At 38.9% G+C, this 72,089-nt stretch overlaps 2 protein-coding genes and 3 long non-coding RNA genes across 9 annotated transcripts in view; 4 read left to right on the top strand and 1 right to left on the bottom strand.

Annotated features, from left to right (window-relative positions):
* Positions 1-7,145: 7,145 nt before the first annotated feature.
* On the top strand, positions 7,146-7,622 carry LOC133783778 (uncharacterized). Its single transcript, XR_009870954.1, has 3 exons — positions 7,146-7,229; positions 7,309-7,398; positions 7,473-7,622. It is a non-coding gene; the product is annotated as an uncharacterized LOC133783778 (long non-coding RNA).
* A 25,042-nt stretch (positions 7,623-32,664) lies between these two features.
* On the top strand, positions 32,665-32,974 carry LOC133783777 (uncharacterized). The gene is made up of 2 exons (XR_009870953.1): positions 32,665-32,819; positions 32,919-32,974. It is a non-coding gene; the product is annotated as an uncharacterized LOC133783777 (long non-coding RNA).
* Positions 32,975-35,034: 2,060 nt separating this feature from the next.
* LOC133783775 (uncharacterized) lies at positions 35,035-66,901 on the top strand. 5 transcript variants are annotated; one of them, XM_062223407.1, is made up of 6 exons: positions 35,041-35,115; positions 36,432-36,482; positions 65,398-65,523; positions 65,606-65,662; positions 66,035-66,288; positions 66,370-66,901. In XM_062223407.1, exons 3-6 carry the CDS (start codon positions 65,409-65,411, stop codon positions 66,682-66,684), a joined length of 741 nt encoding a protein of 246 aa, XP_062079391.1. In that variant the 5' UTR covers positions 35,041-35,115; positions 36,432-36,482; positions 65,398-65,408; the 3' UTR covers positions 66,685-66,901. The 5 variants fall into 5 exon arrangements, with proteins under 5 accessions (XP_062079390.1, XP_062079391.1, XP_062079392.1 ...); XM_062223408.1 differs by lacking the exon at positions 35,041-35,115 and adding an exon at positions 35,148-35,592; XM_062223406.1 differs by lacking the exon at positions 36,432-36,482 and having other exon boundaries at positions 35,035-35,115.
* On the top strand, positions 42,294-42,789 carry LOC133783774 (uncharacterized). Its single transcript, XR_009870952.1, has 3 exons — positions 42,294-42,396; positions 42,476-42,565; positions 42,640-42,789. It is a non-coding gene; the product is annotated as an uncharacterized LOC133783774 (long non-coding RNA).
* Positions 66,902-70,937: 4,036 nt separating the features above from the next.
* Positions 70,938-72,089, bottom strand: part of LOC133781632 (anthocyanidin 3-O-glucosyltransferase 2-like) — a 1,685-nt gene continuing 533 nt past the window's right edge. Inside the window, exon 1 of the mRNA XM_062220683.1 lies at positions 70,938-72,089. This exon is cut by the window's right edge and continues 533 nt beyond it. Coding sequence (XP_062076667.1) covers positions 71,000-72,089 — 1,090 coding nt within the window. The 3' untranslated portion in view covers positions 70,938-70,999.

Genomic DNA, 72,089 nt, shown 5'->3' with positions numbered 1-72,089 from the left:
TTATTATTAGTTTGATTATACAAACACTATAAGCCAATTCCTCCCCTTCCGATACTTATTAATACCCAAAATTTAGTTGATGGTATTAGTTATTTATAGATTTTATTGTTTGGCAAAAAAGTCGTGTTGAAATTAATCAACTACTCATCACTCTATTTGTTTGTTTTATTGTTAATATTGTAACTTAATTTTTATATATATATATATTATTTTGTGAGCAGTGTAATCTCGGCTAGAGGCATAGACTGTGATTTTGTCTAGATCTTTGGCGTATTTTACCATTGTACTGAGAGTGCTTCAGTGTATGGGGTAAGTCAGTGTTTTGAGAACTGAATAAGTTCTTGTATGAGCTGATTGGTTCTTGTATAAGTTTTTTCTGTTTGCTTTAAGTTTTTCTTGATGGTTTTGTTCTCTTGCTTGTTCTGTTTTGTATGGTAATCTTAATATCAGGATTAAAAAGTATATGCTTTTACTGTTTGCTCTGTGTTTTCTGTTAAGTGTTCCGAATCTTGAGCTTATTTTATAGCAATCAAAGAATAGCTTAAGCTCTGTTTTTTCTGTGAAATCTCTGAAATCTCATTAGTTGTTTTTTTTATGCAATCAATATTTATGGACTTTGTATCTTTTGGTTCTTTTATATGTTTAGGATTAATTAGGTGCCCATTTTGTTATTAGTTTGTGTATATGTGTGTTTAAATCAATTTCTTATCCTGTTTAGAGTATGATTTATGGTTTATTTTAAAGAGTGTTATTAGTTGGTGTGTTGAGATTGTTAGTTAGAAATGTATACCTGTTTGAACTTTTTGAGTTGTCCTTAGTTTTTGAGTTGTGATTCATTACTTTGATTCACAATCATATATTTTTTATAAGGAGATTGATTAACTCTGTATGTTTGGGTTTTGGCTATAGTCAAATATATTTTGTGGAATATCTTTTTGTTTGATGCTCAATTCTTTGCTTGTACTGCTTTGTTAGATCATAATTTGCTTTAGTTCAAAGTTTTGAATACTTTTTGTTAAAAGAAATTGGATTTTGATTTTTTTGCTTTTAGACATTATTGGTGTTTTTGAGAGTTATATTCTTATTTATGTATAGAGTACTCTCGATCTCTCTGTCGTCGCACCCTCACCTCACCCTCACTCTCGGTCTGCTCTCCGATCTCTCCCCGATCTCTCAGACGCCGAAGCCCAGGTAAGCTGAAACCCAACTCAGAATATATATATATAGTTGCTTTTATATATATTTATATATATATTAAGTTGATTTAATTTTGTTTAAATTTAATTATTTGGGTTGATTTTGTGTAGAAATTGAAGGAGTATCTCTTGGAAATTCAGTCACTGGTATAATATAATTTTGTGGCATCAAGGTATTTATTTTTTAATTATGTTATTGGTTTAATTAATATAATTAATATGTGAATGTGTGTACAAAGTGAGATGTGTTTAGTGATATATTTATAAATGTGTATAAAATTGTAGTATGTGTTAGTATTTAAATTTGATTAATAATATGTATATTGTGAATATTCTGGGAATTTTCTGAGTGTTTTTTGTAGGGTTTTAAATTTTTGGGATATGTTATAATAGAGATGTTATGCTGTCAAAATTTTGGTAGAGTTAGAGGACTAAATAAATAATAATATAATAAATAAGACATTAAATACTTAGAATTAACAAAATAAATTAAAGAATAAATTAAAATATTACATAAATAATTTAATTTAATATTAACAATTTAATAATTTTAAAATAAAGTGAAAATTTATAATTTAATATTAACAAATTTAGTAATTTAAAAATAAATTAAATAATTAGATATATAATTTAAAAATAAATTAAAAGTTAGATAAATAATTTCAAAATAAATTACAAAATTATAATTTAATTTAATATTAAAAAATTTAGTAATTTAAAAATAAATTAAAAGTTAGATAAATAATTTCAAAATGAATTACAAAATTATAATTTAATTTAATATTAACAAATTTAGTTATTTAAAAATAAATTAAAAGTTAGATAAATAATTTCAAAATAAATTACAAATTTAGATAAATGAATTAAAAAATTATAATTTTATTTAATATTAACAAATTTAGTAATTAAAAAATTAGATAAATAATTTCAAAATAAATTACAAAATTATAATTTAATATCATAAGATTTTATAAGACATCAAAAAACATCTAGTGTTAAAAAATATTTCTTTTTTTGTTGCTTTTCTTTGGTGATAAAATTTTATCACCAAAGATTGGATAGACGTTTTATATATTATCACTTAGTGATAATGTTTTATTAATTATTTTCAATCACGAAAAGCCTTAGACCCGTTCGGTGAAGCTGAGTCAGTAAGAACTCTTAAATATGCTTCTCCGAATTATCCAGGACGGTATGTGTCCGCATGGATAGTTTGGATTTGTTGTGTGCCTATAATTTGATCTAGTACTCATTTTATTGTTTCGTTAATAGAGATTTCATTATGTGTCTCCTTATTTGTTCTCGTAAGTGGGCAAACTTAATTTTAGTCTGCCCACTTATGAGAACTATAGGGAGGTGCTGCCAAAATTTTTACATAAACGAAACAATTTTAAGAGTGTAGATTAAATTATATGTATACTACAAATCTGAATGGGATAGGTTCTTTACCCTTATAGAAGTGGAGGGAAAAGGTGGATGGGCACACACACATAGTCAATAAGTTTTAATTATTGTTTATTCTTGTATCGTAGATGCCGATCGATAAGAGTTGGACGGCATTAAGGAAGCGTAACTGTGATGCTTATTGGAACGGTCTCCAAGCCTTCTTGAGAATGGCAAAAGAACACGTAGACTGCAACGGGAGAATTTTATGCCCGTGTGTAAGGTGCCTGAATGTTAAACTACAAACTATAGATACAGTGGAGGCTCATGTCTTTGACAAGGGTTTTCAACAGAGTTATCAAAAGTGGGTTTACCATGGTGAGGTGGAAGCTAGTGTCGCCAATGAGATAGTTGAGGAGAATGAAGATGTAGACGAGATGGTTGACGTCGTTGATGATTTCCTCTTACCGACAAATGCAGAGGAAGCAGATGGTGTGTCTGGCAGTCGAATGGGACAGTATTATGACGAGTTGTTCGACGAGATTGAAGTTGAGTTGTATCCGGGTTGTGATTGGATATCATCCTTAAACTTTTTGGCGAAGTTGATGCATTTGAAAGTTAGAGGGAAGTGGCCAAATAACTCTTTCGATGAATTGTTGAAGTTACTAAAATTTGCATTTCCGAAAGATAATAAAATTCCCCCAACACACTATGAGGCGAAAAAGAAGTTGAGTAAGTTAGGGTTGGGATATCAATCAATCCATGTGTGTAAATATGATTGTTCCTTATTTTATAATGAGCATGCAAGCAAAGATTCATGTCATGTGTGTGGGAGTAGCCGATGGGTCAATGAAAAGAAGAAGGGGAAAAAGGTTCCACACAAGGTGATGCGTTACTTTCCGTTGACTCCCAGATTAAAGCGAATGTACAGTTCAAGACATACAGATAATGACATGTTATGGCATCATACTGGGAGATCAATAGAAGATGGGGTGATGCGTCATCCGGTTGACGGGTCTGCATGGAAAGACTTTGATGCCACCCATCCTAATTTTGCAAAAGATCCTAGAAATGTTCGTCTAGGCTTGGCTGCTAATGGGTTTAATCCTTTTGGCAACATGAACTTATCATACAGCATGTGGCCTATGATTTTGACGAACTACAATCTCCCCCCTTGGCTATGCATGAAGGAAGAGTATTTATGCTAACTCTGCTTATTCCTGGGCCAAAATCACCGGGTAAAGACATGGATGTATTTCTAAGACCCTTGGTGGATGAGTTAAAACAATTGTGGATTAACGGGGTCGACACAAGAGATGGCACAAGGAATGAATTGTTCAAGATGTGTGCTGCCCTTCTGTGGACAATTAACGATTTCCCTGCTCGTAGTAGCTTGTCTGGTTGGAGCGGGCAAGGGTATAAAGCATGTCCAACGTGCAATGAAGTCACCACTTCCATTCGAGTGATTGGTAAGACATCTTATGTCGGTCATAGGCGATTCTTGAGGAGTAATCATAAGTATAGAAGGGACAAGGAATTTGATGGCAAAGTTGAGAAAATAAATCCTCCACAACAGTTTACTTGTCAACAAGTTTTAGATCAAGTCAATGCTTTACCGCTTCAAGTGTCTGGTAAACATGACAGATTTGGGGGGGTGAAGCGCAAGCGAGGTGCAGGGGAAAGTAATTGGAGGAGAAAAAGTGTTTTCTATGAACTTGATTACTGGAGTTCAAATCAGTTAAAACACAACCTAGATGTGATGCATGTTGAGAAGAATGTGTGCGACAGTATCCTTAGGACTTTGTTAGATAATGATAAATATAAGGAAACCACTAACGCAAGACATGATTTAACGAATATGGGGGTTAGGAAATCGTTGTGGATTTACGAGGATGCCAATAAAAGGTTAATGAAACTGCATGCTCCATACGTGTTCACTTTTGAACAGAGACGAGATTTTTGTCAATTTTTGAAAGGAGTGAAGTTGCCCGATGGTTTTTGTTCTAATCTAAAGAAAAAAGTCACAGACAATGACTCAAACATTGTTGGGTTGAAGTCCCATGATTGTCATGTGATAATGCAACGATTACTTGCAGTAGGTGTTCGCAAGTTTTTACTAGAATCTATATCCACTACCATCACTGAATTGTGTAATTTCTTCAAACAATTGTGCTCTAGGACACTGAACGTTTCTGATATGGAGAAAGCTAAGGATGACTTGATTGTTATTTTATGCAAGATGGAGTTGATTTTCCCTCCAGCATTCTTTGTCATAATGATCCATCTGGTTTTGCACTTGCCTGATGAAGCAATATTGGGAGGACCTGTATTTATGAGGTGGATGTATCCTTTTGAAAGATACATGAAAAAATTAAAAAACTATGTCAGGAATAAAGCTCGTCCTGAAGGATCTATAGCAAAAGGATATGTTGCAGATGAGGCTTTGACATTTTGTTCAATGTATTTCAAAGGTGTGGAAATAAAATTTAATCAGCCTGATCGTAACGAAGATGCACCGTATATGAATCGACACCTCACAGTGTTTGAATCTCAATGTCGTCCTCTTAGTAAGGGAATTCTCGTGCCCCTCGATGAAAATACTCGGAATAAAGCTGAGTGGTTCATATTGGATAATTCTCCAGAAACTGAAGTGTATTTAGAGTAAGTACATAATTAATATTCATTTTATTCTTTGTTCAATCTACTACTTAATTAACAATATTGACATTGTTAATTAATTAACAGGGAACACCTAACTGAGGTGCAACAAAGAGATATGGCTGCCAATCATAAATTGATACATAAGAAAGAGTTCCGTTCATGGTTTCATAAGAAGGTAACTTGTACTTAGCAAATTGCATACTACAAATTACATTCTCATTCTAATATATTTCTTTATTATTAGATATATGACTTGCACCAACTGGGTCAGATCTATTGGCTTACTCCTACCAAGCATGTATAGTGAATGGAGTTCGATTTGTCTCATACATTCGAGATCAGAATCGAATTACACAAAATAGTGGAGTGTGTGTTGCTGGAACAGAAGGTTTTAACTATTACGGGCAACTTGAAGAAATACTCCAGCTGTCTTTTACTGGTTCTTATTCGGTGGTATTATTTCGATGTAAATGGTTCAATACAGATCCGAAAAAAAAGAAAACCATCACTGTAAATAATATTACTAGTATCAATGTTAGCGGTGAATGGTATAAAGATGAACCGTTCATACTAGCTAGTCAAGCAAAACAAGTATTCTACATCGATGATCTCGTTAGAGGACGAGATTGGAAAGTTGTCCAAGAAGTGAATCATCGGCAAGTTTGGGACTTTCCAGATGCTTCAGATATGATTGCTGATGTTGATGTTGTACATGACACCAACTCATCGAATTTTGTTTTGACTATGGATCTCAGAGAGTTGGTTGTTCAGCAATCTGATGTACCAGCGACTCAAGTCAACACGACCCATCGACCTTCTTTAGTTATTCAAGAAGATGATGGATTTATTAATGACAATGAAGATGATATGGCAGACAGTGTAGAAGAAGCAGAAGATGAGGATGAATAAATTGTCAACCTTAGTGATGATAATACTGATGATGTGTGCCCGATAGATGTTGATGTAATTAGTGAGGATAGTGACTATTCTACTTAGTTTTGTATCTAGTGTTCAATGTATTATACATATTGAGAAATAAAAAGTTCATTTCCAAATAGCATGTTTCAAATTACTTAATCAATTGAAATAATACTCAATAAATTAATTACAAATAATAATTAAATATTAAAATAGATAGGTTAAATTACTATCGTGTTAGTAGATGTCAGCAGATGTGGCTAGAGCTCACGGTGGAGACGCTGGCGGTGATCCTCCACCGGATCCTACTAGGATCTCGACTACATGCGACTCAGGTAATTTTTTTGTTATTTTATGTACTCACATATGTTTATCATGTATATACTAATATTCTATGTATTATTAATAAAAAAAAATACAAGAATCCCAACTAAGAAAAAGGGTCGTGGTGCAGCTATTGGAAAAGATCTAGAGGAGAGGAGGCGTAAAAATGGAAAACCACTGGAAGTAACGTTTTGCCCACGAACGTACAAGGTTGTTGGGGGCGAGCACGCTGCTTTTGTCCGCCTTGTGGGAACCCAAATTAAAACGAAAGTTCCCGGACATTACGGTTCATGGGAATTAGTGCCTAAACAATACAAGGATCAGGTCCTTGGCATAATTCAGGTAAAAATAGTATTAAATATATTTTTTTAAAATTTGTCTTTAATATAGTACATATATTATTAATATGTATAATTTTCAATTTAGTACTATTATCAAATAGCGGGCCGCGAGGATTTCTTAAAGTGTTTAGATGGTATCGATCGAGAGATGAAAGACCGATACCGTAATAGGAAAACACTAAGACACGAACACTTTGAGAAACACTACAATGGACCGGAGGATTGGGATTAGGTTCTAAACAACCCAACCAACGATGTTAACAAGAAGGAGTGGAAGCAGATCTGTCAGTTATTTACAAGTCCTCAATTTATTGCGCGCTCCGTAAAGAATAAGGAAAATCGGAAGAAACAAAAGTATTCTACAACGCAGGGTACAAAATCGCTGGCAGCCGTCCGTTTTGAAAAAGTAAGTAAAAGATAAAATATTATCAAAATTATGTTCTTTTAAATTATATGTTCTCTAACATTTGGGTTATATTTTTTAGACGAACCCGGACCTCATTGAGTCATGGAAGGATTATCATTGGAAGAAAGCAACAAATGATTTCGTGAACGATGATGCTTGCCAAGATTATGTAAGTTTGAATTATATTTTTTAATATTAATTGAGTTATATTTAATGTTAGTGTCTAACATTTTTTGAAAACAGGAAAAACTGAAGGCTGATTTTGAGTTACAAACTCAGCAAACATCCACTGATGCTTCTAATAATGATAGTCCGTCATCAGTTGATCAGGTGGAGGTGTTACAAAAAGTATTAGGCCAAAGGCGTGGACATGTGCGAGGAGTGGGCCGCAAATTGAAGGGGTCGGGGTTAAGGTCGAGGTCGGAGTCGGGGTCATCATCTACCCAACACTCTCACTTCAGCGAGTCTCAATGTAATGACCCACTAATCTAGACTATTTGGACCATTAACAAAACTATACATAAAACTTACATTTTTACGAAAATACCATAATTTATTGAGTAACTTGCAAAATGAGAGTTATTTATGTATAGTTTCGTTAATGGTCCAAATAGTCTAGATTAGTGGGTCATTACAGTTGGTATCAGAGCAAACGGTTCCTTCGTATGAAGTTCTCCTCGATACACATGCTCAAAGCTCCGAATCGGACTGCCAAGTAAGTGTTTAAGTTACAAGTTACAAGTTACTTTGTCTATGTGTATAGCTAACAACTTTAGTGTTTATGTTTCAGTTAAAAATGAATGGAGCTTTAACCTACCAAGATATCCGAGCCATTAAGGCCTTAAAAAGAATAAGGGAGCCAAGAAACACCGTAGGAGCCCTAGAAAGGATTACTCGAAGGTTGCTTTTGTTTCACCAAGCGATAGGTGGCCTTCAAGAGGATAAACAAATAATGCTAAGATCAACAGAAAAATATGTATTAGTGATTAGGTTGTTTAAAGATTTCCATCCTGTAATAGCAGCCTTAGAAGAAATATGGGAAGAAATGAATGATGAGGATGAATCACCATTAGCAATGAGATACTATTTCCTCTTAGTTAGGTTCACCGCAAAATTTGAATTTCAATTCACCAAGGAGCAAAAGAATAGGATTCTCACAAACCTTCCTAGAGGGCATTTTGATGCTCATGATAATGATGACTATGAGGCTATAGATGATGATATGTTAGATGACGGATCGGATGTAGAAGATCCCGATTTTTAGATTAGTAGTTTGTATTTGTTTTATTTACTTTTATGTTATGATTGTAATAAGTGAAATTGTTTTCCAAATGAATAACATGCTATTTGAATATCATGTGTAAGTTTGATTCTATTTTTTTTCACAATCATAATAGATACTAAATAAAATGAATAATGACTAAGTTCGGTGAGGGTGGATACAAATCAATGAACCTGGTTTCCTTATTGAGAGTTAGGGGGCCTTAGTAGTGGGAACGATTTTACTGATCCCAGCCCTCCCTCAATATGGTTAACTTTGGAACAAAGATAAGTTTCGAGCCTGAGAATTAAGTCATATAGGATGATTAGAAACACACTTAGAAAATAAAGATGACTTGTTTTTCTAAGTATAGAAACCCGCTCTAATAATAAATAAAGACCTATATAATTTTTCATAAGAAGTCATAATAAATAGGTCCGAGATATGTTTGTTTAGAATAAGTTTTTGCCTTAGAGCCTATTAGGAAAAGTTCTAACATGTTTCTTTCAACTGTTAGAACTCTGCTACGATGTCTCTCCGAAGATCTGCTCGCACCAACGGGAACGCCTCCAACGACGTTCCAGCGACCAATGCGGTCCCTACCGTTCGCCGAAGGAGAGTACGTGTTACTGCTCGCCGCAATGCACCGGCACAGCCAGCTGACAACACTGCAGAGATTGCCAGACTACGACAGCAAGTCGAGGAACTTCTGCAGCAACAACGCCAACAGGCTCAATCTCAGCCTCAGCCTCCGCCACAGCCGCAGCCGCAGCCGCAGCCACAGCCAATGGCCCCAGCACCCCAACAAGTTGGTCCGTATGGGGGATGGCCTATGACGAACTATGCTCCTTATCCTGTTCAGCACATGGAGCCAGTGTACGAAAGGTTCCGCAAGCAGCACGCTCCGAACTTCGAAGGGACTACGGACCCCTTTGAAGTAGAAGAATGGCTAAGGAATGTGGAGCCGATCCTAGCCCACATGAACCTCAATAATGCTGACCGCATATCCTGCGTCTCATCTTTACTCAAGAAAGATGCCAGGATATGGTGGGATTTGGTCCAGCAATCCCACGATGCTGCCACTATGACGTGGACCCGATTTGTGGAGCTCTTCCACAAGAAGTACTACAATTCAGCAGTGCTTGCTACGAGAGTTGAGGAGTTCACCAATCTGAAGCAAGGGAATTTAACAGTGGCGGAATATGCTCGTCAGTTCGATCGCTTAGCCAAGTTCGCAACAGAGTTGGTTCCAACCGACTATCTAAGGGTGAACAAGTTTGTTAGAGGACTTCGCCCGAAGATCGAGATGGGGGTTAAACTAGCGAACCCGGGAAACACTTCATATGCCGACGTTCTTGAGACGGCAATTGAAGTAGAAAGGTTGCAGGCCAACGTGAGCAAAGAAGAAGCTAGCAAGCCTGAACCCAGACAGCAGAGCCAACCTCAGGCCAGTCGGAACAACATTCAGTCTAGCAATAGCGGCAACAATCAGTCCAACAACAACGGTAACAGACAGAAGAGAAGGCATCCTGACAACAAGCAAGTCGACAACAATAAAGGGCACGACCAAATAATGGGGGAAATAAGTCAAACTACGTGGAATACCCGTCCTGTGCCAAATGTCAGAAGAAGCACCCCGGAGAATGCCGTGCCAACACCAAGGAGTGTTTCAATTGTGGTCAAGAGGGGCATCGCAAGAAAGATTGTCCTCAGCAAAAGCCGGAAGGAAAGAAGGACGAAAAGATGGTTCCTGCTCGGGTTTTTGCTTTAACCCAAGGAGAGGCGGATGCTAGCAACAAGGTGGTCACAGGTCAGGTTTCCATCCTCAATAAATTATATCATGTATTATTTGATTCGGGAGCCACTCATTCGTATATTTCGTTAGGAATGATAGATAAACTAGACAAACCTAGTGAAAGATTTAGAACTAGGTTTGCAACCGAGTTGCCTTCGGGCAAAGTAGTTCTATCATCACGAATTGTACGAGGCGTACCAATCAAGATTGAGGACAAGGAACTAGAAGGAGACCTGATAGAGCTGGTGATCAAAGACTTCGACGTCATACTAGGCATGGATTGGCTAGCACGGCATGGCGCAACGATCGACTGCAGACGCAAGAAGGTGACATTCGATACTCCTGACGGCCAGAGAACTGTGCTTCATGGGACAAGCTTCAGGACTACGCACACCGTTAGTGTCATCTCTCAAAGCTCAGAGAATGATGGAGAAAGGATGCCAAGCATTCTTAGCCAACATCACGAATGTGGAGAAGGAGACATCACTCAAAGTTGGAGATGTTCGAGTCATACAAGAATTTCCAGAAGTATTTCCCGATGACTTGCCAGGATTGCCGCCAACTAGAGAAATAGACTTCACGATAGAATTAGTACCAGGCACCGAGCCTATCTCTAAGGCACCATACCGGATGGCACCTACGGAACTCAAGGAGTTAAAGACGCAGCTACAAGAACTCCTAGACTTGGGTTTCATTAGGCCAAGCCATTCACCATGGGGGGCTCCGGTACTATTCGTGAAGAAGAAGGACGGAAGTATGCGCATGTGCATAGACTACCGAGAGCTGAATAAAGTAACAATTAAGAACAAATACCCGCTACCTCGGATTGATGATTTGTTTGATCAACTCCGAGGCGCAACTGTATTTTCTAAGATCGATCAACGGTCCGGGTATCATCAGCTCAAGGTAAAGGGAGAAGATATCCCTAAGACAGCCTTTAGGACTCGTTATGGACATTACGAGTTCTTGGTTATGTCTTTTGGTCTTACTAACGCGCCAGCCGCGTTTATGGACTTAATGAATAGGGTCTTCAAGGACTACTTGGATAAATTCGTCGTTGTGTTCATCGACGACATTTTAATTTACTCCAAGGATGAAGGGGAGCACGAGGAACACTTGAGGATGATTTTGACGCGATTGAAGGAGCACCAACTCTACGCGAAGTTCAAGAAATGCGAGTTTTGGCTCTCACAAGTGGCGTTCCTCGGGCACATCATATCGAAAGACGGAGTTGCAGTAGATCCATCGAAGGTAGAGGCCGTGAAAGATTGGCCTAGACCAAAGAACGCGTCGGAAGTAAGAAGCTTCTTAGGGCTAGCAGGTTACTATAGAAAGTTTGTAGAGGGCTTTTCTAAGATAGCCACTCCACTCACCAACCTGACCCGGAAGCAACAAAAGTTTAACTGGAATGATAAGTGTGAGGAAAGCTTCCAGTTGCTTAAGGATAAGCTTTGCTCAACCCCAGTACTTAGTGTCCCAACACCCAACGACAAGTTCGTTGTCTACTGTGATGCATCAAAGTTAGGATTGGGATGCGTACTGATGCAAAAGGACAAGGTGATAGCCTACGCCTCACGTCAGTTAAAGGAGTATAAACAACGCTATCCAACTCACGATATGGAGTTGGCAGCGGTGGTCTTTGCGTTAAAAATCTGGCGCCATTATCTTTACGGAGAACGGTGCGAGATTTATACGGACCACAAAAGTTTAAAATACTTCTTTACTCAGAAGGAGCTTAACATGAGGCAGCGCAGGTGGTTAGAGTTAGTAAAGGATTACGACTGCGAAATCCTATACCACCCGGGGAAGGCAAACGTAGTTGCCGATGCACTTAGCCGAAAAAGTTATGGGAACTTAGCAGCCTTATCCGGAATAGAAAAGCCACTACAGCAGGAGCTTATCAGTGCCGGAATAGAAGTGGTTGTAGGCAAGCTGGCTAACTTGTCTATCCAATCGAATCTGCTAGAAGACATACGGAATGGTCAAAGACATGATGATTCGCTAGCAACGCACATGGATGCAGTCAGAGAAGGCAAGACTACAGATTTCTCAATATCCAGTCAAGGTTTATTGAGATATAAGGATCAGGTATGCGTGCCAGACGATCAGAGTATTAAGAAGACGATCCTAGAAGAAGCGCACAACACCCCATACTCGGTTCATCCAGGGTCTACCAAGATGACTCATGACATCAAGGCAGTCTATTGGTGGCCAGGGATGAAGAAGATCATAGCGGAGTATGTATCTAAGTGTCTGGTATGCCAGCAAGTGAAGGCGGAGCATCAGCGGCCTGCAGGATTATTGCAACCGCTTAGCATACCGGAGTGGAAGTGGGACGATATAGCCATGGACTTCGTGACGGGTCTGCCAAAGACAAATAAGCAGCATGATTCTGCTTGGATAGTCATAGATAGACTAACCAAGTCGGCTCATTTTCTGCCTGTTAAGACTTCTTATACGGCAGACCAATATGCAGACATCTACATCCAAGAGATTGTACGATTGCATGGAATCCCCAAGACGATAGTATCAGATAGAGGATCAGTGTTTACGTCAAGATTTTGGAGAAGCTTACAGCAAGCCATGGGTACTAAGTTAAGTCTTAGTACAGCTTTCCCTCCTCAGACAGATGGGCAGTCCGAGCGTACGATTCAGATTTTAGAGGATATGCTACGCGCATGTGTACTTGACTTCGGAGGATCGTGGAACAAGTACTTACCGCTGATCGAGTTCTCGTACAACAACAGCTACCAGTCGACGATCGAGATGGCACCTTATGAGTTTCTATATGGAAGAAGGTGCCGATCACCGTTGCACTGGGACGAGGTAGGAGAAAGGCAGCTTCTAGGGCCCGAAGCTGTTAGACAAGCTCAAGAAGCAGTAGCGCTTATTAGACAGCGTATGCTTGCTGCTCAAAGCCGACAGAAAATCTATGCAGATACCAAGCGACGCGATGTGGAGTTCCAAGTTGGAGATCAAGTCTTCCTGAAGATATCTCCTATGAAGGGTGTCAAGCGGTTCGGGAAGAAAGGCAAGCTCAGTCCCCGATTCATAGGTCCTTTTGAGATATTGGACAAAGTGGGACCAGTTGCGTATAGACTAGCCCTACCGCTAGCACTAGCCGATAGTCACAGCGTCTTCCACATCTCGATGTTACGCAAGTATGCGTCAGACCCATCTCACGTCCTCAAGTACGATACCATAGCGCTCCAGAAAGACTTAAGTTACGAGGAACGACCGGTTAGCATCCTAGATAGGGGGATGAAGCAGTTACGGTCCAAGAGCTTTCCTATAGTTAAAGTCCTATGGAGCAATAGTTCTGAACGCGAGGCAACGTGGGAGTTGGAAGAGGACATGCAGAGCCGGTATCCAGAGTTATTTGGTAAGTAAATTTCGAGGACGAAATTCTTTTTAGTAGGGGAGAATTGTAGAGTCCAAGAACTTTACTTAGCTAATTGTTTAGTAGTATTATAGTATGTTTAGTGTTATCATTGTTACTTTGGATTTTTGGTTCAGACCGGGAGTTATTTGGACACTCATAGTAGTACTTATAGATTTTCTAAGTTTAACCTATAGTTTAAGAATATTAAGTATAACCTAAGGTTTGATTAATGTGACTGATATTAAGGATTATATTATTATATTATAAGGTTTAGACATCAACCAATAGGATTTGAAGCACATGTTATGAATGGTAATTAAGGATTAAGTATTTTTGAGGATTAAATTAAATAAGGGTAAAATTTGAATGTTATAGGGTCAGTCAGCAGCCTTGAGTACGTTGAGGGCTTAGTCAAGGCTGTTTAATCCATTCAAACTTAGCTAAAAATGTGTAAATTCGTGTTTAAATATTCAGCGTATGCCGATATATCGCAACTATAAGGGGCGATATGTCGCAGCACGTAGATACGGAAAACACGAATCGATGCACGGTCGCCTCGGGAACAAAGGTCCAGGCGATATATCGCCTATAGGGGGCGATATATCGCCTCCACCAGCATGAATTCAAATACTTTTGAATTCTTTTCCCTTCAGCCATTCAAACTCCTTCAACAGTCCAGCATCTTTTGAACGAGTCTTCAGCCTCTGCTGAACGATTATTCAAATGATTTTCACTTAAAAAGCCATTATTTTTATTCAAGTAAAATCAAGATATTTTCATTCCCAAACTCTATAAATAGGACCTAGTACCCAGCCATTATTCACCATTTGCTCTAAGTTCAGAGGCTGCTAGTGTTAAGTGAGTGTGAGAGTGTAAACACTTGGTTTGGGGAAAAACTATAAGCTTAAACATCATAAGCTTATCAAACACTTTGGGAAGTGAGTTCTATAGTATTTCGATGAAGGTTAGAGTGATCTTGCAATCTTTGAGGTAAACCCAAAACTCTAGTTCCTTTCTGTATTTTATGTTATTTCCTTTCTCAAAACCTTCTACTCAGTCCCCTAACCTTATTCTCATTTTTGGTTAGGGAATCCAAGCTCTTAAGCATATAAGTCGGTAAGTATGTTTTCTATGGTTTAGTCTTTCCATCTCTTTCATTTCATCTCATTTCTTTAGACTTACTCTTTCTTATGGTTTTAGGAGTGTTCCAACAATCCCAACTCAGTCCATAATCTCGGTAACTTTGGTAAGGAAAATAGGCTAGAATTAATATGTGCTTGTGTTATATGTTTTATGTTATTAATGTGTTATGTTTTGTTATGAATATGTTATTGATGTGTATGTTGTAGGCTTGGGCTTATGCCCTATTTGACTAACAAGACCCCAAAAAGATTGTGGGCATAAGCCTATTTAGCTGGTAGGACCCCACTAATCTCATGGGCATAAGCTTGTTTAGTCTATGGGACCCCAAGTAATAATGGCCATTATAATAAGTGTATGTTATATGTGTTATGTTAAGTCTTTATGTTTTCTTATGAATTTATATATATGATTTTGTGTTAGATTTTCCTTGCTGGGCATTAGGCTCACTCCTTTCTGTTTATGTGCAGGAAAATAAGTTTAGAGGCGGAAAGATTCGTGACGCTTGGAGAATGTGTATCGATGATGAATGGAGTCAAGGGGCCGAGCGTTATTCGATTCGAGGATATAGTCTCCTTTTATGTTTTTATGGTTTTTATGTGTATTTTCCGCATTATTATGTAATGTCTTTTATTTTAAATCATGTTTTGTTTTAAAAACAATGGGATCCCATAATCCTTCTTAGTATTCTGTTTGTTTGTAAATAACTCTCATTTTGCAAGTTACTCAATAAATTATGGTATTTTCGTAAAAATGTAAGTTTTATGTATAGTTTCGTTAATGGTCCAAATAGTCTAGATTAGTGGGTCATTACACTCAAGTTCCTTCTCATCATTCAAGAGAATATATAGAAAAATTGGAGAATAATCTACAGAAATTGACTGATCAAGTTAATTTCTTAACTCAATATTTTGTACCTTCATTTCGTCCACCAAACGTTTAGATGCCGCCTGTGCCTGATAGTGACAATATTTCTAGGGCTTCGTCTTCTCAACCTCCAGCTCCAACTCATCCTTTTATGTACGGGGCAGCGCCGTCTCAACATATGGTACCTCCATATATGTACGGAGCAACACCTTATCCGTGTCCGATTCCACCGTCCTCCCAGCCATCGTATCCCTACATGTATGGAGCTGGATCGTCCACATTACCTCCCCAATATCCTTGGTCGATGCCGCCACCGCAGCAATCACAACCACAACCACCGCAACAACCACAACAAGAAGACAATAGGGAGGAGGACGATGCAGCTGATTTAGGAGACTAGGTTTATTTTATTATTAATTATTGTTAAATTTTATGAACAATATGAATATTTGTTATGTTAATGTATTATGAATATGTATAATTGTTATTTTAATAAACTAATTTGAATATTTAATATAATATTTTTATTTTTAATATATTTGTTTTCAATTATTTAAATTTTAAATAATAATTTCGATAAATAATTAATTAAAATTGTATTTAATTAATTAAGTTTTTTTTTTATAAATAGAATAGTATTAGGGGCGACACTGTCGCCCCTGATATTATGCCACGTGCAACCATTTGGGGCGACATAGTATAGTATTAGGGGCGACTAATGGAGTATCAGGGGCGACATATCGACAAAAATAATTCAAAATTTTCAAATTTTTGAGGCGACATTTCAATTTTTAGGGGCAACTGTGTCACCCCTGATAATATGCCACGTGCAACCATTTGGGGTGACATAGTATAGTATTAGGGGCGACTAATGGAGTATCAGGGGCGACATATCGACAAAAATAATTCAAAATTTTCAAATTTTTGAGGCGACATTTCAAGTTTTAGGGGCGACCCTCGAGTCGCCCCTAATGTACCCTTCAGGGAAATTTTTCCACGGGCGACTTTTCGGGTTATTAGGGGTGACATGCGTCGCCCCTAAAACTCATTTTTGTTGTAGTGGTACTATAGGGAGTCTAATGTACGCTGCCCAGTGTACTAGACCTGATATAGCATTTGCGGTAAGTAAACTTATTAGGTTTACAAGTAATCCAAGTGTGGATCACTAGAAGGCAATTGGAAGAGTCCTAGGTTATCTCAAGAAAACCAAAGGACTAAGCCTTCGCTACTCCAAATTTCCTTCGATATTAGAAGGATATACAGATGCAAGTTGGATATCCAATCTTGGGGACAACTTGTCCACAATTGGTTGGGTATTTACACTTGGTGGAGGTGCAATTTCTTGGGGTTCCAAGAAATAAACCTGTATATCTCATTCCACTATGGAAGCAGAGTTCATAGCTCTAGCTGCTACCGACAAAGAGGCCGAATGGTTAAGGGATCTTTTGATAGAGATTTCCCTAATCAAAGAGAATGTATCTACTATATCGATACATTGTGGTAGCCAAGCGACATTGGCTAGAGCATACAGCGGAGTGATAATGGGAAGTCTAGACACATTAGTCTAAGACATGGATATGTAAGATAATTGATTCAAAGAGGAGTCATCTCAATATCCTATGTGAGAACTAGTGAAAATCTGGCTGATCCTTTCACTAAGCCACTAACGAGGGATTTAGTGGCTGCATCATCTCGAGGGATGGGACTCAAACTCCCTAAAGAGATTCACGATTGATGGTAACCTATCTTAACACTAGTTATTCAACTAGTGTTAGGTTCAATAGGTAATAACAAGTCAATCAAATGAATATTAGTTGTGCTTAAATAAGTCTCATCTGAGATATTGAGTACTTGTGTGTTACCAAGTTGAGGGTTAAAACCAAAGGGTTTTTAATAGAATTCTACCTATATGGACCTAGGGGTGGTGCCGCCTCTCATGAGAATTGGGATTATTCTCAAGAACGTCCATGAATGGAAAATGCACATGGCCATTAACGGTGCAAAGCGAGACATAGAGGTCTCAAGTGAACATCGCAAAGGTGTGTGTGTTATCACCGATTTGTTGTAATGAAAAGATGATTCAATGCCTAGTGCAACCAAATTTTGGACAAATTTTGTGATAATTACACTATAGTAAAGTTCAAGTTGAAAAACTCTTTGCTTTATGGACTAATGCAATGACTCCTATAAGAGAGAGTTCTTATTTAATCAAGTGGGGGATATATTATATTTTAAAATATAATGATTGATTAAATAAGTGTTACAATAGATAACTATTTAATTTAGTGGGGGAATGTTATATTATTTTATAATATAATGTAATATTATATTATATTATAATATAATGTTTTAGATTAAATAAATGTGACAAAGAGTGTCACATATTGTAACATATAATAGAGAGTAACAATATTTAGATATATGAGATATATCCAAATATTGTAACATATTTGGTGTTACAAATTTGTAACATCCAAATATTACCCTTTATTGTGTAAATTTGTTGTTACACAATATTGAGATGAATTTCATAAATTCATATGTGATATGGCTATTAGAGATATGATTTTAACCCCAATAATGTATTTTGGGAGTTACAAAATCATTTGGGAGGGTTTGGAACCGTTTGGAAAAACAGCACAATTTTTAGTGCTGAAAATGGTCGGTGGCCGTGGCCACTGAATGTTGGTGGCCGCGGCCTATGGGACAGAGGCTAGTGGCCGCGACCACTAATGTCTTTGGCCACGGCCACAGGCTAAAACTGACCAATTTTTCAGTTTTTTCAATCTTTGTTGAACGGCTCAAAAACCCAAATAACTCCCATATCTCATTTTTTATTCCATATTAACCCAATTAAACATTGGTAACAGCCATGGGGGTTGGTGGAATTTGACATTCAAAGGGTGTCTCTAAACTCTATAAATAGGAGCCTGTAGCTCACTTGTAAGACACAATATTTCTATCCATTAGAGCACTTGGCTAGAAACACCTTGAGGCTTGATAATTCTATAAAGCATTTCCTATAATCAGTGAGAGATCCCTTAGTGCTTGAGTTAGGGGGAAATAAGCTTTTGGACAAAGGTTTCAAACCTTGTTCAAGTTGGTGATCCCCAACACTCTTCACTTTGGTAGTGTGAGTGAGAGTTGTTTATCTTTTGTTTCTTGTTCCTCTCTTTCATTCTATTGCTTTTCATCTATTTACTTGTATTTCTTGTTCAAGAGTTGTAATCTTTTCTTTTCTTTTGTTTCAAACACTTTACTTTATTTGTAACCTTTTGCTTAGAGTTGTATTTTACTATTCTCTTCTTCTTCATCATCTTCTTCATTTTCTTTGTTTATTTATAATTTTCAGTTATAGAGTTGTAACTCTTTTTAATCAATCATTATTTATTTGTAATATATTGCATAGAGTTGTAATTTATTATTATTTCAATTAAGGAAAAATCTACATATTTTCCTAACACAAGTATCACAGGCCACATGCTGTAAGAGTTGCTCATGTTCCCAAAAGGATTGAAACCATCTGTAGCCAACTCAATCCTAACATTTCGAGGTTCGGCTGCGTAAGATGGGTACAACTCATCAAGGTGCTTCCACGCCTTACTATCAGCAAGGTGCCTCATCACACCATCTTCCTTTGGCCTTGTAGAATAGTGCCATCTCATATCCTCTGCAGTATATCTGGAACTGTACAGCCTTTTCAATCTCGGCGATAACAGAAAGTACCGCATGACCTTATGGGCCACTTTCTTCCCGTTCCCACGATTATCTTGCCAGCGACACTCACCACAAGCCGAACAGAATTCCAAATTCGCATTCTTCTTCCAAAACAGTGCACAGTCATGCTTGCAAGCATCGATGAACTCATATCCCAATCCAATACTCTGCAACTTTGCCTTCGCCTCATAGTTAGACTTATGTAAAATTGTTCCGTCAGGCATAGCGTTGACTAACAATTCTAGCAAACCATCAAAGTAATGATTGTTGCACTTGTTAATAACTTTCAGATGCATCAGCTTCACCAAGAAGTTCAACGCGGAATACTTTCGGCAACCCAGGTACAGTTCACTTGACATCTCCTTAAATAAATTGCCACACTTGTCGCGATGTTGAGGATCATCTTGGGGAGGATCATTAAAGTTTCCAGTGGGAACGTCATCTTCAACGTAAACATCCTCCAAGATATCTGCTATCTCATCTCTATCCTGATCTCATACCACAGCTGGTGGCGACGGCAGCGCCTCTCCATGGTAATGCCACACTTTGTAGGACTGTATGATGTCATTGTTGAATAAATGCATCGAAATTGCATTTATAGGCTGGAACTTAACATTCCCACATTTCTTGCATGGACAGCGAACCAAACCCCAATCGTTCAACTGATTTTTATCGATATTGAAGAACTCCTTAACACCATTTCTATACTCCAGAGACCAACGATTCCTCGCACTCATCCAGCTTCTGTCGCTTGCCATCTTTAAGCGAAAAAATTAAGAAAATATTAATAATTGTCTTAAAATGAGGGAAATGATAGTCAAAATATTTCATGACTATTTGTCTCCCTAATTATCACTAACTGATAATAATATCCTATCTCTGGCAAAAATAATTATTTATATTTACCAAAAAAAATTGTAGCTAATTATTAATTATTACAATTTTTTAAATCATTTACTTATTTATTACTATTATTTTAAAATTAAATTAATTATACATTAATTGCATTTTGTAATTTTTTTATTAAAATCTTCAATTTGTATTGGATTATTTACTTAATTAATAACAATTTTATTATATTTATATTTTACTTAATTATATTTTATTAAATCATTTATATTTTTTACTTTTTTCAATTACAAAACATATAATATTAATGTTAAAATTAATTATTAATTATTATGATTGGTAATTTTATTTTATTTAAATTATAGTTAAAAATTATTTTTTTGATGTATTTTTAATTATACTTAAATTTTTATTTAATTAATTATTAAACTTTTATTAATTTTACTAACTCTAACAAAATTTGGGCAGCATAACGACTATATTTCAAACTATTCCAAAAAAATTAAAACCTACAAATTAAACACATATATAACCAGAATATTCTCAAATTATATAAAACATATATATACGTTAACAAATACATCAATTTACATATATAAAAATATTTAACCACAAAAAACATATACCAAAACTAATTTTTTATTAATACACAAAAAATTATTAAATACATATTTACAAACATATCACATTTAATATAAAACAATTAAAAAAATATAAACATACATTATTAATTTGATTTTTTTTTAATTCATACTTTAACTAAAATACATATATCACAAAATACAATATAATAAATATTAACAAGCAAAAATAAAAATATAACAGTGGGTGAAGTGGCTCCACTCCGGCAGTGGTTCCGTGATGGACCCAAAACAGGTATGTTTTAAATATTTATAACTCGCAAGTGCACGAATCGTATATGGAATATAGTGTTCGTGTAAGCACGAGATCGAACCCAAAAGAGTTGTCTAAAATCGAAAAGAGAAAACTATTTTAAATCAAAAGTAGTAAATTCTAACCTAGCTCCAAAGATTGATGAGTTTTAATAATAAAAATAAAATAAAAGACAATAATAAAGATATTAAAGACAAATATATAAACATAAATTAAAAGTAAAAATCAAGATGGTAAAATAAGATTATTAAGGATTAGAATCCACAAAATATAAGTTCAATAATATTTATAAGTACATTGATTCCCAAGTTTTAGTGATAGCTAAAATAAATCAAACTATTATTTTCTAAATAGATTTATAATTTTAAGCACAAATTACTTCTAAAAAGATAAGATTTTTCTTCACTTTTCAAAATTATAATTTCAAAGCATTTAGTGTAAATCAATCTAATGAAATAACAAATAAATCAATGAACATTATTTATAAGGCAAAACATAATATTTTTGTTCTAAGCATGGATGTGTACAATTTAATGACACATCTTACAGAAAGAATATTATGTTTTAGCACTAATGAAGAACAAAGTGTAAATATGTGCTAACAATCCAAAATACATGATATTTAAGATGAAAGAAGATATTTGAAGAAGAAAATTCCATAAACTTTGTTGCACAAAATGGGAAATCAACATACAAAATAAATACTATCTAGTTACAAATTGTTTCATCATCACCTTAATAATCTTAAAAAGATTAGAAACACATAACTAGAATAACAAATACAAACTAAGAATTACAAACATAAATAGGAAAATTTGGAGGAGAAACCCCCAAATTTTTCCTCTAAAAATACATAGAAAATAACCAAAAAGAAGAAGAAGATAAAGAGAATAGAGAGGTTTTGAAATGTGTAGAATTTTTGGTATGGTAACCTCCTCTCAAAAATGGACACCCTAAATGGTCTTCAAAACTCCATATTTATAGCCAAAAAAATGTGTTTAAAATAATCAATTTAAATTGATTAAATTAAATTTGAAATGTTGAATAATATGACATATAGGGGTAAATTTGTAGGGGTGATGATGAGTTTGGATAAAATGTATAGAAAATGGGGTAAAAATGTGGTATTTTTGGCAAAGGAGACAAGGGTACAAAAGTGAGCCTTTGTTGGGCTCAAGGAGAAAATGGCATGCATATGGGTGGCTGTTGGAGGCTCATGGCAGTCTTGGGCGTGGGTGCATCAAGTGGCAGCTGGAATGGGCAGGGGAGGCAGGCTGTGAGGATTGGGCCAGGCGCAAAGAGGCAGGCCCACAGTGGGATGGGCTTTGGTGCAACAGGCGGGCCAGATGGATTTGTTGCTGGGAGCAACGTGGATTGGTGGCTGGCTGGAGAAACAATGATCAGCAGCTGTTGGAGAGTTTGGGGATTGCTTGGAGGTGCTGAACGGCTAAGGAAGGAGTGCTGGATTGAAATTGGGCCTGGAGCTGGGCTGCAGGCATTGGGCCTTTGCTGGTGGGTCTTGTTTCTCCAAAAATACCACTTTTCCCTTCTCTTTTTTAGCTTTCAATCCTTGTCTTTTAAGCACAAAAATATACCAAATTCCCTAACAAAATAAACATAAAATAAATCATAATAACATATTTTCACTATAAAATAAATCAAGTTAATTATTTGAAAATATTGATTATAACTTAATTTATATTTAACATTTAATTTCAATAAAACAACATTTTTTTATCCCAAACTAAACAACAATAATTTGAATAATTAGCTACAATATTTTACAATAAAATAACTATAAAAACACACAAAAATATATAAAATCAAAATAAACCTAATAAATTCAAAATTACTTAAAAACTTAATAAATCAATTAAAAACTCAAGAATTAAGCAACAATTAACACATAAAAAGTGGTAAAATAACTCTATTTTGTAGAGTTATCATTCGGCTCTGACTGTTCCGGCAGTGGCTCCGCTCCGGCAATGGCTCTGGGACTCCATAGAAACAAAAAGAAATTCAAATTTAATACATAAATAAAATTAAATAAAATACAAAAGTATATTAAAATACTTACAGTGGGCAACTTGGAGGAGGAGGGGGCGGCAGTGGTGGCTCGCGGTGGCGCCGGGGTGGGGTGGTCGTCGGGGTGGGTGTGCTTAGCTGGGGTGGGTGGGCTCGGGTGGGGTGGGGTGCCGTCGGGTTGCAGCTGGTGGGGGTGCGGCTGGTGGTGGTGTGGTAGAGGATTGAGAAGAGAAAAAGAAAGAGAGAGAAAAAAAGGGAAGGAAAAAAATGGGGAAGGAGGGCTCACGGCTGCTGTAATATTGCTATGACTTTTGCCGGCACGTTTCGTTGCGCCGGCAAAAGTATTTAATAAAACCCTAGGACAAAACGATGTCGTTTTATTTAGTCCATCTTTTATCGATGCAAAATAGACTTTTTTCGGCGCAACGAAATGCGCCGGCAAAAGTCTAGCCAACTATTTTGTTGAAAATGTGCACAATTTTAAAAATGCACGGTTGACTTTTGTCGGCGCGTTAGGTGAAAAGCGCCGGCAAAAGTCTACAGTATTTTTTTTTAAAATCTGATAGACTCTTGCCGGCACAATTACCTTATTTCTTGTAGTGAGTATATATATACTAGATATATATATATTTAAATAATTTATTTATTTTTGTTTAAGTTTAAGTTTGCTCTAGTTTTTTAATTTGAAAGTGACAACAAGATATTATATATTATATGTTTAATGTAATATTAAATATTATACGTGAATTTTAAATTTAAGTTTCTTGTTAGTTTTTTTTAAAAAGCAATTTGTTGCTAATTGACAATATATTATATTATATGTTTAATATGATATTATTCTAATAAGTGAGTTTAAGTTTAATTAAATTTTATTTAAGTTATAAAACATATAATTTTATTATTTTTAAATAATTATCATTGTAAAATATCTAAAAAATATCATATTTTAATTTGTTTGATTATTTATTATTTTTAAATAATTATCATTGTAAAATATCTCAAAAATATTATATTTTAATTTTTGTAATTATTTATTTTATTTTATTTAAATTTAAGTGTTTATAAACTACCGTTAAATATAAGAATATTTTGTTAAATATAAGAATATTCTATTAGAGTTAACATTAAAAAAATAAAAACCGTTAAAACTAAGAATTTCCGTTATCTACACATTTATTATATAAAAGAGATATACATACAATAAGAAAAACATATATAAAATAATTGTCATCAAGCTAATCAAATGTCTCAAATCACCACCACTCTATCTTTCCCAGTCGATCGACTACGATATCTCATCTCAATTATTTACAATTGTAGACTTTTATTGCTAAAACTAACAATAGTCGCCCCTAAAAAGAACTAAGAATAGTCCATATAAATTTCATATCTTATATTTAAAATACATATCATTAATATCTTTCTTCTTAATTGTCATAATGATTGTTGTTACATTATAGCATATATTAGTTTATCTATTTGTTTACATTTAAAATAAATTTTATTAATTTCAAATATACCGAATGAGAGAGAGATAAAGAAGATGAGTAATGTAAATTGTGTATGGTATTAAAATTGTAAAAAACTTGCTGAATGAGTACTTTTTTAAACAATTTTTTTATATTATAATGAAAATCTATTTTATAATTCTCTAAGCATTGATTAAATGTGATGGTAGATCAATTCATATAATAATGAGAATTGTTAAGGGGCAGATATCCAACCCTACAAGAGATAACATATCATTATTGGTGTAATTTATATATTGGATCTCAAATATTTGAATTTAATAAGTATTATCACTACTACAAAAATGTGCAATTGTGTCAGTCAAACGCGTCAGTCAACACAATTGACTGACGCTGTTGACCAAAAATTGCATTTGTAATAGTTAGGCACTGCCACAAATGATAGGACAATTACGTCATAATATACACTGATGCTGTTAACGGCCTGTTTGCGTCAGTGGGACACTAACGCAAATGATCCCATTAAACAGAATAAACCCTCATCGTCCTATGTACAAACCCATTTACCTAATGTTCAGAAATGAAAAGGCTTGAAAAACCAGAAAAACCAGCGGTGCCTCCTTCCACATTTGCTCACCTAGGTACGATTTTATCAATTTTTTTTTCAATTTAAATGTAAAAATAATAATTTATATATGTTTATGTAACTTATATATAGTTTTTTTTTTTGTATAGATTTTGTATTTTTGAAGATTGTAGTTTGAAAACTGATAAACTTTCTTGGTTTTTTGGGGTTTTCTACATCAAGAACCCACATTGCTCAATTACCACAAGTAAGTGCAATTTTATTAATTTTTGTGATTTTTTTTTATAAATTGACATAATTTCGGATTTTTTAATTTTTGGATAGTTTTATATTAATGATTATGTAATTTTTTTAGGTTTAAACTTTGCATTTTAGTATTTGATTTATTTAGAATTTTTTTATTATAATTTATTTATTTTTTATTAATTTTTTTAAAATTTAATTTAATTTCAAATTTACTTATATAAATGAGTATATATATATATTAATGAATATATTTTGTATAATTTTCATTTTATTAATTGTTTAGTTTGACTATTATTAGTAAATTTTTATTTATATTTTGTTAACGTTTTATATTTATTTTTAAATTTTAAGTTTAATTGGTTAAATATGTATATATTAAATTTTTTTTATTTTTTTAAGTTATATTTTATTATTGATTTAGTTAGGATATTTATAGTTGATTTTTCTTTATGTGATTTGTTAACTTTTAAAAAAAAAAATTATTTCGGGTTTAAGTATATAAATTAGTACATATAACAAATTATTTGTTTTCTTTAAGCACTATATTGTTTATTTAGTTACAATATAGCTTTAATATATTTTTCTTTATATTTTGTTAACTTTTTTATTATTTTTTTGTTTATTGTTATATTTGAGTAGGTATTTTGTTGCAACTTTGTTGGTGAGATCAAGCTTTGGAGGATTTTATATTAGAGGTAATATTTTAAACCTTAATTTATAATTAAGATATTGAACTTAGTAGAATGTACAAATTATAAAATAGTGGAGATAGGATTTGGGACTGTGTGTTATGGTGATATAAGGCTGTAATTGTGCATGTTTGATTGATTACTTGATTTGTTGTATTTATGTGATGAATATAGGTTTATTTAAAATTTGGGAAATATAATAGAAATAGGGGAAATGTTGCCCAATTTTTTATTATAATCACTTGCTAAATATAATACTTAAATTTGTATAACTATGTTGTAATAGTGTCGAAACCAAACTGGGCCAACCGAGTGTGGCTTTTACATTATGAAGTTTGCTAGAGAGTTGATTTCACAACCTAGACCAAAGGCCTACTTTAAAAATGAGATATTGTTTTACCTTTTAATTTTAATTTAAATTATCATTCATGATTTTATTTGGATGATTTCTAACTTATTATTTTTCATTTTTTCTAATTAATTTACGAATACGGCACCATATTCGGCTGACGAAATCAACGAGGTACAGGATGAGTGGGCTGAATTAGTTTTGGCGTGTCTTGCTTAGCAAATGAGCAAGCTAGTGAGGAAATTTTAGTTAAATGAGGTTTAATACTTAGAAATTTAGAACACAAGGCTACCTATATACATAGATTAACATTGAAATCTGAATTACTTTTGTAGATTTGATCATAAATGTTTTGTTTTTAATGAACTGTCATTTAATCTTAACCCTGTTGGCTAGGCATTAAGGAATAAGTGTGTAACATAGATTATATATACTTAAACTAGTTTATTTTTTTGGGTATCATTGTTTTTGTAAATTATAGAGTAACATTTACTCAAGGAGATCCCCATGCATCTCGAATAACTTGGAACCATTTTAAAAGTTTGTTTTATTATCAATTTGATACATATCTCACACTCTTACAAGAATTGAATTTTTAGTTTAGGCTATCAATAAATAAATTATTAATTTTGCAGAGCCTTGTATCACCACAAAGTCTTCTAAATGAGGGCCCACTCGTGGTAAAGGGACTGTCATAGCTGCTAGAGTTGCTCTGGGTGGCAAGTTATTTGTTACTTTTAATAGTGATTGTCGCCAAGCTATTTGTACAAATGCTAAAAAGTTTAACAATGAAATTGGATTTGTTATTCGTAATCATGGCACATTTACTTATAAAGAATGGAGGCTTGTGCCGGAGGAGGTGAGAGCGCCATTGAGACAATATCTTTTGGTAGATTTTTTGTTACTTTAACATCTTTTTGTCATATATATTTTGATATTCAATGACTAAATTTATTTTCATGTCGTAGGAAAGTTTTGACATCAACTTGTGCGATAAGACGACATTGAAGTGCATTGATGAGCAGATGAGAAAGGCATGGAGAGGACACAAGTATAAGCTTCAAACTTATTTCAAGGAGATTGGAGGAGAAAAAGATGTTGAGTTAGCTAAGAGGAAGCCCCATCCAGAGTTAAAGGTTAATCAACATCGAGATTGGGAGATTTTATGTGATTATTGGATGTCAGAGAAATTTAAGGTAATTATACAACTTATTTTACTATTAAAATTTTTGTGGTTAATTCTCCAAATTCTCAGCTGCTCTTCTCTTGTTGTTTTTTTTTAAGTTATAACTGAATGGCTTGGCTTATCAATAAAGAGGGCTCGACTCTTATTATAAATAACAATTTAGTAATCTCATTTATTGAATTGTGATGTAAGAAGAGAGGAAATAATGTCTTGTGAGTATGTGATATCTAATTATTGTTTTGGAGAGATTAGCAAAATGATATATACTTGTGTTCATGGATTAGATATGTGTGAGCAATCAAGCACGTGAGAGTTAACTAAGAATTTTGACCGCTATATATTCATTCTTTTGATTAGTGAATCTTGTTGGTGGACTCTTCTTAATGTAGGACTAAGATTTTAGTCTGAACTAGGATTTTTTTTTTTTTTGTGTTGTTTTTCTGTTTTATTATCATTGATTTTAGTCTGAACTAAGATAATTTTTTGTGTTTTATATGGTTTGCTATCATTTATTTTAGTTTTTGTACTTGATTTCATTCATTTCTTTGTTTGTTAGTCTTGATTGATAATATTAATAGGTGAGTCTTTTGTTGATCATTCTCGACATTCAACTACTTTGTTAATGATTTGATTATTCTCAATCAGGATTGGTCAACAAAGAACACAGAGAGCCGATCAAAGAGAAAGTGGGGTTCAAGAAATGGGTCAGTTTCCACTCCACGACATCACATCCGTAGAGGAGTTGTGTTGACAGCACCTAGTGGTCAAATTGAGACATGGAGACTGAAGCATTGTGATCCTCACAATGGATGGATAGCCCTAGAGATTGAGGAGATCTATGTAAGTAATTCTTATAACTTTATTTGAATTAAATGACCTGTGCCTAAATTTTTTTTTTTTTTAATATTTTTATACTTTTAACCTACCGCTTTTGTATTAGGGTGGTATATATAGGCAAGGTCCTTTGTCATTTGTCTAAAAGCATTGTCTTTGTGCCCAATTTTTATGTTGGAAATATATTTTTATTGATGAACTAGGATAAACTTGGTGTGATGTTTTTCTTTGTTAATTTTGTTTTCATATTTGATTTCTCTTTCATGTATGCTCTGGTGGTTTTGTTTGTTTTTGAGACTATTGCAAATTCAAGAAATCTTGGTGTTGAGTCAAATTCAAACATTCTTCATAAGTTTAAAAATTATTATTTATAAGTTGTATAATTATATTGTGATTTTTTTGGTAGGATCGTATGATGACTTTACGAAATGAGCATTCTCCAGAAGTATTGTCCGATAAGGATATCATGGAGCGTGTTCTTGGGCAGAATTCTGTTCGCCTACGAGGGTGGGGGCGCTCACCTGCTTCCACAACCACTTCTGATACTGATTCAAGTGGTTGTAGACGCCCGACGTATGATGAGTTACATGAGCAATAGTATATGTGTACGTAATGTACGAAATTCAAGTGGTTATATGTACGGAATTTTAGCTACACATATATGTGTACGTAATAGTATGTTTACATATTTTTGATGACGTGGCAATTTGAACTTTTACTTACACTTAATTATGTGTAATTAAGTAGATATAGATTTGCCTACACATACTATGAGCATGTGTAAGAATAAATATGTGCAAGTAAAAGTTATATACACAAAATTTTAACAACACATATATATGTAAGTAAAAAAATATTTATATATTTTGATGATGTGGCAAAATATAATTTTAATTATACTTAATTATGTGTAAATAAATATAGATGCCTTACACATAATATGACCATGTGTAAGTAAAAGTTACAAATGCAAAATTTTAGCCACACATATTTTTCATATATCTAGTTACACAAAGGTATATATTATGTATTTCCTCGCACATGAACTAATTTTGGAGCCTTTCACCACTAGTTCAAGGTGTAATCTTGGTCTTGGTGATCAAGATCCATTACCGCATAATTAAAGGGAGCGAAAGTGCACTTTTAATAGTTAAATGATGTGATTAGAGAGTTTTGGCCTCCAATCAAACACCAGTGTTGTATTTTTAATTCACCAAAAAAATTGGATTCTTTAAACACAATATTAGCAGTAAGATATTGGTATCGGTGATCAAGATCGCTTACCAAGAGACTAAAGTATGCAAAAGTTGACTTTAAGTTGTCATAGCGTGCGATTAGGGACTTTCAGCCTCCAATACATTAGTATCATCGATTGGGGACTGGATCAACGGTGTGATCATGCTCTTGGTGATCAAAATCCCTCACTAGACAACTAAAGTCAGCGAAAGTTGATTTTCGGTAGTCAAAGGGTGCGATTAGGGAGTTTCGACCTCCAATCAAACAACACTATCATATTTTTCCACTTCTCAATCAATTTTGGAGCCTCTAAACACTAGATCAATTGTGTAATCTCGGTAGTGAAGATCAAGATAGCTTACTGCACCACTAAAGTGCGCAAAAGTTGATTTTTAGTTGTCAAATAATGCAATTAGGGACTTAGGCTGGCAATCCAGCATCAATGTCATAATATGTCAATTCAAAACTAATTTTAGAGCCTATAAACACTAGATCAATGATGTGATCTTGCTCTTGGAGATCAAGATCCTTTACTATTCAAATAGAATCAGGGAGGATTGACTTTTAGTAGTCAAAGGGTGTGATTAAGGAGTTCCGACCTCCAATTGAACATCAATCTTGCATTTTCCCACTTCTCAATAAATTGTGGAGCCTTTATAAACACTAGATTAACTATGATACCTTGATCTTGGTGATTTAGATCGTTCACTGCTACACTAAAGTGCGAGAAAATTGATTTTAATTGGTCAAATAGAGTAGGGACTTTGGTCCTCTAATCCAACAGTGTTTTCGTATTGTGTCACATTTGTAGCCTCTAAACACTAATTCAATGATGTGATCCTTGTCTTGATTATCAAGATTGCTTACCGCACCACTAAAGTTGGTAAAATTTGACTTTGAGGGGTCAAATGATACAATTAAGGAGCTTGGGCCACCAAATTGAACATCAATGTCCTATTTTTCTGATTCATAATAAATCTTAAAGTCCTTAAGCAATAGATCAGAGGTGGGATCTTGGTATTAGAGATCAAGATCGCTTACCGCATTACTAAAGTTTCCAAGAGATTACTTTAAGTGGTCAAAGGATGTGATTCACGACTTTGGGCTTCCATTCTAGCACGAATGTCGTAGTGTGTCATTTTAGAACTAATTGTGGAGCCTTCAAATGCTAGTTCGATGGTGTGATCTTGCTGTTGGTGTCAATATCCCTTACTGTACAACTAAATGCAGTATAAGTTAACTTATAGTAGTCAAAGGATTTGATTAAGGAGTTTCAGCCTCCAATCGAACAATGATCTTGTATTTTCCCACTTTTAAATAGATTTTCGAGCCTCTAAAAACTAGATCAACTCTGCAATCTTGATGTTGGTGATTGAGATTGCTTACAGCAACACTAAAGTGCACAAAACTTGACTTTTATTAGCCAAATAGAGTGATTAGGGACTTTGGTCCTCCAATCCAAGACTAATATTGTGTTGCTTTGCAAAAAAAACGTTTGTAGCCTTTAAACACTAAATCAATGATGCGATCTTGGTCTTGGTGGTCGAGATCCCTCATTGCACCACTGAAGTTAGTGAAAATTGACTTTTATAGGCCAAATGATAAAATTAAGGAGTTTTATAGGTAAAAAAGGTGAATTGTTTTCAAAAATGGTTTTTTTTTTTTTTTTTTTCTGAAATGGGTTTCAGAGAGGTCTAATTTAGATATGATTTTTTTTTTCTTCCAGCCCTAACTGTAATCAGTTACCATCACCAGTTGTTTTGATTTTTTTTTGTTAAAATCAGATTTTTTTTTTAAAACTTGTATAAGTAACCAGGTATTATAGCGACTAATTATTTTTATTCATATTTGATTTTTTTTCAGACTTAGCTGTAACTAGTTACAATAAGGATCAATTTAGTTTTTTTTTAACTGATTTTCTTTCTAGGTCTAGATAAGTAACCAGTTACCATCATAACTGTTTTTTTTTTTTTTTCAGATTTGATTTTTTTTTTCAAACCTAGCTGTAACTAGTTACGATTATGATAATTTTAGATTTTTTATTTGGATCCTATTTGTTTTCATGTCTGGCTACGTAACCGGTTACCACCACAACTAGTTTTTGTTCATATTGTTTTATACCTAATTGTAACCAGTTACATTCACGGTCAATTTAGTTTATTTTTTCATATCAGCTTTTTTCTCCAAATCTCACTAAGTAACTAGTTACAATTCAACTGGTATTTTGATATTAGTATATTACTAAACAATCAAAATTATTTTTATAGTTGTAACCAGTTACTACAACACCACTTAAAAAATAAAACTGATTTTTATAAATACAACCAATTACCACATAGCACTAAAAAATTGACAGTGGAAAATGATCACTGCCACAAAAAAAAAATCAAAATTGTTCTCATAGTAGTAACCAGTTACAACAAATAAAATGTTGATTGAAGAAGATAAAAAATAGAAAAAAATAAAACATTTTTCAATATCTGAACAAAAAATTTAATTAAAAATAATACCTACAATTACTGAAATACCCTCAAAAAAATTTAAGATTAGCTAAAATAATCTTATATAATTAAATATGGTAAAACTAATAAATTATTACACAAATATGAGAAAACAAAATCCCATAAAAAAGTAAGAAAACATAAAATACCATACAAAATACACACAAAAAATGCCATATTTATCAAGTTTAGAAAATTTTGGCATATTTCATATAAATTCTTCTTTTAAAAATATATATTCCTACAAAATTGGGCTAGCCAAAGTCCAATTTTTTTTAAATAAACAAAAAGAGATGGCCCATAAACAAGCCCAACTCTGCATCTTCATTCCCTCACGACTTTCTCAACTGTGCATCTTCCATCACACGCTTCTCTGCCATCTTAGGCCATTTCCCTCAGGGACTTCCCTGCAAATTCCGACTGATGAACTGCTTCTTCTCCCTCGGCGAACCTTTATTTTTGGGCAACTTTTCTGCTATTTCAGGCCTTCTCCCTCGGCTCCCCTTCTCTCTCCCTTTCGCGCGCAATTTCTTCCATTGCTCCATGGACGGCGATCTGAGAAAGGTAATTTCAATATGTTATTTTTTTATTTTGATCTGTAAAAGTATGATTTATATGTGTTTCAATGTTCTTTTGACCTATTATTTAATTTTCTTGTTGTAGATTTAAGGGGTTCAAAGTTTAAAACCTTAAACCTAAAAGATCTTAGGGTCCGAATTCTTCTCACTCAAAAAGTCAAGGTGAGAACAATTTTATTCATTTTCCTTTATAGTTTGTATTGAGTTCTGATGTTTAATTTCTTGATAACTCTACAAAATAGAGTTATTTTACTACTTTTTATGTGCTAATTGTTGCTTAATTCTTGAGTTTTTAATTGATTTATTAATTTTTTAAGTAATTTTGAATTTAGTAGTCCTATCATGATTTTATATAATTTTGTGTGTTTATATAAGCATTTTGTTGTAAAATGTTATACTTAATTATTTGAATTATTATTGTTAAGTTAGTGGTAAAAAAAATGGGTATTGTTGAACTTAAATGTTAAATTGAGTTATAATTAATATTTCCAAAGAATTTATATTAATTATTTATAATTGAAAATATTTTATCATAACTTAATTTATATTTATTTTGTAGGAAATTGTTTTATTTTTGGTTCTTGAAAAGCCAAGAAAGAGTGAAAAAAAAGGGAAAAAAGAAATAAAGAGAAAAAAAGTGTTAGTTTTGAAGAAAATGACATTGTTAAAAATGCCATGCCTTTAGCCCATTTCGGCCCAGCCCAGGCCCAACGCCTGATTCCTCACGTTCAGCTCCTTCAGCATTTAGTATTCAACATCCAGCCTTCTCTCTGCTCTCACCAATTCTCCTTCAGCATTTGATGCCTGAAGCTCCAGCTGCCAACACAAGCCGCCGCCACCTGTCCAGCTGATTCCTTAACATATATCATCAAACTCAACCGAATCACTCCACCAACTTGGGCCCAGCTCCAAAAAGGCCCAACATTCAGCTGCTGCCCCATCACGTTTTTCCTCCTGCCAGCTCTCTCCACCAAAGCACACCAGGCCCAGCCGAACCAACCAAGCTGCCAATAGCCACCAAAAGGCCAAAAAACCACATTTTTATTCCCAATATTTTTCACTCAAATATCAATTCACTCTTCCCTATTTTTCTTACCTAAATAAACATTCCTAATTCATTTTTTTTACCCTAGATTTTCACTAATCTTTTACCCAACCAAACATTTCATCTTTCCAATACTCTTATACTTACTCTATTTATCCTACCACTTTCCAACACAATTAAATTAATCAATTAATTTATTTTAATTTGATTAATTTAATCTCCATATTTTGTCTATAAATAGAGTCTTGTAAGACCATTTGGGGAGCTCTTCTTCTTCATCTTTTCAACATCTTCTACACTTCATATTTTTCACTATTTTCTCTCTACCATTTTCATCTTTTGAAGAGCATGTCAAGTATGTTATTTTGTAATTTTTATTTCAATCTAGTTATGAGCTTCTAATCTTTTTCAAAGGTTATTAAGATGATGATGAAGCAAAATGTAACTAGATAGTATTTTTTGTTGTATGTTGATTTCCCATTTGTACAACATTGTTTATGGATTTTTCTATCAAAGATATGCATTTTTTCATCTAGTGTTGATTGTTAAAGCATATTACACTTAGTTCTTCATTATGCAAAAATATGATATTCTTTGATTAAATGTTTTTCATTAAATTGTTCACATCTAATTCTTAGAGCATAAGTATCATATTTTGCCTAAACATAATCTCTTTGATTTTTTGTAGTTTCATTAGGTTGTAACACAACTAATGCTTAGAAATTATATTTTATATAAGTGAAGAAAAATCCTACATTTTTGAAAGAGTAACTTGTGCTTGAATAGAAAATATATTTTGAAAAAATATATAGTGTGATTTATTTCAACTATATCAAAACTTGGGAATCAATATACTTATAAATACTATTGAACTTGCATTTTGTGGATTCTAAAATCTTAATAATCTTATTTTACATATCTCATTTGAAAACCATTTTTATCATTAATATTTTTATTACTTGTCTTTTATTTTTCTAAAACAAAAATCTCATAAAATATTTGGAACTAGGTTAGAATATTCTTGCTTTGTTTGAAATAGTTTCTTTTGATGTTAGTCAACTCCCATGGGTTCGACCTCGTGCTTACATGAACATTATATTCCGAAACGATTCGTGCACTTGCGAGTTTAAATATTAAAACACCCTCTTTTGGGATCAAAAATTTAAGGGGTTCAAAGTTTAAAACCTTAAACCTAAAAGATCTTAGGGTCCGAATTCTTCTCACTCAAAAAGTCAAGGTGAGTACAATTTTATTCATTTTCCTTTATAGTTTGTATTGAGTTCTGATGTTTAATTTCTTGCTTGGTCGATTGGAAGGTTAGGGTTTAATTGGTGTAGATTTGTTTCTTTTCTCTTGTTTTTGTCTTTGGATTTTTGATAGAGGAATGAAAACTTTGTGGCATTGGGTTTGATTGGGTCTGTTTGGGTCATTGGTTCGCACTTATGATGTTAAAGAGTCTAAAGAGTAGAAAACATTTTTTTTGGGATGGGAGAGAGATGTATCTGTATTAACATCTTGACAATTAAATATATCGTAGATCTAGAGAAGTTTTAGTTTTTAACATTTTTAATTTCTCTCATTAATTGAAATCATGAGTTAAGGCTTGGAACTTTTGCTGTTAGGTTATATGTGCAAGGATAGTCGTATATAGTGCTGCTGCTACTGAAATTGAAAAAGCTAAGAGAGTGAAAGAGTATTCATTTAAAGAAACAGGGTAATTTGTTTTTTTCTTCTTTTATTTTATTTTTCCAGTTTTTGTTTTTCTTTTAACATGGTTGAATCCTCTGACAAAACTATTGCTAGTTCTTGAGAATCACTTGTGTTTTGTTTGGTGCAATAAAATATTTGTTTTCCTCGATTCCCCTGCCATGTATACTTTTTCTGCTCTTTGATCATTATAAATTTATCATGTGAGTTTTCTAAAATATCATTTGTGATCTACACACTGAAGTTGAATTGAGAGTTTCAGTACAACTCATTTAAGATCGCGACAGTAGCTTTTTGTGTGGGGTTTCCTAAAAAGCGACAGTAATAATTCTATATTCCACACGCATGCACTATTCTTGAAGTAATAACTTCTATACACAAGTTTAAATTTTGATCAATTATCCCTATAATATTTCTCTGATGGTGAAACTGTTTTTAGGTGTCTCTGATGAGAATATTAAAATATATTATACACACGCATATATATAAACACATATCCATGGCTAAGCCCAATTGACTATAATGATTATGCATCAATACCAAACGAGTGGTTTTAGTTATTTGAAGTGTGAACTGGTTATGTATGTATGTATGTATGTGTGGTGTTAATAGGCCTAATATTGCTAGAAAAAGTCACTATGTACTAAGCTATACATATGTAAGTAAAAAATTTGTCTTGTTTTCTTTGGTCCGCTTATTAGTAGTAGTCTCTATTCATCTAGCCCATTTTCTAGGAAAATTAAACACTCATTTCTATACTCACATAGTTAATTAAAAATACTTGTATTACTTTTGAGTACAATATATTTCATGTTATAATATTTGAAGCATTAATTTTATGTTTAGGTAGTATAATTAGCAAGGAGCATTAAAAAAGCTTGCTATTGATTGGAAAAGGTATAATTTTTTATTCTTTTTAATATTATAGAGGAGTTTGAATATCTTAAATATTCATCCATAGTGAAGTAGGTTTTGTGATTATAATTGTGTGCTGCGGTGATAACGGAAGGTTGAGAGCTTGCATGTCTTAGTGAAGTAGGTTATGTGATATATATAATTGTGTGCTGGGGGAGATATAAGGAAGAAAAATTGCATGTTGTTTGAATTGATTGTATTATTTGAAGTGGTATTGACAGATGGTTAGGTTACAAATATAGGGGAAGTGTTGTCCGTTTTAAATTTAGTCATGATAATTATGTGTTATATTATTTTTATTTGTTTAATTTCTATGAATTTAGCTCATATTCTAAATTGGATATGCTGTATTAACAGTGGAAACTTTGTTTTAGTGAGAATATGCTTGTTTATTTTAGTTACAAGAGCTCCACATGTAAGTCATGTTTTGCTGCTCATTTTTTTTAGAGAAATGTTTTTATTGTCTTAACTAAAAAATATTGAATTAATTGAGTAATATCTTGTTGTTTATATTTTCCTTATAATTTGAGTTATATTTTTGTCTGTATTTTCCTATCAGTATTTGATTCCTAGTCTATATTGATTCTTTATTGTTTATCCGAGGTAGCGGGTACTTGTTCTTAATCGTTACCTTGTTCAGCTCGCGATAGTCTATACACATCCGCATACTTCCGTCATTCTTCTTCACGAATAGCACTGGAGCTCCCCATGACGAATGGCTAGGCCTAATAAAACCCAAGTCTAGGAGTTCTTGTAGCTGCGTCTTTAACTCCTTGAGTTTCGTAGGTGCCATCCGGTATGGTTCCTTAGAGATAGGTTCGGTGCCCGGTACTAATTCTATCGTGAAGTCAATCTCCCGAGTTGGCGGCAATCCTGGCAAGTCATCGGGAAATATCTCTGGAAATTCTTTTATAACCCGAACATCTCCAACCTTAAGTGGTGTCTCCCTTTCCACATTTGTGATGCTGGCTAAGAACGCTTGACATCCTTTCTCCATCATTCTCTGAGCTTTGAGAGATGATACTAACGGGGTGCGTAATCCTGAAGCTTGTCCCATTAAGCATAGTTTTTGGCCGTCAGGAGTCTCGAACATCACCTTCTTGCGTTTACAGTCGATGGTTGCACCATGCCGTGCTAGCCAGTCCATGCCTAGTATTACGTCAAAGTCCTTGATTACTAGTTCTATCAGGTCTCCTTCTAGTTCTATGTCCTCAATCTTGATCGGTACGCCTCGTACTATCCGTGATGATAGAACTACTTTGCCCGAAGGCAACTCGATTACAAACCTAGTTCGAAATCTTTCACAAGGTTTGTCTAGTTTTTCTATCATTCCTAATGAGATATACGAATGAGTGGCTCCCGAATCAAATAATACATAGCATATGTTATTGAGGATAGAAACCTGACCTGTGGCCACCTTATTGCTAGCATCAGCCTCTCCTTGGGTTAAGGTAAAAACCCTAGCAGGAACCATCTTGTCGTCTTTCTTCCCTTCTGGCTTGCGCTGGGGACAATCTCTTTTTCGGTGTCCTTCCTGACCACAGCTAAAACATTCCTTTGTGTTTGCGCGGCATTCTCCAGGATGTTTCTTCTGACACTTAGGACATGGTGGGTATTCCACATAACTTGGCCTATTTCCCCCATTATTTGTTCGTGCCCTCTTATCGCTGTCAGATTGCTTGTTGTTAGGATGCCTTCTCTTCTGACCGTTACCGTTGTTGCCTGACTGATTGTTGCCATTATAGTTGTTGTTCCGACTGGTCTGAGGTTGACTCTGCTGTCTAGGTTCAGGCTTACTGGCTTCTTCTTTACTTACATTAGCCTGCAACATCTCTACTTCTATTGTCGTCTCAAGAACGTCGGCATATGTAGTATTCCCTGGGTTTGCTAACTCAACCCCCATCTCGATCTTCGGTCGAAGTCCTCTAACAAATTTGTTCACCCTTAGAAAATCGGTTGGAACCATCTTAGATGCGAATTTAGCTAAGCGGTCGAACTGACGAGCATACTCTGCCACTGATAAAGTACCCTGCTTCAAGTTGGCGAACTCCTCAACTCTCGTAGCGAGTACAGCCGAATTGTAGTACTTCTTGTGGAAGAGCTCCACAAATCTAGTCCATGTCATGGTGGCAACATCATGCGATTGCTGGACCAAGTCCCACCATATCCTGGCATCCTTCTTGAGTAATGACGAGACGCAGGATATACGATCCACATTACTGAGATTCATGTGTGTCAGAATTAGCTCCACATTCCTTAGCCACTCTTCTGCCTCAAAGGGGTCTGTAGTCCCTTCGAAGTTTGCAGCGTGCTGCTTGCGGAACCTCTCATAAACTGGCTCCAAGTGTTGTACTAGATATGGCGCATAGTTTTCCACTGGCCATCCCCCATATGGTCCAACTTGTTGGGGTGCTGAGGCCATTTGTTGTGGCTGCGGCTGCGGCTGAGGCGAAGGCTGAGGCTGAGTCTGAGCCTGTTGGCATTGTTGCTGCAAAAGTTCCTTCACTTGTTGTCACAGTCTGGCGATCTCTGCAGTGTTGTCAGCTGGTGGTGCCGGCGCATTGCGGCTAGCAGTAGCACGCACTCCCCTTCTGCGAACTGGAGGGGCGTCATTGTTCGCTGGAACAGTGTTGGAGGCGTTTCCGTTGGTGCGTGCAGATCTTCGAAGCGACATCGTTGCAGAGTTCTTACAGTTGAAAGAAGCATGTTAGAACTTTACCTAATAGGCTCTAAGGCAAAAACTTATTCTAAAACAAACATATCTCAGACCTATTTATTATGACTTCTTATGAAAATTTTATAAGTCTTCTCTATTTATTAGAGTGGGTTTCTATACTTAGAAAAACAAGCCATCTTTATTTTCTAAGTCTATTTCTAATTATCCTATATGACTTAATTCTCAAGCTCGAAACTCATCTTTGTTCCAAAGTTAACCATATTGAGGGAGGGCTGGGATCAGTAAAATCGTTCCCACTACTATGGCCCCCTAACTCTCAATATAGAAACTTGGTTCATTGACTTGTATCCACCCTCACCGAACTTAGTCATTATTTATTTTACTTATTATTTATTATGATTGCAAAAATAAAAAAAAATCAAACTCATACATGATAACAAAATAACATGATATTAATTTGGAAAATAGTTTTTCACTTATTACAACCATAAAACAAACATTAAATAAAATAAACAATGAAAAACTAACTATTCTAAAAATATGGATCTTCTACATCCGATCCTTCATCTAGCATATCATCATCCAATTCTTCATAATCTTCATTATCATGTGCCTCAAAATGTCCTCTAGGAAGGTTCGTAAAAATCCTATGTTTTTGCTCATTTGTAAACTGAAATTCTGATTTTGAAGAGAACCTAATTAAGAGGAAGTAATATCGCATTGCTGCTGGTAGTTCATCCTCATCATCCATTGTTTCCCATATTTCCTCTAAGGCTTCAATTACGGGATGAAAATCTCTAAATAGTCTAATTATTAAAACATACTGCTTCGTTGCTCTCATCATGATTTGCTTAGACTCTTGAAGGTGACCTATCTCTCAGTGGAACAAAAGCAATCTCCGAGTGATTCTCTCTAGTGTTCCTATGGTGTTTCTTGGTTCTCTTATTCTCTTTAAAGCCTTAATGGCTCGGATATCCTCATAAGTTAATGCTCTGTTCATACTTAACTGAAAACATAAATACTAAAAATCGTTAGCTATACACATAAGCAAAATAACTATAACTTAAATACTTACTTGGCGGTCAGATTCGGAGCTTTGAGTGTGTGTATCGAGGAGAACTTCATGCGGAGTAATGGTTGCTTTGATACCAACTGTAATGACCCAGCTACTCTAGACTTTGGACCATTAACGAAAACTATCCATAGACACTAATCCTTATAAAACTTACAAGTAAAATGATCATAACTTTATTAAAAAAACTTGTAAAAATAAATGTTAAACTTACATAAAATTTAAGTTAGGATATGGGATCCCATTGTTTAAAAAGGAAAACATAACTTAATTGATTACATAGAAAAATGCGGAAAAACACATATAAACCATAAGTTAAGAAACTTCATCCTCAAATCGAACTCTCGGCCCTTCGATTCCATTCCGCCTCAACACACATCCCCAAGCTTCCAAGAACCTTTCCCGCCGCTAAAGCTATTTTCCTGCACATATAAACAAAAAGGAGTGAGCCTAATGCCCAGCAAGGAAAATCTAACACATAAACCACATACATAAATTTCATAAAGAAACATAAAACATATCATAACACTTATGTCACATACATAATATAATGGCCATTATTACTTGGGGTCCCATAAACTAAACAAGTCATATGCCCATTAGATTAGTGGGGCTTGCTAGCTAAGCAAGTCATATGCCCATAATTTATTGGGGCTTGTTAGTTATATAGGCCATATGCCCAAGTCTACAAACATACTTAACATAGCATATTACATAACACAAAATCATAAGATAACATATAAAATCATATAACACACAAATCCTATCCTATTTTCCTTACCAAAATTACCGGGATATGAGAACAGAGTTGGGACTTTGGAACACTCCTAAAAACCATAAATGGAAGGGTGAGTATATTAAAGAGAATGAGATGAAAAGAATGGAAGAACTATACCATTGAGAATATACTTACCAAAACTTTATGTGCAAGTTCTTAGATTTCCTAACCAAGAATAAAGAATAAGGTTAGAATGCTGAGTAGAAGACTATGAGAACTTAAAGAAAATAATACCAAATGAACTAGAGTGTAGAATACCTTGAATGCTTCTATAGCCAATCTAAACCTTGAACCGAAATGCTATAAACCTTACTTCCCAAGTATTTGGTAAGCTTATAATGATTAAGCTTATAATTCCCAACCTAAGTGTTTACACTCTCAATATGATAACCTAGCAACTTGTAGCCTCTGAACTTAGCTTAATAGATTAATAAATGGCTGGGTACTAGGTCCTATTTATAGAGTTTAGGAATGAAAAGATCTTCATTTAACTTGAATAAAAATAATGGCATTTTAAGTGAAAAATATTTGAATTATCGTTCAGCAGAGGCTGAAGACTCGTTCAGAAAGATGCTGGACTTATCAAGAAGTTGAAGATTTGAATGGAGAACATTTTCAAAAAGTTTCAAAATGCCCTGAAGGAGGCGATATATCGCCCCTGTAGGCGATATATCGCCTGGGCCAGTATGCCCGAGGCAATCGTGCGACGTTTCGTGTTTTTCATATCCCCGTACTGCGGTATATCGCCCCTATAGCTGCTATATATCGGCATACGCTGAATATTTAAAATGGAAAACCACTGGAAGTAACGTTTTGCCCACGAACGTACAAGGTTGTTGGGGGCGAGCACGCTGCTTTTGTCCGCCTTGTGGGAACCCAAATTAAAACGAAAGTTCCCGGACATTACGGTTCATGGGAATTAGTGCCTAAACAATACAAGGATCAGGTCCTTGGCATAATTCAGGTAAAAATAGTATTAAATATATTTTTTTAAAATTTGTCTTTAATATAGTACATATATTATTAATATGTATAATTTTCAATTTAGTACTATTATCAAATAGCGGGCCGCGAGGATTTCTTAAAGTGTTTAGATGGTATCGATCGAGAGATGAAAGACCGATACCGTAATAGGAAAACACTAAGACACGAACACTTTGAGAAACACTACAATGGACCGGAGGATTGGGATTAGGTTCTAAACAACCCAACCAACGATGTTAACAAGAAGGAGTGGAAGCAGATCTGTCAGTTATTTACAAGTCCTCAATTTATTGCGCGCTCCGTAAAGAATAAGGAAAATCGGAAGAAACAAAAGTATTCTACAACGCAGGGTACAAAATCGCTGGCAGCCGTCCGTTTTGAAAAAGTAAGTAAAAGATAAAATATTATCAAAATTATGTTCTTTTAAATTATATGTTCTCTAACATTTGGGTTATATTTTTTAGACGAACCCGGACCTCATTGAGTCATGGAAGGATTATCATTGGAAGAAAGCAACAAATGATTTCGTGAACGATGATGCTTGCCAAGATTATGTAAGTTTGAATTATATTTTTTAATATTAATTGAGTTATATTTAATGTTAGTGTCTAACATTTTTTGAAAACAGGAAAAACTGAAGGCTGATTTTGAGTTACAAACTCAGCAAACATCCACTGATGCTTCTAATAATGATAGTCCGTCATCAGTTGATCAGGTGGAGGTGTTACAAAAAGTATTAGGCCAAAGGCGTGGACATGTGCGAGGAGTGGGCCGCAAATTGAAGGGGTCGGGGTTAAGGTCGAGGTCGGAGTCGGGGTCATCATCTACCCAACACTCTCACTTCAGCGAGTCTCAATGTAATGACCCACTAATCTAGACTATTTGGACCATTAACAAAACTATACATAAAACTTACATTTTTACGAAAATACCATAATTTATTGAGTAACTTGCAAAATGAGAGTTATTTATGTATAGTTTCGTTAATGGTCCAAATAGTCTAGATTAGTGGGTCATTACAGTTGGTATCAGAGCAAACGGTTCCTTCGCATGAAGTTCTCCTCGATACACATGCTCAAAGCTCCGAATCGGACTGCCAAGTAAGTGTTTAAGTTACAAGTTACAAGTTACTTTGTCTATGTGTATAGCTAACAACTTTAGTGTTTATGTTTCAGTTAAAAATGAATGGAGCTTTAACCTACCAAGATATCCGAGCCATTAAGGCCTTAAAAAGAATAAGGGAGCCAAGAAACACCGTAGGAGCCCTAGAAAGGATTACTCGAAGGTTGCTTTTGTTTCACCAAGCGATAGGTGGCCTTCAAGAGGATAAACAAATAATGCTAAGATCAACAGAAAAATATGTATTAGTGATTAGGTTGTTTAAAGATTTCCATCCTGTAATAGCAGCCTTAGAAGAAATATGGGAAGAAATGAATGATGAGGATGAATCACCATTAGCAATGAGATACTATTTCCTCTTAGTTAGGTTCACCGCAAAATTTGAATTTCAATTCACCAAGGAGCAAAAGAATAGGATTCTCACAAACCTTCCTAGAGGGCATTTTGATGCTCATGATAATGATGACTATGAGGCTATAGATGATGATATGTTAGATGACGGATCGGATGTAGAAGATCCCGATTTTTAGATTAGTAGTTTGTATTTGTTTTATTTACTTTTATGTTATGATTGTAATAAGTGAAATTGTTTTCCAAATGAATAACATGCTATTTGAATATCATGTGTAAGTTTGATTCTATTTTTTTTCACAATCATAATAGATACTAAATAAAATGAATAATGACTAAGTTCGGTGAGGGTGGATACAAATCAATGAACCTGGTTTCCTTATTGAGAGTTAGGGGGCCTTAGTAGTGGGAACGATTTTACTGATCCCAGCCCTCCCTCAATATGGTTAACTTTGGAACAAAGATAAGTTTCGAGCCTGAGAATTAAGTCATATAGGATGATTAGAAACACACTTAGAAAATAAAGATGACTTGTTTTTCTAAGTATAGAAACCCGCTCTAATAATAAATAAAGACCTATATAATTTTTCATAAGAAGTCATAATAAATAGGTCCGAGATATGTTTGTTTAGAATAAGTTTTTGCCTTAGAGCCTATTAGGAAAAGTTCTAACATGTTTCTTTCAATTGTTAGAACTCTGCTACGATGTCTCTCCGAAGATCTGCTCGCACCAACGGGAACGCCTCCAACGACGTTCCAGCGACCAATGCGGTCCCTACCGTTCGCCGAAGGAGAGTACGTGTTACTGCTCGCCGCAATGCACCGGCACAGCCAGCTGACAACACTGCAGAGATTGCCAGACTACGACAGCAAGTCGAGGAACTTCTGCAGCAACAACGCCAACAGGCTCAATCTCAGCCTCAGCCTCCGCCACAGCCGCAGCCGCAGCCACAGCCAATGGCCCCAGCACCCCAACAAGTTGGTCCGTATGGGGGATGGCCTATGACGAACTATGCTCCTTATCCTGTTCAGCACATGGAGCCAGTGTACGAAAGGTTCCGCAAGCAGCACGCTCCGAACTTCGAAGGGACTACGGACCCCTTTGAAGTAGAAGAATGGCTAAGGAATGTGGAGCCGATCCTAGCCCACATGAACCTCAATAATGCTGACCGCATATCCTGCGTCTCATCTTTACTCAAGAAAGATGCCAGGATATGGTGGGATTTGGTCCAGCAATCCCACGATGCTGCCACTATGACGTGGACCCGATTTGTGGAGCTCTTCCACAAGAAGTACTACAATTCAGCAGTGCTTGCTACGAGAGTTGAGGAGTTCACCAATCTGAAGCAAGGGAATTTAACAGTGGCGGAATATGCTCGTCAGTTCGATCGCTTAGCCAAGTTCGCAACAGAGTTGGTTCCAACCGACTATCTAAGGGTGAACAAGTTTGTTAGAGGACTTCGCCCGAAGATCGAGATGGGGGTTAAACTAGCGAACCCGGGAAACACTTCATATGCCGACGTTCTTGAGACGGCAATTGAAGTAGAAAGGTTGCAGGCCAACGTGAGCAAAGAAGAAGCCAGCAAGCCTGAACCCAGACAGCAGAGCCAACCTCAGGCCAGTCGGAACAACATTCAGTCTAGCAATAGCGGCAACAATCAGTCCAACAACAACGGTAACGGACAGAAGAGAAGGCATCCTGACAACAAGCAAGTCGACAACAATAAAGGGCACGACCAAATAATGGGGGAAATAAGTCAAACTACGTGGAATACCCGTCCTGTGCCAAATGTCAGAAGAAGCACCCCGGAGAATGCCGTGCCAACACCAAGGAGTGTTTCAATTGTGGTCAAGAGGGGCATCGCAAGAAAGATTGTCCTCAGCAAAAGCCGGAAGGAAAGAAGGACGAAAAGATGGTTCCTGCTCGGGTTTTTGCTTTAACCCAAGGAGAGGCGGATGCTAGCAACAAGGTGGTCACAGGTCAGGTTTCCATCCTCAATAAATTATATCATGTATTATTTGATTCGGGAGCCACTCATTCGTATATTTCGTTAGGAATGATAGATAAACTAGACAAACCTAGTGAAAGATTTAGAACTAGGTTTGCAACCGAGTTGCCTTCGGGCAAAGTAGTTCTATCATCACGAATTGTACGAGGCGTACCAATCAAGATTGAGGACAAGGAACTAGAAGGAGACCTGATAGAGCTGGTGATCAAAGACTTCGACGTCATACTAGGCATGGATTGGCTAGCACGGCATGGCGCAACGATCGACTGCAGACGCAAGAAGGTGACATTCGATACTCCTGACGGCCAGAGAACTGTGCTTCATGGGACAAGCTTCAGGACTACGCACACCGTTAGTGTCATCTCTCAAAGCTCAGAGAATGATGGAGAAAGGATGCCAAGCATTCTTAGCCAACATCACGAATGTGGAAAAGGAGACATCACTCAAAGTTGGAGATGTTCGAGTCATACAAGAATTTCCAGAAGTATTTCCCGATGACTTGCCAGGATTGCCGCCAACTAGAGAAATAGACTTCACGATAGAATTAGTACCAGGCACCGAGCCTATCTCTAAGGCACCATACCGGATGGCACCTACGGAACTCAAGGAGTTAAAGACGCAGCTACAAGAACTCCTAGACTTGGGTTTCATTAGGCCAAGCCATTCACCATGGGGGGCTCCGGTACTATTCGTGAAGAAGAAGGACGGAAGTATGCGCATGTGCATAGACTACCGAGAGCTGAATAAAGTAACAATTAAGAACAAATACCCGCTACCTCGGATTGATGATTTGTTTGATCAACTCCGAGGCGCAACTGTATTTTCTAAGATCGATCAACGGTCCGGGTATCATCAGCTCAAGGTAAAGGGAGAAGATATCCCTAAGACAGCCTTTAGGACTCGTTATGGACATTACGAGTTCTTGGTTATGTCTTTTGGTCTTACTAACGCGCCAGCCGCGTTTATGGACTTAATGAATAGGGTCTTCAAGGACTACTTGGATAAATTCGTCGTTGTGTTCATCGACGACATTTTAATTTACTCCAAGGATGAAGGGGAGCACGAGGAACACTTGAGGATGATTTTGACGCGATTGAAGGAGCACCAACTCTACGCGAAGTTCAAGAAATGCAAGTTTTGGCTCTCACAAGTGGCGTTCCTCGGGCACATCATATCGAAAGACGGAGTTGCAGTAGATCCATCGAAGGTAGAGGCCGTGAAAGATTGGCCTAGACCAAAGAACGCGTCGGAAGTAAGAAGCTTCTTAGGGCTAGCAGGTTACTATAGAAAGTTTGTAGAGGGCTTTTCTAAGATAGCCACTCCACTCACCAACCTGACCCGGAAGCAACAAAAGTTTAACTGGAATGATAAGTGTGAGGAAAGCTTCCAGTTACTTAAGGATAAGCTTTGCTCAACCCCAGTACTTAGTGTCCCAACACCCAACGACAAGTTCGTTGTCTACTGTGATGCATCAAAGTTAGGATTGGGATGCGTACTGATGCAAAATGACAAGGTGATAGCCTACGCCTCACGTCAGTTAAAGGAGTATAAACAACGCTATCCAACTCACGATATGGAGTTGGCAGCGGTGGTCTTTGCGTTAAAAATCTGGCGCCATTATCTTTACGGAGAACGGTGCGAGATTTATACGGACCACAAAAGTTTAAAATACTTCTTTACTCAGAAGGAGCTTAACATGAGGCAGCGCAGGTGGTTAGAGTTAGTAAAGGATTACGACTGCGAAATCCTATACCACCCGGGGAAGGCAAACGTAGTTGCCGATGCACTTAGCCGAAAAAGTTATGGGAACTTAGCAGCCTTATCCGGAATAGAAAAGCCACTACAGCAGGAGCTTATCAGTGCCGGAATAGAAGTGGTTGTAGGCAAGCTGGCTAACTTGTCTATCCAATCGAATCTGCTAGAAGACATACGGAATGGTCAAAGACATGATGATTCGCTAGCAACGCACATGGATGCAGTCAGAGAAGGCAAGACTACAGATTTCTCAATATCCAGTCAAGGTTTATTGAGATATAAGGATCAGGTATGCGTGCCAGACGATCAGAGTATTAAGAAGACGATCCTAGAAGAAGCGCACAACACCCCATACTCGGTTCATCCAGGGTCTACCAAGATGACTCATGACATCAAGGCAGTCTATTGGTGGCCAGGGATGAAGAAGATCATAGCGGAGTATGTATCTAAGTGTCTGGTATGCCAGCAAGTGAAGGCGGAGCATCAGCGGCCTGCAGGATTATTGCAACCGCTTAGCATACCGGAGTGGAAGTGGGACGATATAGCCATGGACTTCGTGACGGGTCTGCCAAAGACAAATAAGCAGCATGATTCTGCTTGGATAGTCATAGATAGACTAACCAAGTCGGCTCATTTTCTGCCTGTTAAGACTTCTTATACGGCAGACCAATATGCAGACATCTACATCCAAGAGATTGTACGATTGCATGGAATCCCCAAGACGATAGTATCAGATAGAGGATCAGTGTTTACGTCAAGATTTTGGAGAAGCTTACAGCAAGCCATGGGTACTAAGTTAAGTCTTAGTACAGCTTTCCCTCCTCAGACAGATGGGCAGTCCGAGCGTACGATTCAGATTTTAGAGGATATGCTACGCGCATGTGTACTTGACTTCGGAGGATCGTGGAACAAGTACTTACCGCTGATCGAGTTCTCGTACAACAACAGCTACCAGTCGACGATCGAGATGGCACCTTATGAGTTTCTATATGGAAGAAGGTGCCGATCACCGTTGCACTGGGACGAGGTAGGAGAAAGGCAGCTTCTAGGGCCCGAAGCTGTTAGACAAGCTCAAGAAGCAGTAGCGCTTATTAGACAGCGTATGCTTGCTGCTCAAAGCCGACAGAAAAGCTATGCAGATACCAAGCGACGCGATGTGGAGTTCCAAGTTGGAGATCAAGTCTTCCTGAAGATATCTCCTATGAAGGGTGTCAAGCGGTTCGGGAAGAAAGGCAAGCTCAGTCCCCGATTCATAGGTCCTTTTGAGATATTGGACAAAGTGGGACCAGTTGCGTATAGACTAGCCCTACCGCTAGCACTAGCCGATAGTCACAGCGTCTTCCACATCTCGATGTTACGCAAGTATGCGTCAGACCCATCTCACGTCCTCAAGTACGATACCATAGCGCTCCAGAAAGACTTAAGTTACGAGGAACGACCGGTTAGCATCCTAGATAGGGGGATGAAGCAGTTACGGTCCAAGAGCTTTCCTATAGTTAAAGTCCTATGGAGCAATAGTTCTGAACGCGAGGCAACGTGGGAGTTGGAAGAGGACATGCAGAGCCGGTATCCAGAGTTATTTGGTAAGTAAATTTCGAGGACGAAATTCTTTTTAGTAGGGGAGAATTGTAGAGTCCAAGAACTTTACTTAGCTAATTGTTTAGTAGTATTATAGTATGTTTAGTGTTATCATTGTTACTTTGGATTTTTGGTTCAGACCGGGAGTTATTTGGACACTCATAGTAGTACTTATAGATTTTCTAAGTTTAACCTATAGTTTAAGAATATTAAGTATAACCTAAGGTTTGATTAATGTGACTGATATTAAGGATTATATTATTATATTATAAGGTTTAGACATCAACCAATAGGATTTGAAGCACATGTTATGAATGGTAATTAAGGATTAAGTATTTTTGAGGATTAAATTAAATAAGGGTAAAATTTGAATGTTATAGGGTCAGTCAGCAGCCTTGAGTACGTTGAGGGCTTAGTCAAGGCTGTTTAATCCATTCAAACTTAGCTAAAAATGTGTAAATTCGTGTTTAAATATTCAGTGTATGCCGATATATCGCAACTATAAGGGGCGATATGTCGCAGCACGTAGATACGGAAAACACGAATCGATGCACGGTCGCCTCGGGAACAAAGGTCCAGGCGATATATCGCCTATAGGGGGCGATATATCGCCTCCACCAGCATGAATTCAAATACTTTTGAATTCTTTTCCCTTCAGCCATTCAAACTCCTTCAACAGTCCAGCATCTTTTGAACGAGTCTTCAGCCTCTGCTGAACGATTATTCAAATGATTTTCACTTAAAAAGCCATTATTTTTATTCAAGTAAAATCAAGATATTTTCATTCCCAAACTCTATAAATAGGACCTAGTACCCAGCCATTATTCACCATTTGCTCTAAGTTCAGAGGCTGCTAGTGTTAAGTGAGTGTGAGAGTGTAAACACTTGGTTTGGGGAAAAACTATAAGCTTAAACATCATAAGCTTATCAAACACTTTGGGAAGTGAGTTCTATAGTATTTCGATGAAGGTTAGAGTGATCTTGCAATCTTTGAGGTAAACCCAAAACTCTAGTTCCTTTCTGTATTTTATGTTATTTCCTTTCTCAAAACCTTCTACTCAGTCCCCTAACCTTATTCTCATTTTTGGTTAGGGAATCCAAGCTCTTAAGCATATAAGTCGGTAAGTATGTTTTCTATGGTTTAGTCTTTCCATCTCTTTCATTTCATCTCATTTCTTTAGACTTACTCTTTCTTATGGTTTTAGGAGTGTTCCAACAATCCCAACTCAGTCCATAATCTCGGTAACTTTGGTAAGGAAAATAGGCTAGAATTAATATGTGCTTGTGTTATATGTTTTATGTTATTAATGTGTTATGTTTTGTTATGAATATGTTATTGATGTGTATGTTGTAGGCTTGGGCTTATGCCCTATTTGACTAACAAGACCCCAAAAAGATTGTGGGCATAAGCCTATTTAGCTGGTAGGACCCCACTAATCTCATGGGCATAAGCTTGTTTAGTCTATGGGATCCCAAGTAATAATGGCCATTATAATAAGTGTATGTTATATGTGTTATGTTAAGTCTTTATGTTTTCTTATGAATTTATATATATGATTTTGTGTTAGATTTTCCTTGCTGGGCATTAGGCTCACTCCTTTCTGTTTATGTGCAGGAAAATAAGTTTAGAGGCGGAAAGATTTGTGACGCTTGGAGAATGTGTATCGATGATGAATGGAGTCAAGGGGCCGAGCGTTATTCGATTCGAGGATATAGTCTCCTTTTATGTTTTTATGGTTTTTATGTGTATTTTCCGCATTATTATGTAATGTCTTTTATTTTAAATCATGTTTTGTTTTAAAAACAATGGGATCCCATAATCCTTCTTAGTATTCTGCTTGTTTGTAAATAACTCTCATTTTGCAAGTTACTCAATAAATTATGGTATTTTCGTAAAAATGTAAGTTTTATGTATAGTTTCGTTAATGGTCCAAATAGTCTAGATTAGTGGGTCATTACACTCAAGTTCCTTCTCATCATTCAAGAGAATATATAGAAAAATTGGAGAATAATCTACAGAAATTGACTAATCAAGTTAATTTCTTAACTCAATATTTTGTACCTTCATTTCGTCCACCAAACGTTTAGATGCCGCCTGTGCCTGATAGTGACAATATTTCTAGGGCTTCGTCTTCTCAACCTCCAGCTCCAACTCATCCTTTTATGTACGGGGCAGCGCCGTCTCAACATATGGTACCTCCATATATGTACGGAGCAACACCTTATCCGTGTCTGATTCCACCGTCCTCCCAGCCATCGTATCCCTACATGTATGGAGCTGGATCGTCCACATTACCTCCCCAATATCCTTGGTCGATGCCGCCACCGCAGCAATCACAACCACAACCACCGCAACAACCACAACAAGAAGACAATAGGGAGGAGGACGATGCAGCTGATTTAGGAGACTAGGTTTATTTTATTATTAATTATTGTTAAATTTTATGAACAATATGAATATTTGTTATGTTAATGTATTATGAATATGTATAATTGTTATTTTAATAAACTAATTTGAATATTTAATATAATATTTTTATTTTTAATATATTTGTTTTCAATTATTTAAATTTTAAATAATAATTTCGATAAATAATTAATTAAAATTGTATTTAATTAATTAAGTTTTTTTTTTATAAATAGAATAGTATTAGGGGCGACACTGTCGCCCCTGATATTATGCCACGTGCAACCATTTGGGGCGACATAGTATAGTATTAGGGGCGACTAATGGAGTATCAGGGGCGACATATCGACAAAAATAATTCAAAATTTTCAAATTTTTGAGGCGACATTTCAATTTTTAGGGGCAACTGTGTCACCCCTGATAATATGCCACGTGCAACCATTTGGGGTGACATAGTATAGTATTAGGGGCGACTAATGGAGTATCAGGGGCGACATATCGACAAAAATAATTCAAAATTTTCAAATTTTTGAGGCGACATTTCAAGTTTTAGGGGCGACCCTCGAGTCGCCCCTAATGTACCCTTCAGGGAAATTTTTCCACGGGCGACTTTTCGGGTTATTAGGGGTGACATGCGTCGCCCCTAAAACTCATTTTTGTTGTAGTGGTACTATAGGGAGTCTAATGTACGCTGCCCAGTGTACTAGACCTGATATAGCATTTGCGGTAAGTAAACTTATTAGGTTTACAAGTAATCCAAGTGTGGATCACTAGAAGGCAATTGGAAGAGTCCTAGGTTATCTCAAGAAAACCAAAGGACTAAGCCTTCGCTACTCCAAATTTCCTTCGATATTAGAAGGATATACAGATGCAAGTTGGATATCCAATCTTGGGGACAACTTGTCCACAATTGGTTGGGTATTTACACTTGGTGGAGGTGCAATTTCTTGGGGTTCCAAGAAATAAACCTGTATATCTCATTCCACTATGGAAGCAGAGTTCATAGCTCTAGCTGCTACCGACAAAGAGGTCGAATGGTTAAGGGATCTTTTGATAGAGATTTCCCTAATCAAAGAGAATGTATCTACTATATCGATACATTGTGGTAGCCAAGCGACATTGGCTAGAGCATACAGCGGAGTGATAATGGGAAGTCTAGACACATTAGTCTAAGACATGGATATGTAAGAGAATTGATTCAAAGAGGAGTCATCTCAATATCCTATGTGAGAACTAGTGAAAATCTGGCTGATCCTTTCACTAAGCCACTAACGAGGGATTTAGTGGCTGCATCATCTCGAGGGACGGACCTTAGTAGTTTTCTCTCCCGATCAGGGTCCCGGGGCTTGTCGGGGTCCCGAGCCTGATCCGACGGGACTCCAAGCAGTCCTTAGGATACTCCTTGTACCTTGATCGACTCTTTTGGGTTTAGGTACTGACTGCTTGGTTTTTCTTTCTTTGTTCCCAGATCGTCAGTTATGGCCACGGGCGTTACACTCCATTTCGAAGAAGAGGTCAATAGGGCCCCTGTAGTCGTTCCCGGATCCAAGACGCCCACAGGCAACAGGTGGGAAATGGACGTAACGGCCAACTCGTTCCGGAACTACCGGATGATGCTGCTCCTAGAGACGAAGCTGGGCATCGAATCGACTCCATGCCTCTTCCACAATCGCATGGCTAGGCTAGAGGAACGGGCGCATACGTCCGTGGATGGATTCGGGGCTTGGAGCGCTGGTCATATTAGCGCGAGAGCTACGCTCCCGCTTCATGACTACTTCGTACGGTTCCTGAGATATGTGGGGATCGCACCTTTCCAACTGCTGCTGCAAGCGTACCGCCTGCTTGCTGGGTGGAAGGTGTTCTGTGTCGCGAAGGAGATCGCGGAGCCTACCCCGGCGGAAGTCTTGTACTTCTACAAGTTGGTGCCGCAAGTCAATGTTAAAAACAAGAGCCTGGATGGCTTTTACAGGCTGCAGCCGCGGAGTGGCTACCCTGCTCATACCAACACCTGGAAGTAGCCCTCGGATGTCCGGCATTACTGGTTCATGACATCCGGGTTCCTTATTAACAAGAACCCCACACTGCTGCTGGATTTCCAGCGAGTGGGTAAGTATTCCTCCGGACCCTCTCTTTTATTCATCTTTTGCTTCCACCTCTTATCGTATCTTCCGGGTCGCAGGTCCCTTCATTCAAACCCCCCTTACCGAGTTCCTCCTGGAAAGGAGGAGGTTCTATGCCAAGCTGACCGCAAAGCAGCTGGACGTTGGGGGCTATGTCAATGATGACAACCTCCGGCTAATAGGGTTGCTGGCGGCCACCCAGACCATTGTCGTCCCGAGCCTCCGGGGCATCCCGTGTGAGAAGAATGCCGAGGTCCGGGAGCAGCTGGCCCTCGATCACATCGCCGAGGTGGTGAGAGCGGCGCGGGCCACCGTAGCCCAGCCTAAGAAGAACCAGCTTCCGGCGGAAGAGGCCACCTCGGAAGAGCTGGAGGAGCTTTTCGAAGATGCCCTACCAAACGTCGGGACACCCAGGGCTAGTGTATCGGGGCGAGGTAACTCCCCTTTAATCTTAACTTATGCTCCCCAAGTCGGGGACTTAGCTAGGGATAGGCTAGAGCCGCCGGACCTCGCGTTTGGGGCTGATGCGAAGATGATGCCTTCATCTCCCATCCCTGTGGGATCAGAGGTACTAATGTTCCTGTCCGGGTTCCTCCAGTACGAGGGGTTCCTGACCCCGGATGACGCAAGAGACCGGATCCATTCGTTCGCTTTACGGGAACTGAGTCTCGCCCGGGGCTTAGATGAGGGTTCGTCCCGGGCCGTTATTTATTGTGTATTTTCATCTGTTTTGCTTATCGTCCTAACTCCTTTCTCCTGTACTTTTGCAGAGGATTCCGACATGTCTAACCCGGCCAGCGAGATGAGGAGGCTCATCAAGGAACGGTCGGCCAAGAAGGCGGCCAGGAGGCCAAACGTTGTGGCGGGCACGGAGCCCCTCCCCGCCAGTGAAACACCCGGGACAGTGCCCTATCCAGGCGAGGCTCTGGCCGTGGTTCCTTTCCAGGCCGTGGAGCCGGGCGCCGACTTCTCTTCGGACCAACCCCCGGTGATTGATTTGGAAGCAGGCGAGGCCGTCAGCCGGAGCTTAGGAAAGAGGGGCCCGGAAGTCGATGCCGGGGAAGGCAACCCCGGGAAGAGGCCCCGGACTGATCAACCGGACCTGGGAAAACGGCCGGTGCTAGAGGGACGACGCTTACAAGGCCCTGACAATCCGTCGTCAGGTCGAGTTCTCGGACCGTCCTGCCGAGTTTAGCGCTCCCCAGCCGATCGTGGACCGGCTAGCTTCCGAGGCGGGCTTTCGCCCCAAGCTGGGCCAAGACATCGCCCCCATGTCTGCTGATTTGCTGGATCAGGTTGGGAGCACTATGTCCAACCTTCAGCTGAAGAGGTACGCCACGATAGCTAACCCGGACGTGCTGTTCATCTCTCAGGCTCTCCGCCACCAGGCCACCGCGGTAATGTTCGCCTCACTTATATTCCTTCCGTCATTTGTTGGTGGTTTTATTTTCTAACTTTTCTTTGCTCCAGGTTGATTTACTGTCCCAGAGAAGTGCCGATCTAGTAGCCGAGCTTGCCATAAAGATGGAGACGGCCAAGCTGGAGATGGAGGCGGCCGTGAACCAGAGGGAGGCCGCCAAGGAGACCCTCAGCCGGGAAACGGCCCATCTCCAGGAAGAAGTGGCCCACCTGAAGGCGGAGCGCGAGGAGATTGGCCGCGCCAAGGTTGGGCTCGAAGAGGAGCTGTCCCGGAAGACAAAAGTCGCTGATGAAAGGGCGACGCTCTTGGAGACGGCCGCGGCACAGTCCGCCCTGGACAAGGAGGAGATCCTGGCCCTGAAAGCCCGAGTCTGCGAACTGGGCGACTCCCTGCTTCAGGAGAAGGCGGCGCATGAGACGACCCGTCAGGAGAAGGAGGAGGCCGATAACTTGGTGGATGTTACCTTCAACGAGGCCATCTATATGGCCTGGTGCAAGGATAAGAACATGAACCTCCTCGTCTTCCCTGATCCGCAATCGAAGCGTGCCGAATACGAGGCGAAGGAGAGGGAGGATGCGGACCTTCGGGCGGATGCGTTGTAGGCTCGTGTCCTGACCTTGTGCTTTGTTACTGTTTTTGGCTTGTAATTAAACTTAAAACCTTGCTACTTTCTTTTGTTTGTTAAGAAAGCTTCCTTCCATTGTTCAGTAGAGATTTCGATTTGTTGCCTTGCGCTTGGTCCCTTTCTTAATATCCCCGGACATCGTTTGTCTGGGGTGGGACCGGCCTTGGGCTCGGTCCTTTTTTTAATATCCCTGGACGTCGTTTCGTCCGGGGCGGGACGAGCCTTGGGCTTGGTCCCTTTTTTTAATATACCCCCGGACATCGTTTCGTCCGGGGCGGGACGAGCCTTGGGCTTGGTCCCTTTTTTAATATACCCCCGGACATCGTTTCGTCTGGGGCGGGACGGGCCTTGGGCTTGGTCCCTTTTTCAATATCCCCGGACGTCGTTTCGTTCGGGGCGGGATGAGCCTTGGGCTTGGTCCCTTTTATAATATACCCCCGGACATCGTTTCGTCCGGGGCGGGACGAGCCTTGGGCTTGGTCCCTTTTTTAATATACCCCCGGACATCGTTTCGTCCGGGGCAGGACAAGCCTTAGGCTTGGTCCCTTTTATTATATACCCCGGACATCATTCGTCCGGGGTAGGACCGGCCTTGGGCTCGGTCCTCTTTTTTAATATCCCTGGACGTCGTTTCGTCCGGGGCGGGACAAGCCTTGGGCTTGGTCCCTTTTATAATATACCCCTGGACATCGTTTCGTCTGGGGCGAGACGAGCCTTGGGCTTGGTCCCTTTTTTAATATACCCCCGGACATCGTTTCGTCTGGGGCGGGACGGGCCTTGGGCTTGGTCCCTTTTTCAATATCCCCGGACGTCGTTTCGTTCGGGGCGGGATGAGCCTTGGGCTTGGTCCCTTTTATAATATACCCCCGGACATCGTTTCGTCCGGGGCGGGACGAGCCTTGGGCTTGGTCCCTTTTTTAATATACCCCCGGACATCGTTTCGTCCGGGGCAGGACGAGCCTTAGGCTTGGTCCCTTTTATTATATACCCCCGGACATCATTCGTTCGGGGTAGGACCGGCCTTGGGCTCGGTCCTCTTTTTTAATATCCCTGGACGTCGTTTCGTCCAGGGCGGGACGAGCCTTGGGCTTGGTCCCTTTTATAATATACCCCTGGACATCGTTTCGTCTGGGGCGAGACGAGCCTTGGGCTTGGTCCCTTTTTTAATATACCCCCGGACATCGTTTCGTCCGGGGCGGGATGAGCCTTGCGCTTGGTCCCTTTTTCAATATCCCTGGACGTCGTTTCGTCCGGGGCGGGACGAGCCTTGGGCTTGGTCCCTTTTATAATATACCCCCGGACATCGTTTCGTCCGGGGCGGGACGAGACTTGGGCTTGGTCCCTTTTTTAATATACCCCCGGACATCGTTTTGTCTGGGGCGGGACGAGCCTTGGGCTTGGTCCCTTTCTCAATATCCCCAGACGTCGTTTCGTCCGGGGCAGGACGAGCCTTGGGCTTGGTCCCTTTTTTTTTTAATATACCCCCGGACATCGTTCGTCCGGGGTGGGACCATGCTTGGGCTCGGTCCTCTTTTTCGCATGTGCCTGAGATGACATCCCCCGCAAGTGAGCGGAGACGAGTCTAGGGTCACTTGAGAAAGAAATTCGAAAGGAATTCGCCCTGAGGTGTACATTTTCTTGGTGACAATAGCCCTTTACGATGTTTTACACACGTCGTTTTCATTGTTAAAAAGGGAATTAGCCCTGAGGCGTACATTGCTTACAACGTAAATACTAAACTGGGACGATTTCTAGGACTACTGGTAGTATTTACGGAGATGCTCCGCGTTCCAGGCTCGCAGGACTTCGGAACCATCGAGCCGCTTCAAGCAGTACGTTCCAGGGCAGACCTCGTGCTGGATCTCATACGACCCTTCCCAATTAGAGCCCAGAACCCCTACTCCTGGATCCTGAGTGGCAGGGAAGACCCTCCGCAGGACTAGATCGCCGGTTTCGAACTTGCGGTTCTTGACTTTGGAGTTGAAATGCCGCGCGATCTTGCCCTGGTACATCTTCAACTGCACTTGCGACTCTTCCCGGATCTCCTCGATAAGATCCAGCGATTCCTGGAGTAAGACGTGGTTCTGGGTAGGGTCATATGTGTCGCGTCGATGGGACGGGACAGTCGTTTCAATTGGGATGACGGCTTCGCATCCATAAACCATTGAGTAGGGGGTGTGCCCAGTTGACGTCCTTTCGGTCGTCCGGTAGGCCCACAATACGCGGGGGAGTTCCTCGGGAAATTTGCTCTTACAGGCCTGGAGCTTTTTCTTCAGCGTCCTTTTTAGGGTTTTGTTCACGGCTTCGGCCTGCCCGTTCGCCTGTGGTCTGGCGACTGCCGAGAAACTCTTCACTATACTGTGTCTTTCGCAAAAATCCGTGAAGTGGAAGCTGTCGAACTGCTTCCCATTGTCGGACACGATTTTGTAGGGGAGGCCATATCGACACACTATGTTGTTGACGACAAAATCTAAGGCCTTCTTGGACGTGATCGTGTTCATAGGCTCCGCCTCGACCCATTTCGTGAAATAGTCTACAGCCACAATGGCATACTTTACACCTCCCTTTCCGGTTGGGAGAGATCCCACAAGATCGATCCCCCACACTGTGAAGGGCCAGGGACTGTTCATCAAGGTTATCTCTGTCGGGGGGGCCCGAGGGATCTTCGCGTACCTCTGGCACTGCTCGCACTTGCGGACGTAGTCGATGCAGTCTTTCTTCATGGTGGGCCAGAAGTATCCTTGGCACAGAATCTTCTTGGACAAACTAGGGCCGGCCGTGTGATCTCCGCAAAAGCCTTCGTGGACCTCATGCATGATGGATCCCAGCTCAGTCCCGGACACGCACCTGAGGTAAGGCATAGATAATCCCCGACGATAGAGTTTCCCGTCCATCATGACGTACCGGTGGGCCTGGTAAAGGAGTTTCCTGGCCGCGGCTCGATCATTCGCAACTACCCCGGTGGACAGGTATCGGATCAGCGGCCCCATCCAGGAAGTGGAGTGGTTGACCGTATTGACGGTGGGAGCCCTGATGCTTGGGACGGGGAGATGGTTGACGGGAACCAGTCCGGCCAGTTCGGCCTTTGCGTCGGTTGCCAGCTTAGCTAATGTATCAGCGAACACGTTCTTCTCCTGGGGAATCTGGCGGATGGAATGCGCCGCGAACGTCTGGAGAGTCTCCCTCGTTTGAGTCATGTATGCTGCCATTCGTTCTCCCTTGGTCTGATACTCCCCCGAAATCTGTCTGACTACCAGCTGAGAATCACTGTAAATTTCGAGGTTCGTTGCCCCTACTTCCCGGGCTAGACACAGGCTGACTAAGACAGCTTCATGCTCCGCCTCGTTGTTCGATGCTTTGAACTGGAAACGGAGGGCATTTTGTAGCTGGTGCCCCTGTGGTGACACCAAGATGATCCCGGCGCCGGCCCCGTTCTCGTTCGAGGCTCCGTCCACGAAGATTTTCCAAACAGGCGCCGTCGGGGCCGCGGGGATACTATCTTCTGGGGGGACCCCGGAACATTCGACGATGAAATCGGCCAGGGCCTGTCCCTTGATGGACACCCGGGGCACATAAGATATATCAAATTGGCTCAGCTCCATTGCCCATTTCAGGAGTCTCCCCGACGACTCAGGTTTCTGCAACACCTGCCGCAGGGGATGGTTGGTTAAGACCTTTATGGCGTGAGCTTGGAAGTAGGGTCGAAGCTTCCGGGATGCCATCAAAAGGCAGAAAGTCAGCTTTTCGATCATCGGGTACCTAGATTCGGCGTCTAGTAATCGCTTGCTCACGCAGTATACCGGGAGTTGTGTCCTTTCCTCTTCTCGTACCAATGCGGCGCTGATGGCATGCTCGGTCACGGCCAGGTATAGATACAAAGGCTCTCCTTCGACTGGCTTCACCAGGATGGGGGCCTTTGCCAGGTGTTCTTTCAGCTTCTGGAAGGCTTCTTCGCACTCAGGTGCCCACTCGAACCGCTGGCTCCCCCGAAGGATGTTGAAAAAAGGGACGCACTTGTCCGTGGCCTTAGAAACGAAACGGCTCAGGGCGGTCACTCGCCCCGTCAGGCTTTGGACGTCCTTGTGCTTCCGGGGAAGGACCATGTCGATCAATGCCTTGATCTTCTCTGGGTTGGCTTCGATTCCTCGGAAGCTCACTATGAAGCCCAGGAACATCCCGGAAGCTACGCCGAAGGTGCACTTCTTAGGGTTCTGCTTCATCCCGTACTTCCGGATAACTGCGAAAGCCTCCGCCAAATCGTCCGAATGGTCCCGCGACGTCTTGGACTTGACCAACATATCGTCGATGTATACTTCCATGTTTCACCCTAGCTGGGCCCGAAACATTCGATTGACGAGACTCTGGTAAGTTGCTCTGGCATTTTTGAGTCCGAAGGGCATGACTATATAGCAATAGATGCCCTTGTCGGTTTGGAAACTGGTGTGCTCCTGATCCGCCACGTGCATGAAGATCTGGTTGTAGCCTGAGTAGGCGTCCATGAAACTCAAGATCTCGTAACCGGACGTAGCATCCACCATTTGGTCTATTCGGGGGAGCGGGAAACAGTCCTTTGGGCACGCTTTGTTGAGGTCCGTGAAGTCGATGCAAGTTCTCCAGGTCCCGTTAGGTTTCGGCACCAAGACCGGGTTGGCCAGCCATACGGGGTATACCGCTTCGCGGATGAAATTGAAGGAAGACAACTTCTCCACCTCCAGCTTGAGGGCCTCGGCCCTTTCCATCCCCAAAGGTCTGCGCTTCTGGCGGACCGGGGTCGCGTTTGGGTCAATGCTTAATGCGTGGCAGATGATATTGCGGTCGATCCCGGTCATATCGGAGTGGGACCATGCCAGAAGATCCTGGTTTTCCTGGACTCGGGCGATAATGGCGGCCCGAATGTCCGCCGGCAGGCTCCTTCCCACTTGGATGACCCTGGTCGGGTCAGTTTCGCTGATGCATACCTCTTCAATTTCGTCCATTGGCTCCAGGACGCGCTCGTCTCCAATTTGCGGGTCCAGATCGTCCTCTTCCTGGACTACTTGCTCAACTGGGCGGAGGGCCGGCTCGACGGGCTCCTCCCGGACCATATATACGGGACGGGCAGAGACATGGTAACACTTTCTAGCGCTTTTTTTATCTCCCCGAACAGTCCCTATTCCTCCATTGCTGCATGGGAATTTCATGCATAGATGGCGGATGGAGGTGAAGGCCCCGAACTCGACCAGTGCGGGCCGGCCAAAGATGACGTTGTACGAGCTTGAACTTGAACGAGCGCTGCGACTCATCCCCCAGCGTCACTAGCAGATGGAATTTTCCCATGGGGAGAAGCGCATCTCCGTTGAAGCCGTAGATTTGGGTCAGGCAGGACGCCAGATCAGCCTCCGTCAGGCCAATGGCAGCAAAGGCGGGTTTGAACAACAAGTTGACAGAGCTTCCGTCATCCACCAACACGCGGGATACCAACTTGTTGGCAATTTGAGCATCTACGACTAGCGGGTCGTGATGCGGAAAGTGGACGTTGCGGGCGTCGTCCTCCGTGAACGTGATGGGGAGGTTCATCAGTCTAGGGCGCTGAGCCGGGGCTTGGACAAGGGTGCAAAGTTCTTGGTCGTGGTCCAGCTCACTCAGATAGTGCTTTTGGTCATTCTTCGAAGGTCCTCCTAGGTGGGGTCCGCCCGATATGGTCGCCACGTGCCCGTCCACTCGAGGGGGAGCTGCCCCGGAAGGATAGGGCATTCCAGGGCCGGGAGCCTGCGCGGCTATGGTCCCCTGAGGGGCCTGCACTGGAGGTCCCTGTGCATACCCTCCCTGGGGCGGGTATGCACGAGTCGTCACCGGTGCAATGGATTGTCCGGGGCTTGCCGACATACCCGGGACACTCACGGGCATTCTCACCCACTGATGGAGGTGCCCCAACTTGATGAGGTTTTCAATATCGTCTTTGAGCTGTCGACACTCGTCGGTGGTGTGGCCCTCGTCATTGTGATAGGCGCACCATTTGTTGGTGTCTCTCGGATTCCTTCCCCCCTTAAACATGGGGCTAGGTTTCCGGTAGTGGACCGCTCTTTCTGTCGCCAGGTAGATGTTTTCCCGGGTGTCCACCAAGTTGGTGTATTCTGAATATTGGGGCTCGTAGCCCCTCTTCCCCTCTTTGGCCAGCTCAGGTCGATTCTGGCCTTTGCCGGATCGCTTCCCCCGGGAGGGATTCACGCTTGCCTCGGTTATTCCCGTCTGCGATTGCTGGGCTACGACGGGGGCCATACTGTGCCCTGCCGGTGTGACACCATAACCAGAGAAGTGCGTTGACTAGGCCGGGGCGTACCCCGAAGCGGCAGGGCCGTATATCGTAGGTGTGTAACTGATGCCGGGCGTGACGGCCGTCCCCGGGACTATGGGGGGCGTGGCGTAGGACTGCGCAGGGAACTATCCCACACCTCCCGGAATCGTCTGAGGGATGGGGTGAGGGGTCGGGGGCCACCCGAAGGCCTGGATCTGAGCCTCCTCCCAGTTGATGAATCCTTGGGCCCTCCTGATGAATTCTTCCAAAGTGGCCTGCATGTCGTCCCAGAGTGGGGAGCCGGCCCGAATCCCAGACTGCAGTGCCACCAGGCACTGTCCGTCATCGACCTTGGTCTTGGAGGCTTCTTCAGTGAAGCGCTGTATGCATGCTCTCAATGTCTCTGCGGGTAGTTGCTTAATATTGGCGAGGGCGCTGATTTGCATGTCCATCCTCATGGCGACCACGAACTGCTTCTGGAATGCCGACTGTAGCCCGGACCAAGTCTGGATGGACCCCGGTTTAAGCCTTTTCCACCATTCTTCGGCGGGACCGCCCAACGTGATGGAGAAGCAGAGGCATTTGCCGTCGTCGCTGCGTGAGCCACGGTCATGAGTCGGTTGTACCGAGACAGATGATCCCTGGGATCTGTATTTCCAGTATAGGCGGTGAGGCTTGGCATCTTGAACCCCTTGGGCAGTATGGCGTCCAGGATGTGCCTCGCGCACGACTCTTTATCCTCTTTGTCAGAGTCGGTGTCCGCGCCTTCCTGCTTGCGGACCAAGCGATCAGTGACCTTTTTCAATGCGGCCATTTGCTCCATGAGCTGCTTGGTTGTGCTATCCTCCAGGGGGATTCTCTCGTTCCACCTGTCATTGATGTCGTTCCTGAGGTCGCCGTCTCGAGGGAGGATTTTTTCCTTGCGGGCCCGCTCCTTCCGGGCATTCAGTCCGTCACGTAAATCTACCCGGGAAGTATCGTCCTCTGAACTTAGAGCGTTACGATCCTCGCGATGAGATCGTTCCCGACGGTTCTTGTTGACCGAAGCACTCGGGTGCAAAGACCTTTCCCGCCCGCATGGCCCTGGGGGGTGCCGGGGCTGCCCGTTCTGTGGCCGTGCTCCTTGCGGATCGATTGGGTGGCCTCTTCCTGAGACGGGGCGCACCTTCTCTTTCCTAGGAAACGGCCGCGAACGTGCCCCGGCTTTCTCGACGGGGGTGGCCTTCTCCCGGCTCTTCCATCGCTCCTTGTCCGGGACTCTCGGAGCTGCGTCGGGAAAAGGCTCTGGGGGAAGGATCGGACTAGCACCTCTGGGGCCCCCGACTTGCTCTTGGGGAGCGGGTTGTTGCGTTTTTGGAAGTGGGCCAGCTGTGGGGTTGGTTGCTGGGCCCTGTGCTTGTAGGGCTCGCAGAGACTCCTGCACCCGGCGGTGTGCCTCCGCCTGTTCAGCCATCTTGGCTTCCTGATCCAGGATCTGCTGCCTTACTCTAATCACCTCCGAGTCTTGCTGATCGTCGCGAGGGATCCCGGGGTCCGCGGCTTCATCATGATACTCCCCCTCGTTCTCCTCCTCGTAGTAATCTTCTTCGTTTTCTACTTCGTACTCTGCCCCACCCTCGTAATCTTGTGACTCATCTTGGTGAGACGTCTGAGGAGGCACGTCCTCAGGCAGGTCCTAAGGAATGTGCTGAGAAGGCAACGGGTCTCCGTTACCTTGCTATGGGTTGGTAGGGTCGAAGGTGGTATGTCGTGTGTCCACCATCGTAGTAAAGGCCTGACGTTGGCGCTAGCTTCCTTCAGCTCTCAATGAAAGCACCAAACTGTTAACCGAGATTTTCGGCAACTATATTAATGAACAATATTTACTGATAATAATAATAATGAAAGTAGAAGATTGACACGAGGTTTTTACGTGGTTGGGGCGTTAACTAGCCTTAGTCCACAAGTCTATATATTAGAGCTATAAGAAGCTTTTACAATGGAGTTTTCTGACTCTATCTGAACAGAGTTTCTGCCTTTTTTCTCTCTCCTTTTTTTTTTGTGCGTTGTTCTACAGCTTATATTTATAAGTTGAGGGGAACACCGGGTCTGGGCCGGATCCGACCCGGGCCCATCAGAGAAATGGGTACAAGGGGCCTTTCTAGTGGAGGCCCAATACAAAAAGGTATACAATACACGAAATTCAAACCAGCTAAGGCCCAATTGGTTGACCTGAGACACAAGCCTTCGCCCGACAAAACGGCGCTTTAGCTCTGACCACTTCGAGTCACGAGGCTGATTCAGGAGACAAGACCGGTCAGGGTACTTTCCTGCGCAGTCCTGACACACCAGTGGGCAATCCTGAGGTGACCTTTTCTGCAGGCGAAAAGTGGGGGACAATGCCCACGCGAAATGAGGCGGTTTCAGGATCCTGGACGCCTGGCCCTTCAACTGGGGAGGAGGTGACCCAGGTCCGTTTACCTTTGGCCCGCTTCATTTACCTCGGGCCCGGACCATACCAGGCTCCAGGATAGGGACGCGTAGGCCGCGACGGTCCGGGCACTCTGGACATCGTCGGGACCGTTCAAGCTGAAGATGAACCCGGAGGGACGTCCCGGACCCCTCCAGACGGGCCCAGCCTAGAGTCCCTGGTCCGTACCAGTTCCCTTGGGCGATATTCAAACCAAGGGACCTTGGGCCAGGCCCATACGCCGAGCCGGACCTCTGACCGTGGGCCAGGGCGAAGGCCCAAAGCCCTTCCAGGAAACGGGGATAACATAAGGTAACCTTTATTAATATAACCGATGTTATTGCACCTTGTAAATGAATTTATGAAATTTCTAATTTTTCTATGGTAATATAGGTGTCTCAAATGCGAGTTCAAAAATTGCCTCTGGCTAATGATGACTTGTATTCATTATCACAAGGACCATTGGAACGATACAAAAGCTATCTTAGTTGTATTGTAAATGGTCTTCGGTTTCGCTGTAAACAACGCAATGATATGATGAAAACACAATGCTCTGGTGTTTGCATTGAAGGTGATCATAATAATGAAGAAATCATATACTAAGGTGTCCTTTTAGAAATCTTGCAATTATCGTTCCTCTTAGATAGAAGAGTATTTCTATTTCGGTGCAAATGGTACAATTCTAGTAGTCAGTCCATTGTTGTTGAGCATAATCTAACATCCATCAACACAAGTGCTAATTGGTGTCTTGATGATCCATTCATTTTTGCAACACAAGCACAACAAGTATTTTATCTTGATAATATGAAGAAAGGTTCAAATTGGAAAGTTGTTGAAAAAAGTGAATCATCGTAACATCTATGATATTCTTGAGACACATGTGAATGCTAATGAGTTAATACATGCAGAAATATTTCAAGAAGAAGAGTCAACAGAGCTGCCTCCTTTTCAACCAGTTGAGGAAGTGGTTGAAAATTCAACATTAGTTCGACAGGATGTAGAACTATTAACACTTCCTGGTCATCTTTTTGTGGAATTGAATATCAATACTCATCTTATATTAATTGATGAAGATGAAGATGAAGATGATTACGAGGAAGACAATCATTATGATGACGGAAATCCTTTCTTTAATGATGAAGAATTACCATTTGAAGAAACACAAGTTAATTCAGATAATGAAAAAGAACAGGAGTTTAATGATGATGATGATGATGATTCTTAGATTTTCAAATTATGAATGAAAAAATTAGTAGTAAACTATTTTCTATATTTATAGATTTGTTTTTCATGGCACCTGGACGACGAGGGAGACATACTACAACTGAGGGTGGTCATTTTATGCGCTCAACCACTCAAGCTACAAAGCAATTTCCACTTTCACCATCTTCGTCTTCTACAATGGGTAAGTAATTTTCATAAACTTAGCTATCTTATTATCTAAATGTTTGTATGAATTTTATTTTGATAATTAATTATTTTTTCAGAGCCTAGCACAGAAGATAGCAGTGCATTCTCTTGTGCACCTTCATCATCAGAAGCAGGTTTGGTTTTTAGATTTTATATCTTATGTCTGTATGAATGTTTGTAGTTAAAATTTTAATGTTTTATCTGTATAAGTGGCTGGAATGTTTTATTTTTAATGAACTGTCATTTAATCTTAACCCTGTTGGCTAGCCATTAAAGAATAAGTGTGTAACATAGATTATATATACTTAAACTAGTTTATTTTTTTGGGTATCATTGTTTTTGTAAATTATAGAGTAACATTTACTCAAGGAGATCCCCATGCATCTCGAATAACTTGGAACCATTTTAAAAGTTTGTTTTATTATCAATTTGATACATATCTCACACTCTTACAAGAATTGAATTTTTAGTTTAGGATATCAATAAATAAATTATTAATTTTGCAGAGCCTTGTATCACCACAAAGTCTTCTAAACGAGGGCCTACTCGTGGTAAAGGGACTATCATAGCTGCTAGAGTTGCTCTGGGTGGCAAGTTATTTGTTACTTTTAATAGTGATTGTCGCCAAGCTATTTGTACAAATGCTGAAAAGTTTAACAATGAGATTGGATTTGTTATTCGTAATCATGGCACATTTACTTATAAAGAATGGAGGCTTGTGCCGGAGGAGGTGAGAGCGCCATTGAGACAATATCTTTTGGTAGGTTTTTTGTTACTTTAACATATTTTTGTCATATATAGATTTTGATATTCAATAACTAAATTTATTTTCATGTCGTAGGAAAGTTTTGACATCAATTTGTGTGATAAGACGACATTGAAATGCATTGATGAGCAGATGAGAAAGGCATGGAGAGGACACAAGTATAAGCTTCACACTTATTTCAAGGAGATTGGAGGAGAAAAAGATGTTGAGTTAGCTAATAGGAAGCCCCATCCAGAGTTAAAGGTTAATCAACATCGAGATTGGGAGATTTTATGTGATTATTGGACGTCAGAGAAATTTCAGGTAATTATACAACTTATTTTACTATTAAAATTTTTGTGGTTAATTCTCCAAATTCTCAGCTGCTCTTCTCTTGTTGTTTTTTTTTAAGTTATAACTGAATGGCTTGGCTTATCAATAAAGAGGGCTCGACTCTTATTATAAATAACAATTTAGTAATCTCATTTATTGAATTGTGATGTAAGAAGAGAGGAAATAATGTCTTGTGAGTTTGTGATATCTAATTATTGTTTTGGAGAGATTAGCAAAATGATATATACTTGTGTTCATGGATTAGATGTGTGTGAGCAATCAAGCACGTGAGAGTTAACTAAGACTTTTGACCGCTATATATTCATTCTTCATAAGTTTAAAAATGATTATTTATAAGTTGTATAATTATATTGTGATTTTTTTGGTAGGATCGTATGATGACTTTACGAAATGAGCATTCTCCATAAGTATTGTCTGATAAGAATATCATGGAGCGTGTTCTTGGGCGAAATTATGTTCGCCTACGAGGGTGGGGGCGCTCACCTGCTTCCACAACCACTTCTGATACTGATTCAAGTGGTTGCAGACGCCCGACGTATGATGAGTTACATGAGCAACTTCAAGAGGTTTTGAACACTACAAGAGGTTAGAGGCTGCCCATTACCAATGAGCAGTTGAGTGGTACCTTTATGCTCCATTTTGTTTTGCAGGTTGTGAGTATCCGGTGTAATATTGTGTGTAGCTCCACTGTCTATGTACCAAGAGTTGTCATGACCGACATCAACTAAGGAAGAGGAGTAAAGAGCTTGCTGACCCTGTCCAGAGGACTGTTGTTAAGGTGGATTGATGTTTGGGTTCTGTTGGTTAAAACCAGGAGCAGCAGCTTGGAAGTTGATATCGAAGCGATGATAGCATTTAGCAACCACATGTCCCACACGATTACAAAGCTGACAAACAGGACGATTGCCTCTTCCACCACGGCCACGAGGTAAGAAGACACGATGTTGAGTACCATTAGAATTCAGTTAACCACCGATAGTAGCGGACCGTCGAAACTAAGTGGCAAGATTGGCACTGGGAGTGATCATATCACCATTTGCAGGAGTGTTGAGTTGTTCCAATCACATTTCTTGACTCTGCAATAGAAACTGGACTTCCTAAAGAGTTATGGGATCTGATCGTGAGGTGAGAGTGATGACCACACTGTCATAATCATGTCCCAGCCCGCCTAGAATGTACAGAATCAACTCTTCATCTGAAATTAGTTGGTCTGCAGCAGAAAGATTCTCAGCTAAACTAGTCATTTTCAACATATAGTCATGAATTATTAAATTCCCTTTCTTAAGAGATTGAAGTTGAAAGACGATTTGGAGAGTGCGAGCTTTGGATTGTGTGGTGAAGAGAAGTTCAAGAGTGTGCCAAACCTCAAAAGAAGTGGTACACCTTACTATGTGAGCGAACATTGTTTTCTGAAATGGAGTTGAGCAGCCAACTAAGAATGGCTTGATCTGTTCTTCTCTAGAGAGCATAGCCAACATTAAGTTGACGAGTTTCACCTGGAGCAGTGCCTCCAACCGTGTTGTCAACGAACTGAGGTGGACAAATTTTCGTGCCAAGTATGAAACCATCCAAATCATGAGCACGAAGAGCTAGTAAAACTTGAGACTTCCAGAAGGAGTATAGTTACCACGATCCAACTTCAAAGTAAGAGGGGCAAGACTCTGAAATATTGATGTTGGTTGAGCAGCGACTGGAGAAGGATTGTGAACCGAAGTAGAGGTAGGTGGAGCATCGTGAAGGCGAGCAATTGTAGAAGATGATTCGTTAGGAGTAACGTGGCTCTGATACCAAGTTAAACAGAGAGAAAAGATATTGAATGCTGCCTATTACCAATGTTATTCAATGCTCAATGGTTACAAGAATTGGAAATTGCTCTTACAATAAATATTCAATAAAGACAGCAGACAAAAGGAATATTAAATGACTACAAAGCTATACACAATTCCAAGGAAAAATGAATCTGTTATAATAGAACTGTACAATCTTAACAAATTTGTACGACTAGCTACACGTCATTAAGGTGATCCTTATCTCCTTCCATTTCGGATACAGAGGGATTAATATTTTCAATAAGCATTAAATTTTATTAAAATATTATATATATATATATGTAAATATAAGTCAATATCATAGTACTATATAAAAATATATTATAAAATATAATTTATTATAATATAATATAATACTATACAATAGGGCGCCGCGCGTAATGTAAGTCTTATGTACAATACATAAATATTGTACAAGACCCAAATTAGTAAACAAAAGTTCACTTGATGGAAGAAAATATTATGCATTTTATTAATTAATAAAGATAGAACCTCTGTTTACTAGCTTTTTAAGCTTTTGGTGTGATTTGTTGTAGATTCTAATCCACAAAATCTCCTTTGGAAAAGGTCCAAACAAGATTATTGAAGGAATTTTCTGTTTGGTACAAATTAATGAAAGGCCTTCAACAAAGCCATAGTAAGAAAGTAAAACTTTCACTTACATATTCCACGCAACAAGAAAAATTATGTGAATAAAGCTTGGCCGACATTAGGCTGATATTGATATTTATTAAGAAATAAAATATTAAAATATGTGCTACGCAATTTAAGGCATTTTAGTAACCTTATCATCTATCGTGACAAAACTTTAAAGTGATTTCTAAACATTTTTCTTCTTTTGCCGTTAAAAATATGAAAAGTTTTTTTGTTTGGTATTGTATTTTGTTCAATTAACTGTTTAGACTATATATTTTAATAAATTATTTTTTGGACCTTATATTTTGTAAAATGATTAAAATAAAACCCTAAATCCGATTTTGGTCAATATTTTCTCAACTAAAATCATAAATAATTTACCAAACTAATAATTCAGAATAAAAATAAAATCATTCTGCTTAAAAACTGTATTGTTATATTCAATTTTTTCTTCATCAAAATTGAGTTTTTAACTATTTTACAAAACATAAGGTCCGAAAAGTAATTTATCAAAATACAGGGTCCAAACAGGTAATGGGACAAAACACAGAGTCCAAAAAAATATAAACCATATATATATATACACTAAATACAAGCAATGTGCAATATGCACGTTTGCTTAGTTTTATTTATAGAATTTATGAATTATTTTTATTAAATTTATATTAATGTCATGTAAATTTTGGTAATATTAAATATTTTACGTGGATTTTAAATTTAAATTTTTTGTTGTTTTTTTTAAAAAAAAAACAATCTGTTGCTAATTCACAGTAAATTATATTATATGTTTAATATGATATTATTTTAATAAGTGAGTTTAAGTTTAATTAAATTTTATTTAAGTTATAAAACGTATGATTTTATTATTTTTAAATATTTAGCATTACAAAATATCTCAAAAATATCATATTTTAATTTATTTAATTATTTATTATTTTAAAATAATTATCATTGTAAAATATTTTAAAAATATCATATTTTAATTTGTTTAATTATTTATTATTTTTAAATAATTATCATTATAAAATATCTCAAAAATATCATATTTTATTTTTTTAATTATTTATTTTTAAAGGGCAGATGTCCAACCCTACAAGAGGTAACATATCACTATTAGTGTAATCTATATATCGGGTCTCACACATTTAAATTTAATAAGTATTATGAGAAATCGCTAACAAACCACAAATTATCATCTCATGTGGTGTTGGTTACCTTAAGGTGCCTAATAACAACACTCTATAACAAAAACGAATCATATCGTTTTTGTTAGAATTTTTTGAATTGAAAAACATAGCGAGAATTAGTCTCACATTGTTAATTAGCGAATTTTGTTCTCCTTCTTGGCTTGTATAAGAAAGCATTTTGGTTTAGTATTTTCTACATCAAAATTCTTTATTTTAAGGTATTATAAATATATTAATTATATTAATATTATATTTTTAGGTAAAAGATTTATATTCGATATATTTAGTTCTGCAAAGTAATTAAACAAAGTGCATGGTACAGAAGCCTCAATTTTTATTTTATTATTATTATTGTTCATTATAATTATTGTTAGATTAATTATAATTGATATTTATATTATTTTATTTATAATTATAATATTTATGTATATTTAATTTAATATATATAAATATTATATTTATCGTATTGTATTCTAATTACTTTATATTTTTCCTACACTTTTAACCTTGCAAACCTCCTCCACTCTTAGAAAGTATGGTAGGTAAATATATTTTTATTTCATAGACATAAACGTTGGGTCATGTACGGTTCATTGTAATAATTTTGATTAATCCAACTACAGTTATTAGTAATTGAAAACTTATTAGACATAAAGAATGGTAGGTAAACATTGTACTACATTTATTAGTAATTAAAAACTTAGACTGTGAAGGAACAAATCATGTACAATTACCAATCACATCATTGATAAAAAGGTCCATAGAAGAGTAACTCGACCCACCCTTCAAAACTGTCCTTTTGCTCTTTTCACTTAACTCTTTTACCCTCTTCCTTATTTCACTATCATGCTCCATCAACCTTCTTATCCCACTCTCAATCTCTTCCCATCTCACAACACCATCATCATCATCATCACTCACTTCACCATAAAAATAACTCTTGTAGTCCAACTTAATCTCAACCGCTAATCTAAGCTCCTTCACCAACTCGAACGCATTCAAATGTTGCTCCGCATGGAGTGGCCACATGACCATGGGTACCCCGAACCATATACTTTCTAACGTAGAATTCCAACCACAATGCGACACGAACCCTCCGATTGCTGGGTGAGCCAACACCTCCGCTTGTGGGGCCCATCCTATGACCTTTCCTCTTTCAGCCGTACGATCAAAAAACTCCGAAGACAAAACGTCCCTTGGATTGGAATATTCTTGTGGAGATGCATACGTCACTGTATTTTTCTTCTTATCTCGCGGTGGATAGCGACGTAGGGACCACAAGAATCTAACCCCACTATGCTCCAGCGCACAGGCGATCTCTTTCAGCTGAGTCTCACGGAAGCTTCCCTTGCTCCCGAAACACAAGAACACTACCGACGAAAGAGGTTGATCGTCGAGCCACTTGCTGATGTCAGCAAAGCCGCCGGTCCCACGAACTGATGAAAACCTTATTATGGGTCCTACGGGGTACACCGGTGGAGCTTTATAACCGGCGGAAAGAGAACGAAGCGCGTGAGTTTCAAGCTCCGTAAACGAATTTACAAGTATACCCTTAGCCTCCCTCGTCTTTCTGGTGTGATAAAATAGCAACGGAGGCCGGCCCTTCAACACCAGCTCTTTCGGCAACGACGTGGCTGGAACCGGCTCAACGAAACTCGGCACCGCGAACTCAGCAACGGGATCGTCCTCGAACTCAGTTGGGTCTACGCCATCATCATCGTAAAGAGCTTGGAAATGGAACATGAGGCCGAGAAACGCAGCGCCAGAAGCGTAGTACACGTACGCCGGAACCCGAAACTCGGCCGCCACG

The sequence above is a fragment of the Humulus lupulus genome, chromosome 6 (genome assembly GCF_963169125.1).
Source record: "Humulus lupulus chromosome 6, drHumLupu1.1, whole genome shotgun sequence".
NCBI classification, from domain to species: Eukaryota; Viridiplantae; Streptophyta; class Magnoliopsida; order Rosales; family Cannabaceae; genus Humulus; species Humulus lupulus.
The sequence above is the reverse complement of the archived record's forward strand: the minus strand, read 5'-3'. Positions and strand labels throughout refer to the sequence as shown.

Coding starts and splice junctions, on each gene's coding strand:
- LOC133783775 (XM_062223405.1), top strand. CDS start 65,355: ATGAATGAAAAAATTAGTAGTAAACTATTTTCTATATTTATAGATTTG. Junction 65,663..66,034: donor ACCTTCATCATCAGAAGCAG/GTTTGGTTTTTA, acceptor TTAATTTTGCAG/AGCCTTGTATCACCACAAAG. Junction 66,289..66,369: donor CATTGAGACAATATCTTTTG/GTAGGTTTTTTG, acceptor TTCATGTCGTAG/GAAAGTTTTGACATCAATTT.